The sequence below is a fragment of the Antechinus flavipes genome, chromosome 1, assembly GCF_016432865.1.
Source record: "Antechinus flavipes isolate AdamAnt ecotype Samford, QLD, Australia chromosome 1, AdamAnt_v2, whole genome shotgun sequence".
Lineage (NCBI taxonomy): Eukaryota > Metazoa > Chordata > Mammalia > Dasyuromorphia > Dasyuridae > Antechinus > Antechinus flavipes.
In genome coordinates this window covers 281,340,152-281,401,099 of record NC_067398.1, presented here as the reverse complement: position 1 = coordinate 281,401,099, position 60,948 = coordinate 281,340,152, and the positions used below count along the sequence as shown (strand labels likewise).

General features: G+C 35.8%; 1 protein-coding gene across 1 annotated transcript; it reads right to left on the bottom strand.

Moving 5' to 3' along the window:
• Window positions 1-707: 707 nt before the first annotated feature.
• Window positions 708-19,251, bottom strand: CDKN2B (cyclin dependent kinase inhibitor 2B). Its single transcript, XM_051972540.1, has 4 exons — window positions 19,077-19,251; window positions 5,960-6,027; window positions 2,345-2,633; window positions 708-919 (listed from the first exon to the last, which is right to left on the bottom strand). The coding sequence occupies exons 1-4, from the start codon at window positions 19,249-19,251 to the stop codon at window positions 867-869; spliced, it is 585 nt and encodes a 194-aa protein (XP_051828500.1). The 3' UTR covers window positions 708-866.
• Between the last annotated feature and the right edge of the window lie 41,697 nt (window positions 19,252-60,948).

The following is a 60,948-nucleotide window of genomic DNA, read 5'->3' as shown; positions in this document are numbered from 1 at the left end:
AATTCTAATGACTTAACAGTTTGTAAAGATTCCAACAGGAAGGAATCAATGTTTTCTTTCTCACCATGACTAATGTGAAAATATATTTTTCATGACTCTATATAGTTATATTGAATTGCTTGCCTTCTCAATAAAGATAGTAGGAAGGGAGAAAAGGAGAGAATTTGCAACTCAGAATTTTAAATACAAATATTGTTTTTAAATATATTTGGGAGAAAATACTAAATATTTTTAAAATCCTTACTGAGTAAAAATGAAAGCAAAGACTAATTTCTATGATTATCTTTGCAAGAAAATGCAAATATTCACATTTAAAAGACATCCAAATAATTTTCATACTTACATGTGTTTATTATCTAAAATCAATCAGCTAGATGGCTTTATCCTCTGATGGATCACTGGGACTGGAGTCAAAACAATCTGAGTTCAAATCCAGGTTCAAACACTTACTAGCTATGTGATACTGGGGCAAGTCACCTAACCTGTGTTTGCACTGAAAAAGAAAAATGGTAAGTCACTTCAATATCTTTGCCAATTAAAAACCCTTTCAACAATGGATTTATGGGATCATGAAGAGTTGGACATGACTGAACAAAACACACATTCACATATGTATGTACACACACACACACACACACACACACACACACACAAACTGAATGCAGCCACAGCATATTTTGTAGCTGTCAAAGAAAGAATGATAGAGATTTGTTTAGAAAAGCAGGTTTATTCAAAAATTTATCTCGGACAAATATGAAAATAAGGGAGGTTTAGCTGAAGGCAAAGTAAGACAGTGTAAGTATGGTGAACTAAGTCTTTTGAGACTCCAGAGAAGGGGGAAAGATGGAAGCCCTTTCTTGAGACTCTCAGTCTTCCTGCTTTTTGAAGGGCCTTCCCCGTTGATGGAGAATATTGTAATCTACAAAAGAAAAGAACAGTTTAAGAAAACTAAAAGTAATGCCGAAATGCTATTCCTTTTTGTCATCCCAGTGTTCATCCAAAATTCCAAGTGCTACATATAACTCACATAACTCAAAAAAAACTCTTCTTAATGCCTGCTGAGAGTTAGCCATTTTTCTTTCATAGGATTAAAAAAAACAAACTTCGTTAAATCTACAATTAATCAGTGTCGGTGCTTGGCTTAGATGTCCCCCTTTTTCTGCATTTCTTTTCATAGTTGGACTTTCCTTCTCTTTATTATTATCACAAACTTATGTTGTACAAGGGCAAAGCATTTGCTCTCTCTCTCTCTTTTTACAATCAATCTCCGCTTAGCACCATGCTTGGCTCATAATAGGCACTTGGTGACCAACCAGAACAGTTCATAAACACATGCCATAGAACTCATCACCTTTATGAAATTTGCCTCTTCCCCTCCCCCCACTATATCCTCCAGTACAGAAAATTAATCCATTTTTCTAAGAAGGATAGCTTCCCTAACTGAAATTTTTGACCTGGAGCAGCTTTGAGTCCCTCAGTTGGATAGGGATTCCTCTGAGGGCTGTCTTTATCTTCCTCCTCCTTTCCCCTCCCACCCCACCACTGTGAACTTTTCCTCTGGTCATGGACCAAAGTGGGCAAAACAAAGGATGCTGATTTAAAAAAAAGGGGGGGGGGGGGGGCTGTACCTAATTATTTTCTTCTAGGCTGTACAAATGGTGCTGACTCTAATACAGATCTCTTTCTACAACTTGGCAAAGATCAAGGAAGAGGAAAGGGACAGAAAAATGTTTTTTGGAAAACCTAGTATTTCTACAGAACGAAGTAGAAATGTCGTGGGACAGACCATGCAAGAAAATTTTTGTTTAGGCATTAGTCTCCCCAAACAAAAATTATGGTATTAGATCTCTGCCTGGCGAGAGATCCAAACGTGGTCAGTCTCTTTCTCAAACTCTATCCACTACGCCCCACAACTAATAAAATTCATCTGTCATGGGAGTTAAGTTACTAACATGTTTACGAAATGATATTGTATTTATTTCTGCTTTATCCACCACTCAATTCCTAACATGCCTGACATTGGTAGCCACAGAAATGCAGATCTGAAGGCAGGGAATCCTTTGTTCAAATTTGGCTTAAGACTCTTAGAAACTATATGACAGTGACAGACAACTTCTCCAGGGGTGTTTCTTATTTGTAAAATTGGGATAATTGCACCTAACTTTCTTGAGTTTTGTGAGAAATGCATGCAATATTTGCAAAGAACTTTGCAAACCTTAAAGAACCATATAAATGGTAGTTATATTTAATTTTAGTGGTCCTAGGGAAGGGGAAAAGCAATGGCAGTCTTATCCAAAGAGGCTCCGTACACATTTACTAATTTTTCAGTAAAAAATGGCTTCACCTGGAGGATTCCATTCTACATCCAGGACGGTGGATTTCAGTCCTCCTTTCACCACTTCGCAAAGATATCTGACAACAAGGCGGTGTCTCTCTTCCTCAGCTAGGTCCATGGGAAGGCGACCCAGGGAATCCTTGACATCCAACCGTGACCCAGCCCGGTGAAACAGCATCAGACTGTCCAGGAAGCCCTCCAGAGCAGCATTGTGTACTGGTAGAGTGAGGGTTGCCGGGTCTGGGGTGTTGGGTTCTGCTCCGTACTGCAGCAAGAGCTCTGCCACACGCACACTGACCTAGAGGACAAATGGCAAGGTTGGGATCATAACAAAACAACTTGGAAAAATTCCTACGATAAAGCGCAAGAAGTGAGATTTTTTGTGTTTTAGGTACCAAAAAACTGCTTTAGAAACTTTTTTAAAGCAGGACTTAATTTAAGGATAGGGGTGAGGCACAGCACATCTCTTAGTGTGTATGGGAGAAAATTGGGAGGTCAGTCTTAGAACACAGAAATAGCAAAGAGGAAATTAATTTAGACATGGATACGTACATTCTTTTTTGTAGTACATCAGATGAACTAATAAAGCTGGAAGTATGTTTGCTTGAGGCATTGTTTGCAATTCAGAACAGAACTAGTAGAACACTAGTTAATTTTAATTTTGATGTGTTAATACTTTCTGAGTTGCCCAGGCAATAGTATCACTGAATGAGATGTCATGGATTAATGTCAACTAACCCTACTAAAGAGAGTACACTTCTGTGAGATCACACAATGCTTTAAAGTGGCAAAGAATTGCTCCCACGATTTCACTACATTTACAGGATCTGAAAGGTGTAAGACTCTTATCAGATCTACTGGATCTTAGAGCAATCTAATGAGATAATCTGCATTTTAATTTAGGCTCAGACACTTAGTATCTGTGCTGTCTAAGATATTCAAATGACTTTCTAGGTCTTCATTGTTAGTAAATGAAATCCTAGTCCTAGACATCCAAGTCCCTCACGCTTCGAAAACTAGGATCCTAACCTGAAAATCTATCCCAAGGATGTTCAGAAATCCAGACACTCAAATGAAATAGATGAGTCCCGAGGAGATGCAAGGCTACTTGAAGGAATTTATTTTCTGATTGTCAAATACATGCATTATTGTATTACGCTGAATTTTATTGTATTGTACTGATATGTAGGTAGCCTCATTTAACTGTCTTTATTATTTTTTTTCCCAAAGAAATATAGATTGTTATGGTTCGCAAATGAAGGGCTGTAATTGTGAAGTTTTACTGTGGAATTTTCAAATCAAAATAATTTCCCAGTAGCTATTTTATGTATTTGAAAATAACTATATTTGTAAAAGTGGCACACGGTTTGGAAAATAGGGCGGCTATTACTATTACGATAGCCTTTTACGATATCTTTTTTACTATAGAGGGTGGTTATTATAACTAACATTTTTTAAAAGTCTGAAAATGCTAAACTTTGAATTAAATATCTCATAAATAATATAGTCAACAAGATGACTTTTTTTTTTTTTTTGGCTACATTCATGTAGTAAATGGCTGTGTAAATTATGAGCTTTGCCATGGCTCACTTTTATTTTTTTTTAAAATAAAATATTAAAATTTAAAAAGAAACCTGGCGTAATTTAGCTTTTATTATTTGATTACTTTGGCTTATTTCAGGTATATATCTATTTCAAAGATAGTAGAAAAGATTATGATGTGATATGACTCCTAAATTGTCTTTAGAGATAATTTCCAAAGAGAAGTGCTTTGCGCTATGGTAACATCAAGGGAATAAAAATATAGTTTCCTGAAGTGATAAATTTAAAGAAAATGCTCAAGGATTTTCGTTCGAGGGATTCATTTCATGACTTTTTAACTGCAGCACTCATACACAGCTTGAAAACTTAACAACAAAAGTTTAAGGGATTTGGGGACTTGAGCATTGGACCAGATTTTAGGGACCATCAAATTTAACCCCCTTATTACTACAATTTGTCTATGTAGATGTCAATTAAATCCCAAATGGTTTACAAATTATACTAAATTAATTGAATATTCATTGCAAGTAATAGTAATATTGCTGTAAGTATTCATTGGAAATAGTAAAGGTATTGAACATTTTTATTTAAATTTTCTTCACAATTTTAGGTGGTAATCTAGGGGAACCAAATTAGAAATTCAAGGGAAAAATGCTATGTTTCATGTTATGACCATTGTATTACTTCTCATTAAACTCTATATGAAATTTGATGTCATAATCCAGTTCACCTTATTAAAAAAAGAAAGAATACAATATTTGTTGGAAGTGGTTTTTTTAAAACCTTAATGTGTTTAAAAACAAATCAAATGATATTTGTTTTCACTGTTTCCAACTATGTGGCTAGCAGCCATAACTAATTGGCCTCACCTTGCGTTTGAATGCAAAAAGCTGAAGGCAGGAGTTGCATACTGTTTGCTGCACTTTTAAGAGAGGCTATTTAAATATGGTCTTTTTGAGATTATATTTTAATCAATTATTTCGAAACATAAATATAGCTATTTTCTGTTCTTTTTTTTTTCAAAAACAATTTTTAATGTTCTTAAACTTTTTTTCTAAAAGAAACACAATAATATTTTGCTTCATTGACATACTTAAAATGTTAAAATACACGGACACATTTTTAAATCCAAGACATGCTAGGACAGTTTCTATAGAGATCACTTTTAAGTTGAAACTAATATAACTACAATATATTATTTGCCACTCTAATTCATCCATCCATAACCCCCAAATGTCTTTTAGACCAATTCACTCCTCAGATCCACAATAACCTAAGTTTAACAAGATAACATATTTAGCATTGTAAATTACTTCCCTCCTTCCCCCTCTCCCAAACTGCCTTTTTATATCCTGGTGATGTTTCGGCTTTTTGTTTTTGTTGGGCAGAGACCGAAATAATTTCAAGACGAAATTAGCAAACTGTAAACTAGAATAATCTTGGGAGTCTGAAAAGGTAACAGTTTAGCTCTAGATTTCGGGAGATACTAAGTGGAAGGAATAAAGTACTTTTTAAGATTGGAAATAGCATCAATAATACACGCAAGCACACACAAATACACATAATTATTATTCTGAAGTCACATTTTGAAAAAGAAATAATATAACTATAGCATTTTCTCTGCCCCTCCCTTAGTATCTGATCATTTACTATTGTCATCCATCTTGCAACTAAATTATTTTAGTCCTATCCCCCCTACACTTCAGATAAAACTAGCATAATTTTATATTTATCATAGTTAATTTTCTGCTCTTTGAACTGTATTTTTAAATCCTATAAAAGGTTTGTAGTCAAGAAAAGATGTTTCATTTGAATACACATATATACAAATTATTCCATCCATTTCATCATCTGTAATGTAGTTAAGAAATTTAACTAGTTAAACACACATCACCCCATAGAGAATGTATTTTTTAAATTACTGTTTCTTTTAAGGTTTTTTGCCTGAGAATAATTCGAATCAGTACCTCATTCTTTAAAGCTTACTATGAATTCCCTTTTTTAGGGAGCTCTGTAAAACTCCTTCCTCCTCCTCATTTTTTCCCACCACTCCCATTCTCAAAAACACTTTTTCCTCTCTACCAGAACGGCAGTCCGAACAAATCGGTTCACTATATTGGGGTCAATGCCCGATTTGAGGAGCTTCCTTACTACTTACGAACGACTCCTAGCAACAGCTACAGTTAGACTTTCTATGGACAGATTTTTTTTCTTGACTATTCCTTCTCTTCATTCTGGATTCTTTGCAGAACACTTGCAACCCTCGCAACTTCCCTAGGAATTAAATAAAGCGCGAGTTCTTTCTCACTCCCATTGCCTCTCTTCCCCACCCCCTTAAACACTTCAACTCCTCCTTCTTCTTAATAGTCCCTTCTGATTTGAGGAACATAGCAGCTTTTTCAGCATTATTTTTTGATTCTTTACCTCCAATGCTAAAGGGGAGGGTGGAGGGAAGGGAGGGACGGAGCGGACCAAGCTAGCAGGGAGCGAAGCAGGGAGGAAGGATGTGGGTTAAGTCGAAATTGAGAGAGTGGAGATGGGGAAATTTGCCCAAAATGTAGGGTTTTGATACCTAGGTCACTAACTTTTCTTAACTTCTGGATCTATAGAGAAATCGGCTATATTGACAGCCTGGGGTATCTCACGCTTCATACTCTTTCTATTATTAAGGGTCAAATCCTACTTTGAGGACTTGGCCATGCACAGGGTGAATAGAACGCGTGATAGAATCCGACCTCTCCCCGCCTCCGCTTCTCCATCGCTTTTTATACAGAAAAATGGTTGGGCTCTGTCACTGTAAAAATCCATCACCAACTGAAAACAGCCTACAGACAATTATTAAATGGAGATAGTTCATTTTCTCTACATACTGTTGTATCAATTTTATTACTTCGGTAGCATCCAATTCAACCATTAAATGGGAGCGCTATGTGAAGTAGTGACTAGAATTTTGATTTTGGAACCAAAAGATGGGGATTTGAATCCTGGATCTGCTACTTGATAATTGTGAGTTTAAGTTTTCTGAGCATCAGTGTCCTCAACTGAAAGATAAAGGGATCAAACTAACTAACCTTTATGGTATTTTCTTCAAGTAAGAATTACTTCTTAAATTAATCCTCATATGTCACAACATGTGACTTTTTACTATCCTGGTTGCTTTCTCCTGTGCATTTTCTAGGATTAAACATAATATTACAAATGAGATCTGAGGAGGTCAGAGTCAATGCTTGCTTAAGATTACATTAGGGTGTTTTGTTTTGTTTGGAGGAGTAAAGGAATGCTACCTGATTCAGTATCTTCTTCCATTATGTCAATCCAGCTCATTCTAGAAAAGGTGTAATATTTAAAAACAGCCAAATATGGCTTCACTTAGAACAGGTTATTGTAATGGGCTGAGGCTTGAGTTGATGCACTGAGGTCCCAAGCACATGAGGCTAAATAGTAATTGGACCATACTCTATTAATATATAAGCTTGGAGAAAGAATGGCCCCCACCCACTCTTTGTGCCAGTCCTGATGTGTTGTATAGGAAATGACGATTTTGGTGGGTGGAGGCAGGGGAGTGGAAAAGGAAGGGGAAAGAGAGACTTATGGCATTGCCATTGCAACGGTTTGCTCAGCTCATCTCTCTCTCTGTTAGCTGGCTTCCCGTCGCAGCTGCCCATATTGCTATTGCAATCTTTCTTGCCCATATTGCTATCGCAATCCTTATTCATTTCTTCATTTCAATAAATATTGAAGATTTTTCCTTTAACCTGAATTCCTGACTCCAGCTGATTTTAAATACGCGGTCATTACAGGTTATACCACTCTAAACTTATTTACATTTTTAAACAAGTTTACTAAAGTAGAAATAGAGAGGATTGCAAGAGATGTGGTTTACTTGGAATTTTTTTTGTTTTTGCTTAGGAAATTGGAAGGGTCACACAGCTAGGTAATAAGTATTTGAGACGAGATTTCAGACTGCTTTTCTACCCATTAAGCCATTTAGCTGCTCCTACTTGGATTTTTGATATTTTTTTCATTATTAAATTTTATTTTTGATTTATGGAATAAAATAAACATTTCCATAGTAAACAAAAAAGATTATTGCACGTGAAACTGCAATCCACTAAGCACAACTTGCTATTCCTTTCAAATATACAAGAAAATTATCATGTAAGTTTCTTTTTTCTTTCCCCCTTCCCATGACTACCAATAGAAATAGGTTTAAATGTAAAATTATTCTAAGTATGCTTCTTTTCAACAGTTATTTCTCTGGATTTTGGATGGCATCTTTCTTTATATGTCCTTTATAGCTAATTGAGGTGTTTATAATAGTCAAAATAACTTAATTGTTCAAAGTCATTCTTGAAATACTATTGCTATTAAGGTATACAATATTCTCTTGGTTCTGTTCATTTTGGTCTTCATTTTTTTGTGCAAGTCTCCATGTTTTTCTAAAATCATTGAGTTCATTTCTTATAGAACAGAAGTATTCCATCACAATCATGTACCACAACTTGTTCAGTCATTCCCCAACTGATGAACATTCCTGCAATTTCCAGTTCTTTACCAGAACAAAGAAAGCTTCTGTAAGCATTTTTAGAACATATAGGTTCTTTTCCTTTCCCTGTAAATATCTTTGGAAATAATGGTATTGCTGAGTCAAAAGGTATATAGATAATTTAATAACTGTTAAGGCATAATTCCAGATAGCTCAACTTAACCTTTCAGACTAAGTTTCTCATTTGTAAAGTGGGAATAATAATAGCATCAACCTTAAGAGGCTAAAATGCCATATTTTTTTGCAAAGCACTCTGGAAACTTTAAAGATCTCTATGAATGTTAGCTATCACTTATTTTTTCCAAGAATTAAAGCCAAGGCCAATAATCCAATACAGTTGACTTCTCTTCTCATCATTTTGGGAAAGTAAATTGCTTAGACAGTCCTATTTCAGAAAAAGAAATAATACAAGCTATTAATCAATTCCCTAAGAAAAAATCCCCAGGACCAGATGGGTTTAAATGTGAATTGTACCAAACATCTAAAGAACAATTAATTCCAATTCTATATAAACTATTTGAAAAAATAGGGAATGAAGGACTTCTACCAAATTCCTTTTATGACACAGACATAGTACTGATACCTAAACCAGATAGGACAAAAGCAGAAAAAGAAAATTATAGACCAATCTCCCTAATGAATATTGATGCTAAAATCTTAAAATATTAACAAAGAGATTACAAAAAATCATCCCCAAGATAATATACCATGAACAAGTAGGATTTATACTAGGAATGCAGGGCTGGTTCAATATTAGGGAAACTATTAGCATAATTGACTATATCAATAGCCAAATTAACAAAAACCATATGATTATCTCAATAGATGTAGAAAAAGCATTTGATTAAATCCAACACCCATTCCTATTAAAAACACTAGAGAGTATAGGAATAAAAGGACTTTTCCTTAAAATAGTCAGTAGCATCTATTTAAAGCCATCAGTAAGCATCATATGTAATGGGGATAAACTAAAACCATTCCCAATAAGATCAGGGATGAAACAAGGTTGCCCACTATCACCATTACTATGCAATGTTGGATTAGAAATGCTAGCTTTGGCAATAAGAGATGAAAAAGAGATTAGAGGTATTTGAGTAGAAGAAACCAAATTATCACTCTTTGCTAATGATATGATGGTATACTTAGAGAACACCAGAGAATCAACTAAAAAGCTATTAGAAATAATCCACAACTTTAGCAAAGTTGCAGGATACAAAATAAATTCACATAAATCATCAGCATTTTTATACATCATTAACAAAATCCAACAGCAAGAGATACAAAGAGAAATTTCATTTAAAATAACTGCCAATAGTATAAAATATTTAGGAATCTTATCTGCCAAGGGAAAGTCAGGAACTACATGAGCAAAACTACAAAACACTTTCCACACAAATAAAGTCAGAGCTAAACAATTGAAAAAATATCAAATGCTCTTGGATAGGTCGAGCAAATTTAAGATGACAATACTACCTAAACTAATCTATTTATTTAGTGCTATATCAATCAAACTCCCAATAAACTATTTTTCTGACCTAGAAAAATAACAACAAAATTAATCTGGAAGAACAAAAGGTTAAGAATTTCAAGGGAACTAATGAAAAAAAAATCAAATGAAAGTGGTCTAACTGTACCCAGGTCTAAAACTATATTAAAAAGCAGCAGTCATCAAAAGCATTTGGTATTGGCTAAGAAACAGACTAGCTGATCAGTGGAATAGGTTAGGTTCACAAGACAAAATAGTCAATAACTATAGCAATCTAGTGTTTGACAAACCCAAAGACACCAGCTTTTGAGATAAGAATTCACTGTTTGACAAAAACTGCTGGGAAAATTAGAAACTAGTATAGCAGAAACTAGGCATTGACCCACACTTATTACCATATACCAAGATAAGGTCAAAATGGGTTAATGATTTAGGCATAAAGAATGATATTCTAAATAAAATAGAAGAACATAGTATAGTTTATCTCTCAGACCTGTGGAGAAGGAAGGAATTTGTGACCAAAGAAGAACTAGAAATCATTTTTGATCACAAAATAGATAATTTTGATTATATTAAGTTAAAAAGTTTTTGTATAAACAAAACTAATGTAGACAAGATTAGAAGGGAAGCAATTAAACTGGGAAAACATTTTTACATTCAAAGATTCTGATAAAGGCCTCATTTCCAAAACATATAGGGAACTGATTCAAATTTATAAGAAATCAAGTCATTTTCCAGTTGATAAATGGTCAAAGGCTATGAATAGACAATTTTCAGATGAAGAAATTCAAACTATTTCTAGTCATAGGAAAAGGCGTTCTAAATCACTGTTGATCAGAGCAGTGCAAATTAAGACAACTCTTGAGATACCACTACACACCTCTCACTCAGACTGGCTAAGATAACAGGAAGAGATAAATGATGAATATTGGAAGGGGTGAGGGAAAATTGGGACACTGATACATTGTTGGTGGAACTGTGAACAAATCCAACCATTCTGGAGAGCAATTTAAAAGTAAGCTCAAAGGGTTATCAAACTATGTATACCCTTTGACCTAGCAGTGTTACTACTGGGCTTATATCCCAAAGAGATGTTAAAGGAGGAAAAGGGACTCACATGTACAAAAAAATGTGGCAACTCTTTTTGTAGTGGCTAGAAACTGGAAACTGAATCCCATCACTTGGAGAATGGCTGAATAAATTATGGTATATATATGTTATGGAATATTATTATTCTGTAAGAAATAACAGGATGATTTTAGAGGCCTGGAGAGACTTAACATAAACTGATGCTAAGTGAAATGAGCAGAACCAGAAGATCATTGTATACGGCAACAACAAGATTATACAATGATAAATTCTGATGGACGTGGCTCTTTCCAACAATGACATGATTCAGAGCAGTTTCAATAATCTTGTGATGAAGAGAGCCATCTGCACCTAAAGAGAGGACTGTGGGAATTGAGTGTGAATCACTACATAGCGTTTTCACTCTTTCTGTTGTTTGCTTGCATTTTGTTTTCTCAGTTCTTTTTTTTTCCCTTTTTGATCTGATTTTTCTTGTGCAGCAAGATAACTGTATAGATATGCATACATATATTGGATTTAATATATATTTTAACATATTTAACATGTACTGGATTACCTGCCATCTAGGGGAGGGGATGAGGGGAAGGAGGAGAAAATTTGGAATACAAGGTTTTGCAAGGGTCCGTGTTGAAAATGCCTATGTTTTGAATATGAAAATGCAATGTTATCCATGCATATGTTTTGAAAATAAAAAGCTTTAATAAAAAAATGAAAAAAAAACTAATATAGGAAAATATACAATATATTTTTACCTTTTTATAACAAAGGCTAATAAAAACAATTTATTGATAAATAATTAATTAGAAAATTCAATGCTTACTGATGATCATATTGTAGTAAGTGCTTAATAAGAGCTTATTAAATTATCAAATGAATAAACAAGGCATCTTTCTTTTGTGTACATATCTTAAACCACTGCCATCCCTTTACAAGTTCTTAGATAAATATTTTAAAGCGAATCAAGTAAAATGTATAGGAAGGAGGACAAGTGTTTATTAAGCACTCACCATGTGTTAGATACTGTATTAAATGCTTTCTAAACATTATCTCATTTGGTCCTCACAACAAAATGTGAAGTAGATGCTCTTTTTATCCACATTTTACAGTTGAGGAAAATGAGAAAAACAGAGGTTAAGTGACTTATATAGGGTCATATAGCTAATAAGTGTTTATGAGAACAGATATGAACTCAGGTCTTTGTAATTCCAGGCCTAGTTTTCTATACACTAAGCCACCTAGCTATCTCTTATTACTATTACAAAAGAAACTAAAGGGTAGTAAAAATAAAAATACACTTTTCCCCTATCCAAATTTACAACCCTACCCCTAAAATCTACCCATGGATCCCATAATTTCTAATTCTTTTTGCCCATTTTAGAATAAATACTCTAAAAACCAAGTGTCAACAAGAGTTAGATGAAATACCATTCTTTATTTAATTGAACCCCATCAACATAAAATTCTGGTTTAAATGATAAAATATCAAAAGCAGATGGAATCTTGATGCCATTTAATAATAGCCTTTCAGTTTATTTATAGATGAGAAACTGAAATCTACCGAAATTATGTCACTTACATAAGATCATGCTGATGTCAAATGGCAGATATGGGACAATCCAAAGGGCTACAATGGCAATTAAATTATTTGAGTCAACCAATAATTTTGATTGAGTTTCATTTTGTGACCCTTGGTCATGAACACTTTTCTATTGACACTAGGCTGATGTAACTTTGACAAAATGAAATTGGATTAAATCCAAGAAGGTTATACTTGCCAAGGTCACATTGGTAGTAAATCTCAGATTAGATCTGAAATCAGACTTTAACACCAATGTTCTCACTTTGTTACAGTTATTTTTAATAGCAATTTAGAATCATAGAATAACATGTAAGGGATTAGCATTCTGGGTACTAATCAGAAGTTATATTCAGAATTTGTATAATTCAAGGAAACTGTAATTAATGTAATGTAAAACATGTAAATTAATTTTAAAAGTGGTGTAATAGTTTTCCATTGGAATGGAAGTGTCACTTTTAATATGTTATAAATTTTAATTGCTACATGATCAAAAATTAGTTTAATTCCCAATCATCTTTGATTGTATGTGCTAATCTAAGCATTAACAAACTACTACATTTGCAGTAAACATATAGGACCAAGATAATTTATTTCAAAGGAATGACTTCTTCTTTTTTATGTTTTTATCTCTCAAGATCTAATGGATGTTTTTGTTTTGTGCTTTTGCTGTCCCAATGCCCTGATCTAGTTCCCTACCCCAAACCTACCCATCCCATGACCCAGCATTATTATCCAAATCGGCCTCCAAATCCAAAAATCCAAATCCAAATCCAAAAACTGCCTCCAAATCAAAAGAAAATTTATGCATATCTCAGTAGGCACAGGAAGAGATCAGTGTGAAAATTCACAATAATTTATCAGCAACAGATAAGCTCATCCTCCTTAATATATTTGCCTTTTTTAAACTCCTAAAATTCTATTGTTATAAATTGTATTAGATAGGAATTAGTATCCACTCTTGACAGTTGAATTAGTGTATTAATCAAAGAACAGTTCAGTTCTATCCCATCATCTGACAGATGGGAAAATTGAGATAATGTAGATAATGTGTTTTATAAAGTTTAAAGCTCTACAAAAATGTCAAATGTAATTCTTTATATGATTAGGCTAAGCACACGAATTACTGCAAAAGGAAAACTAAAACAAGGTACTTTGTGGATTTTTACATTTAAGCCATAAGTGGAATACAAAAATCACTTGCAATGCCTTGATAAATCATTTCATGAGGGTAAAAATGCTCATTAATCACAGAATGGTAAGAGTTGGAAGGAATCTTAACACCCTCATTTTAAAAATAAGGGAACAAAACCTAAGAGAAATGAATAAAAGCAAGTTCATGGAGCAAGCAAATGACAATGTGAATATTCCCATCTAAGCTTTATGACTGCATACTAAGCTATTTCCCTTTTGTTCTGAAAAGAAAATGCTAATTTATAAAGATGTCTTTGAAAAACCAAAAAGAAAAGCAAAACACTACTTGAAACACCTAGAATATGCACATAGCATAATTCAATTGCATAAAATGTGAATTTTCTGTAGGTTTTTTCCCTTGCATTCTTAGTAAACAAATTTTTATATATACTCAACAGAAGGAGAAAGATTATCAAGTAGGAAAAGTGATTATTTTCTGAGTGACTGTCTCTTTTAAAAGCAGTGAAATGAAGTTTACTGAATACGTGCTGAAAAGGAGGCAAAACATAACCACACTTTTGGGACAGATCAACAAAATTAACTGTTGTCACAGAATGATCATGATTATAAATTACAGGAAATATTAGCCTTGTACTTTAGAAGAATCATGTGTTTTCATGTGTGTTTCAAAATTGTAAATTTTAAATCAGTTTTCTCTTAATACTGGCTTCTACTGAAGTCTCATTTTCTGTAGTCTTTTTGTGGCATTTAGTAAATGTGATTTCTGGCTTTTTTTTTTTTTTTTTTAATTGCATATCTCCTGTTTAAGTTCATGACGGTATTTTTTACTACATTTGAATTATATAAACCAAGTCAAAACACTATTTGGTTTTTGTAATCGATAAGATAATTTGTTCCCCTTCACTGTCCTTCTTGGTCTTCTCTGCTAACGCCAACTTCAATGATCTTCTCTCCTATCCCATCCCCTAACCTCAAAAAGAAAAAAATCATTTACCTCTGGGGAAAAGTTTTTAATGAATGCTTTGGAAGGGATGTGGCCCACTGAAGTCTTAGGGAATACAGAGTTAAATGCAGAGATTCAGGATTGAACTGTACATGAAGAAGACTAAAAAGTATAAAGTTATTCCTTTATGAAAGTAAAAGTAATTTCAATAAAATTCCTTGTCTATACCATTACTGTCTATTTAAGGAGATAGGCTTATTCTATCTTCTATTTTTAGTTATGAGAATTTCAAGAAAGAATGAATAAAGAAATTGAAGATTTTGTGATTTTTTATTACCTTATTATTTTAAAGTGTCTCATGTTTATAGTATAAAATATTAATAACAATATTAGAGACATATATTATCTGGGAAAGGTCTCTGCAATCAATGGTGATTTTCTTTTTCCAAAGGAAAAATAACTTTTATAATTTGTGTTCATCTCAATCAGGAAGATTGGATTCTAGATCATAATCTAGATTTATGTGTTCAAAATTTATAATTTTATAATGTAAACTAAAAGGTAATCTACAATTTACAAAAATCAAAACCAAAACCAAAATCAGAGGTCACCGTGATCAAAAAGAACAATTTTTTCAAACCACAAAAGCAATGCATCATTTTCTACATATAGAAAAACATTTCAACACAGCCCTAATGGTATAAATTATCTTTACTGTAATTTGAAGCCAAATCAAGATCTAAAAAACTAGTCAAATCAGATTTAACAATTTTCTTGCAAGCTAAGTAATTTACTAGAAGTATAGTAACAAAACAAAACAAAACATTTTTGCACTTTAGAACCCATAAAGGGTTTTTTAAAAATTGTATTATTTAGATTCTTTTAAATAATAGTAATAGGCTCAAGTACTGGAAGGAATTTTGGGAAATGTACATCTAAATCTTTCATTTTAAGCTACTGCCCTATGTAACACAAACTTGCAAAATAATAGAAGGCAAACTTGAACCCTGCTCTTTTGATTCCAAAAGTTGATTCCAACTCCAGTGAGCTTTCCATACTCTCATTAAAAAATGTTTTTACATTGGAGATTTTATGACAAAACTCAATGAAAATGAATGTATCAAAACTGAAATTGTCATTTAAATGCATAAATGACTATAGTGTACCCATACAAATATTAGTCACCACAGAGTTTTTCACAGTGATAAATTATGAATCAATAAAATTATATATTTATAAAACTTGATCTTGTCATGTTCAACCTGAGATATTGTTATACTATGCAAAAAAGAATGTCTCCCCAAAATATTAATTTAAGTATTTATACATTTTAAGCCTCATAATGACTATTAAGACTCATAATGACTCATAATCAAATAAAATGTAATTACTATTGTTTTGTTGTAAGATATATATGTATATGTATATACATATATATATAAATGACTGTATATGTATGAATTCTTCCAATAATATATATTTATAAAATTATATATATATATATATATATATATATAATATATATATATATATATTATATATATATATACATATTTACATCTTCCTAACTACCTTCACTAAAGGTTCTATTATAATGTTTTATGTCTGCTGTGGAAGGCCCTTAGTTAACTAATATCTCATCCTACAAACAGTTTTGCTAAGTGATCAGAGGTAGCATACTAGAAATGCTTTCAGTATACACTTGGCAATGAGTTGCCGATTTCTTCTCAACCAAGCTTATCATCAGGTTTTCTGCAAGGTTTTTTCAGGCAAAAGATCTCATCCAAAATTAAATGGAAGAAAGATTATGATCTTTATCAGTGGAGAATTTACCTGTACCTAAAGAAATACAGATCTTTAAGTTACAGAAGTTTAAATATACATATGACTTTTTCATATCTCTAGCTATTGCCACATTTAATAGTTTAAAATTTTACATATTTATGGGAAGTCCAAGCCCCCCTCAAAATCTTACGGATACTTTTCAAATTAAGGCATTACTATACTGTCTTTAAAATAAGTTTTAAGTACAAATGAACATTGAGAAGTTGTTGCTCCATCTAGAGAAGCCTTACACATATTTTAAATATCTAAAATACCTGTTGTAATATAGCTGTACAGATTTATAACCAGACCAAGGAAATAATTAAACAGTTAAACAAAAAAGTCAAGCACCACAATAATATACATTTTGTTATCTTTCCCCTTTTTGATTTAGACCTATTATTCTGAAGGATACAATTTATCAAACATACATATCAAATAACCTTATATATAGATAAGTATATCAAAGGTTGTAACTTCTCACATTTTAAAAATTAAGATTCAAAATTGTAATTCTTGATTGTAATAGTAACTGTAATTCAAGAATCTCAACTTTATTTTTCACAAGAAAATATCTTAATAAATAAGATTAGAAAATAAAGTGAACCTCAAATTCGACTTTACCTCTTGCGTTTACAGAAAGCAATTTTTTTTTTAATGCAGGAGGGTGGCCACCACATGGGAAATCACTTAGAAAAATAGGCCTCGTGATTTAGAACTATGCTCAAAAAGTTATAAAACTGTGCATACCCTTTGATCCAGCAGCATTACTAATGAGCTTATATCCCAAAGAGATCTTAAAGAAGGGGAAGGGACTTGTATGTGCAAGTGTATTTGTAGCAGCCCTCTTTGTAGTGGCCAGAAACTGGAAACTAAGTGGATGCCCATCAATTGGAGAATGGCTGAATAAATTGTGGTATATGAATATTATTATTCTGTAAGAAATGACCAGCAGGATGATTTCAGAAAGGCCTGGAGAGAGTTACATGAACCGATACTGAGTGAAATGAGCAGGACCAGGAGATCATTATATATTTCAACATCAATATTATATGATGATCAATCCTGATGGACGTGACTCTCTGCAACAATGAGAGGAACCAAATCAGTTCCATTTGTTCAATAATGAATAGAACCAGCTACACCCAGCAAAAGAACTCTGGGAAATGAGTATGAACCACTATATAGAATTCCCAATCTCTCTATTTTTGTCCACCTGTCCACCTTGATTTCCTTCAAGGTTAATTGTACACTTTTTCAAAGTCCAATTCTTTTTGTACAGCAAAATAACTGTATGGACATGTATACATATAGTGTATTTAACATATACTTTAACATATTTAATATGTATTGGTCAATCTGCCATCTGGGGGAGGGGGTGGGGGGAAGGAGAGGAAAAATCAAAACAAAAAGTTTTGCAATTATCAATGCTGTAAAATTACCCATGCATATATCTTGTAAATAAAAAGCTATAATAAAAAAAATAGGCCTCATTACTGGCTTGGCTACTACATTGTATCCCATTTGTAATCCACTTTATTAAAGATGGATTAAGTGGCTTTGCTATCCTGACCCGAAAATTTCCTTTCTAAATGAACTGAAATACCCTGGATAGTGATAGTAAATATGTTGTGTTCAACGTTAGACCATATAGTCCTAACATATATTCTTTCTTCAGTAGTATTGTAACCCTAACTGGTTAGGGGAGATCGTCAAATTAAGATGGTCAGTTGCCTTATTTATAAGTTAAATATAGGCACAAAACCCGACATTCCAATAAAACATAAGATCGAGTGTGCTACTGAAAACAGACTGATTAAAACAAAATCATTCCTGAGAGCAAGTTGACTCTTGCTGGTTGACAAATGGATTATACTGTGTCGTAGGGGGAAAAATTCTTCAAGGTTTATCCCACTTGGGCAGTCGGGGTTAGGACGAAATTAAATATTTTGGGTGCCCTCACTTCTATTTCTTCCCAAAACTTCTAGAAAAGAAGAGGCTAGTAAAAGATGCCACCTCGAAAGAATGAAGTTGGAAGCATCACAAATTTTTAGGGCCAACAACAAAAAAATCAGAAAACCATGGGAAGACTAAATACACTATCACTAAATGGAATCTGACTCCCACTTATTCTTGAGTACTAGGAAGTTCCCAATTCACTTAGATGGAATCAGAATCGCACTGAAGAGTTAAGGGATAATTTTCCTGGGAGTAGTATGGGAGGGAAGCAGGGAAAGTTGGACGGAGGGGAGGAATATTTATTCTGGCCGGAACAGGGCTTTATGTTCCCTGAAAAAAAAATAAAAAGACACTCATAAAGATGAGAGTGAGAGTGAGAGTGAGAGAGAGAGAGAGAGAGAGAGAGAGAGAGAGAGAGAGAAAGAGAGAGAGGATAAACGAAGGGGAGGACGAGGAGGAGGAAGAGGAGGAAGAGGTCAGTAAGGAGGTAGATGGAAATTGAATTTTTCTCTCTGAAGGTCTCCTGCCTCTATTCACTAAGGATTAGTTTTCTTGTTAATATGATGCACCCACAAACACCTCTTTTCTTTTTCACGGTTTCTTTCCATTGTCTTTTCCTACCTGGTCTTCTATGATCACGTTTTCTCCTCACTATCAACAGTACTTGGAAGGGTACCGACAGATTGCTGCTAGCTGATTCCCGGCACAGCGCCTGCACTATGTTTTCCACGAAAGTCCTGATGTGATGTTGGCAAGTTCTGCCCACTCGGATGGTCACTTTAACCCTCTGAATCATTCTCTCGCCTCGGCTTACAGGCCTAACACTTCTGCTCCTCTGCGCTGACCCAGAAGCACTACAGATTCTTCCCCCTTTCCTCCTCCCCGCTTTTTTACCCCCCTCCCCCTCTTCTTTCCTCCCCTCTCCCCCTTATCTCAGAGCACAGAGAGGGACGGGAAACCTTTAGATCAGCCCAGTTGCTCAAGATCTCAAAATCCGCTTTGTTTGCTCCGGTAATTTGATTAGTAGACAAAGTTAAGGGTCGGTGGGGACGAGAATTAGAAGAGGGGCCTCTTCATTCCCCCCCAACAGCAGACTGTTCTTCAGCTTCCTCTCCCTCTTTTTTCCCTCTCACCCCCAACCTTCCTCCTCTCCTCACACTTCTCATTCCTCCCTCTTTCCCGCTTCTATCCTCCTCCCCTCATTTTAGTTTTAGTTTAGTCACTGATGCCTCCTCTTTCCCCTACCTCCTCCTTCTCTCTTCCTCCCCCGCCCCCTGCCTCTTCCTGCTATTTTCTCTGCCTGTCTCATTTCGAACCCCTATTATCTTGCCCACCCTGTTGCTCATTTGTGTTTCCTTTTATCCCTCCTGGAGAGTCACGAAATCGTTATTCTTGCTTCCAACTAAAACAAACAACCCTTCCCCCCCAAAAAAAAAAAATCGTCTAGATTGCATTCATCGACCAATCAGAAACTAGAGGTCAAGTTTGAACTAAACGGTTGCACAAACACTTAGAAAGTGTTTCTTAGAAAGGCATTGGGTAGGGCAGTGATGGGAGAATGTAATAACAACAACAAAAAGTTAACTTCGCCTAAGGCGGCGCCACCAACCTCTGGTAAATAGAAGTTTATGTGCAAGCATCACTGGGCATACTGAGGAAGCGTCAGCAGCTGCCGACAAATCCTAGGTAGGCAAGGTCGAAACAGGGGTGTCTTTGATTCCGTGCTTTTTCCCTCTTTCTCCAGACAATCTCCCCTCTCCATCACCCACAATTCTCTTTTCCCCTCCTGACTTCAGCTTCAATAAGCCGACCTTGTCCGGAATCATTCTGTGTAACTGCTTCTTGCTTTTTTAGCAGACACTAAAGGAGGTGTCCCTAAACCCATTTTTATTTTCGGTTTTAAATATATAGATTTGTACAGAGAAGAGTATCAAGATCCTTCTGATGCGGGAAAGATTCCTTTCTAAATTCTCACCCTCTTCTAGTTAATAATGTAAATTGCCCTTTAACTCACAAATCCTGGTCCCTTTGAATTCCAATAGAAGATCTGACCTGTTCCCAGCCCCACCCGGATATGAGCCAACTTTGGGGCTACACCCGAAAGCCCCTCGAGCTAAGTCTCCTATTATAAAAAGGCCATGCTGGGAACCCCTCTTTGCAGAGATTCCAAACATGGCTACCATGCGAGGACCCTCTGTCCACTGGACCCTCTGTCCAGTGCCCTCCTTATCTCTATCTTCGCCTATACTTTAACTTTGCTTATCTAATAATAAACCTCTTTTATCAATCTAGCTCTCTGGGCCAATAAATGCTTTTATTGGGAACTCGCGCTGCTACTAGACCCTCTTGCGCCAAATCTGTACCCCAAACCTGCCACTAGACCTTAACCCTAATTTCATTTAGGTACCCCAAAGCTAGACCTCAACACTTCTAGCATCCCTTACTCATGTCTTCGTTCTAGGATTCTTTTTTTCTCCACGTCTCCTTGTCTCTTTTTCCTTTTCTACAAGAATCCGAACCGGAAAAACAGGGGTGGGAGAATCCACAGATGAGGTCAGGACATCAAGGCTCCCTTAACAGCTAGAGTTTGGAAGGCCTAACAACAGGATATTTCCACGGAACAGAATTCATAGTGAGATTGTTTTCTTCTCACTCCTAATTCAAATTCTGAGTATCTGGCGGCCAGCCTCAGGGCAGGCATAGAACTTCTCAGTTGCCCTACTGCCAGGTCTCACTGCAATTAGCTGGAAAAGAGAATTATAAACTCCTTGCTTACTTCAGCTAAAGACTTAGCACTAGGAGTCTAACCCGCATCTTCTCCTGGCTAGTATCAACTACATTGCCCCTTGTCGAATTGAAACTTGGGTCTGCCTAGGTTGCGAAGTCATATCAGATCTCAGAAAATCAGATCTCTAGCTGTTAAGGGAGCCTTGGTGTCCTGACCTTATCTGTGGATTCTCCCATCCCTGCTTTTCCGGTTCGGATTCTTGTAGAAAAAGAAAAAGAGACAAGGAGACATGGAGAAAAAAGAACCCTAGAACGAATTTCCTGGTAATAAGGAAATACTTTGTAGATATTTTTGAGACAAGATCAAGCACTCTGAGAAAATGTTTTCAATATAGGTTACTCTCCTACTACTTCTCTCTCCACCCCTCCACCCCCATCTGTGATTCTGACACTTGCATATTAGCGACACTCACACCCACACCAAATCACCTCTTAGGGATGTGTCCGAAAATTAGGATCATATATTTAAAGTTGTAAGGGACTTCAGAAGTCGTGTCCAATCTCCTCTGATATAATACTGAGGCTCATAGAAGTTAAGTAATTTATTGATAGTCAAATTTATATAAAACCAGGAAGTTGGGATTGGCACTCAAGCCCTCCAGATTCCAAATTTAGAACTCTTTTTCATTGTTCCCAGAATCTATGAAATTTCAAATTGAGAGTGCAAGACAACTGTTTATCCTCACTCCCAAACAGGTATTTAAACAAGCATACTGTTGAAACTTAGAATTGTAGTATCTTTCTCAAAGGTACTACCAACAAGTGATATTTCTAGACTCTTGGTAATGCAGAACCTGACTTTATAAATGTTCAGTTTTAAATGGCCACTGAGTTTAGAAATTAGGAACTTTGAAAATCATCCCCAGGATAATACACTATGACAAGTAGAATTTATACCAGGAATGCAGGGCTGGTTCAATATTAGGAAAACTATTAGCATAATTGATTATATCACTAGCCAAATTAACAAAAACCATATGATCGTCTCAAAAGATGCAGAAAAAGAATTTGATAAAATCCAACATCCATTCCTAATAAAAACACTTGAGAGGATAGGAATAAATGGACTTTTCCTTAAAATAGTTAGGATCATTAAATTTAAAACCATCAGTAAGCATCATATGCAATGGGGAAAAATTGGAACCTTTCCCAGTGAGATCAGGAGTGAAACAAGGTTGCCCACTATTAACATTATTATTCAATATTATTAGAAATGCTTGCCTCAGCAGTAAAAGTCGAGAAAGAGATTAAAGGAATTAGAGTAGGTAATGAGGAAACCAAACTATCACTCTTTGCAAATGATATGATGGTATACTTAGGGAACCCCAGAATTTGTACTGAAAAGCTATTAGAAATAATTCATAACTTTAGCAAAGTTGCAGGATACAAAATAAATCCACATAAATCCTCAGCATTTTTATACATCACCAACAAAATCCAACAGCAAGAGATACAAAGAGAAATTCCATTCAAAATAATTGTCGATAGCATAAAATATTTGGGAACCTATCTACCAAAGGAAAGTCAGGAATTATATGAGCAAAATTACAAAAAACTTTCCACACAAATAAAGTCAGATTTAAATAATTGGAAAAATATTAAGTGCTCTTGGATAGGCCAAGCGAATATAATAAAGATGACAATACTCCCTAAACTAATCTATTTATTTAGTGCTATACCAATCAGACTTCCAAGAAAATATTTTAATGATCTAGAAAAAATAACAACAAAATTCATATGGAAGAACAAAAGGTCTAGAATCTCAAAGGAATTAATGAAAAAAAAAATAATAAGTGAAGGTGGTCTAGCTGTACCTGATCTAAAACTATATTATAAAGCAGCAATCACCAAAATCATTTGGTATTGGCTAAGAAATAGACTAGTTGATCAGTGGAATAGGTTAGGTTCACAAGACAAAATAGTCAACTATAGCAATCTAGTGTTTGACAAACCAAAGATCCTAACTTTTGGGATAAGAATTCATTATTTGACAAAAACTGCTGGGAAATCTGGAAATTAGTATGGCAGAAATTAGGCATGGATCCTCACTTAACACTGTATACCAAGATAAGGTCAAAATGGGTCCATGATTTAGGCATAAAGAACAAGATTATAAATAAATTAGAGGAACATAGGATAGTTTACCTCTCAGACTTGTGGAGGAGGAAAAAATTTGTGACCAAAGATGAACTAGAGATCATTATTGATCACAAAATAGAAAATTTTGACTATATCAAATTAAAATGCCTTTGTACAAACAAAAACTAATGCAAACAAGATTAGAAGGGAAGCAACAAACTGGGAGAACATTTTCATAGTTAAAAGTTCTGATAAAGGTCTCATAGTGATCTCCTGGTTCTGCTCATTTCACTTAGCATCAGTTCATGTAAGTCTCTCCAAGCCTCTTTGTATTCATCCTGCTGGTCATTTCTTAAAGAACAATAATATTCCATAACCTTCATATACCACAATTTACCTAACCATTCTCCAATTGATGGGCATCCATTCATTTTCCAGTTTCTAGCCACTACAAACAGGGCTGCCACAAACATTTTGGCACATATGGGTCCCTTTCCCTTCTTTAGTATCTCTTTGGGGTATAAGTCCAGTAGTAGCATTGCTAGGTATATATATATATTATACCCCAAAAGTTATCAAACTGTGCATACCCTTTGATCCAGCAGTGGATTGGGAAATAAATTGGAGGCAAGAGGGAAGAGAAGAGAAGTCAGACAACTCTCAGCAGGGAGGTCAGAGAACAACAACAACTGTCTCTCAGTCTCCTTGTATTATCATCATCATGATGATAATGATAATGATGATGATAATCCTTTCACATGAAGAGATACATTCTACAGGTCTGAGTCAGACCTCTAGCAGCCACTGGCAGATGGCTCCCATATCACAATACATGACTCATAATATTTCAGAATTCTTATCAGCATGATTATCTGGAGACAAATATTCATTCACGTTATTGTACTGTTGAACCCCAGACTTTTCCCCACAACTGGTCTTTTTAGTTACAGTTTTTAAGTTACAGTTTATAGAAACAGCATGGTATAAGAAATATAACATTGTTAGGTCAGAAATTATAATTTAGTTCTGGTTCTACCATTTATCAGCTATGGAACCTCGGACATATCATTCCCCTCTCTCAACTCACATATGAAGAATCATTTGCTTCTTTTTATTTTATAGCTATTCCTACATTACTTAATAGAAAAACCATTTTATTGTCAGTAAACAGATATTGTATAGATATTGAAATTTCTAAAAAAAAAAAAAAAAAAAAACCTTTTCCCTTCTTTTGAAAGAAGCAATAACATTTGTGTTAAAAATTTTACACCAATATTCAATAATCTTGGAAATTAAGTTCTCTCATTAATAAAATGACAGATTATGTCATCTTTAAAGTCACTTTCACTTCTGATCAATCCCATATTTGAATGATTCTGCCTCTGAGATTTATTAATGACAATACAGCCCTCTCTCATTACTTTCCTGCTTTTTTCTGCCTGTTTTAGTAACTGTCTCGCACTACAGCTATTTTTAAGTGATAGAATATTTAGATTCTTTTTGTGCCCAGCTTTTTCTGCTTCTAAGAGAGTAACTTCTGTAAGACTTGGTAAATAAGAGACTAAAGAAAATGATCTATGAATCTAGTTAAGGAGTTATAATATCAAAGACATTCTGTCCCACCAGAAAGTTGTCTTAATTTTACAAGAGCCATTTGTAGAATATAAAAAGAAGCTTCTAAGACTCCATAACATATCAAATTTATACTGTCCACTTCAACTAAACACTAAATTTTCAGTGTTTTCCTTCTGAAGTTCATTTATTTAGCTTTATCTTCATGAGGAAAATGCATAAAGGTAAGAAGTGCAAGAAAGAAAACCCTTATACTTTGCCTGTTTTTAATTCTGTAGGCTTAATTAATGTTTCTACAATCTCTGGAATTCAAGGAGTTTATATTTTGAAATGAACAAAATAAAAGAGGATTCCCTATAACTCTTTTTTTTCCCCTTTAGACTTAGATTGTGTAAATAATATGAGTGACCTATCACCTTAAGAAGAAAGCATAAAAGTATGTATATGTGCATTTAAAATATGCATTTAAAATACTTCTCTTCTAGTTTACACTGTGGCAAGAATTCTCAGAAGGAAATTTCCAACAGATGTGAAACAAATTAAGAATCTCAACATGAGCACAAAAAATTACTCTTCAACATAAAATCATCAGAATCTCTTTGAAAATGTTCTTTCACTATTTTTTCTTATTAAATAATATTAAATGGAAAGCCTCAAATTGTCAAATGACAAATTTTTAGAAGGTAAGAATTACAGCTTGCAAAACATTTCATAATCTGCTTATATTTATTTAGTAGCAGATATGAAACTTAAGTCCTGGCTCTGCCGTCAATATTTTGTGTGATCAAGGAAATCTCCCTGAAACTCATTTTCCTCATCTTTAAAATAAAGGAACTGAATTATGTAACCTCTAATGGCCCTTTGTAACGTGACTCCTTTCACGAGCGGAGTGTCTGCCCTCTACTTACCCATCTTCTGGGTCTTCGGTGGTCACCGGCTTCCGAGGAAGAACTAGACACTGAGCCGAGTTACCAGAGGTCAAACGGAGTTTATTCTTACACAGCTACATCAGGTCAAAGAGAGCGTGCTCCAGGAAGTACATTGTATTTATAACCTTTTTGATTTTTACAGCACCAATCAGGATGTCTGATATAGCTTCATCCTTAAAAGGCAATCCTGAGTTTAGCAAATCTGTGCTCTTTTGGCGGTTACTAAGTCCTAATCCCTACCCCAGCCCCCAACAATTCCCCCTTTTTTGTTTAAGCCAGTGCTGAAAGCGCAGATGCCTTGGTTTCGGAAGTGAAGCCTTTTGTAAACATAATACTTTCCCCTGTCTCAGCCTCCAATTATACCACCATGCATGCTTTGCTTTTACAGCAAGCGTTTCTTAAACAAATGGCTTATGCCCTGGATCCCTTCTGCGTGAGCTCGAGGATTCCGGCCACAGAGCGCTGTCTTAGGTCGTCAGGGCAGGCCACGCCTGACCCGTGGGTCCCTGCCACTCCAGGGCCCTGTCTCAGGTGGGTGGGAATGCCCTGAAGTTGCCCGTCATGGCGCAGTAGTGGTCTTACGGTTGTGGCTCAAGCTCCGTCAGCCAGACCTGAGGGTCATAGCCTTTCGATTATGCATGATCAAAGGGAGGTAGTTATGCAGAGACAAACAGGCGCCGGGAGCAAAGTTTCCAATACCATGGAGTGTTAAGATCAGCTTCAGTAAAACAAAGGGGCTCGGGTTGTGCAGTGTGTAGATCGTCCATTGACTCTGTGTCGTGGACCCGTTGGTAGACAACTTGAACATTCTTCTGTATCGCTGAGTCAACCTGAGACTTAATAAAGGTGGTTAATTTATTAAACAGCCATGGTCCAAAAGAAACCAAGAGTAGAAGCCCGACAAGTGGGCCTAGGACACTAGGAAGCAATGTTGTTAGCCAAGGGGAAGTAGAGAACCAGTTTTGGTACCAGGATTCTTGTTGATCTCTCTTTCTTTTACGTTTTTCTAAACTGTCCCTGACCTTTTGAATGCTATTTTCCACCAGGCCAAGCTTATTAACAAAGAAGCAGCACTCTTCTTTCAGTGCAGCACAAAGGCCACCTTGCTGTAAAAACAACAGATCTAAACCTCTTCTGTTTTGCAGTACTACTTCTGCTAAAGAGGCCACAGAATCTTTTAGATTCTCAAGGCCAGCTTGAAGTTCCTGAAGGTCTTTATCAATAACTGCACTCAGCTGCGCATATTGGTGGTTGATTGTAACTAGAGAGGCAATCCCTGTTCCCGTACCTGTTAGTCCAAGGCCAATGACTAGAGCTAGTGTGATTGCTGTCAAGGGCTCTCTCTTTGTCCTGATCTTAAAGTCAGCCCTTGAGTCCCAAAAGTTTAAAAGCTCATCGGCTGGGTGTACCGTGAGGTGAGGAAAAAGTGACACGAGCACACAGTAGTCTCGTTTGCTTATAAGGGAGGTGGAACGGATAAAAGTGGTCATCCCAGAGGAGCATGCAAAGTGAATAGGAGCTAGGCGTTCCCATTCTTTCAGTTATTTTGAAAAAATATATACCAGGTTCCCCAATGTTCTATCAGGTTCCCCAATGTTCTATCTCTACCTCCCTTTTTTTTTTTTTTTTTCTCACGGAAAGGAATTATCAAATGACCATTCCCCATATAAATTCCAAGAGCAAATCAAAATCCCTATACATAACAGACTAATACAGTAGCATTTCCTAACAAGCCCTCAAACATAACAGCAACAGTTACACAGTGTTAACAAATCCCATCCCAAATCTTAAGCACACAGTAATAGATGATTCAGGCAAGGTTTAACAGTCAGTCATGAACCATTCCCAAAGTCCCTTATATCAGTCCAAAGTACACTCGATGCAGGGTCCAGTCCATGGTCTCATGTACAAACTGCTGCTTCAGGCTGTAAAGTGATAGGAGGCTCTCATTCCTTGCAGAGTGGGTGCATCATACTGACAATCAAAGCTGATCAAAGCTGATCCAGGTTCCAGAAGCAAGCCAATCTCTGTAATTTGACCAAAATCTAGAGCAAAAACACAAATCTAGCACAAAGATTAGATCAGTCTCAGATAGAAAGACTCAGTTCATCAGGTTGCTGCAAAACATGAGGAGGCAAAAATAAATTGTTCCCTATGTGAAGAAATGAGTTTGCTTTACAAGCCAAGCAAACGGGTGCAGTCCCAAGTTGTAACATCAGTGAGGTCTCACAGACCCCTGTTAATTGTCCTCTTATCATGTAGAAACCTTAAAGAAATAAAACACAAATATCCAGTAACAGACAAGATGACCCGGCGAAATACTCATTTGCCCAAGCATTTAGGATACAATGATTACATATGACCAGACTGAAAATAGCAAAGCATGACATAATTGAATTACATTAACAGTTCTATTGACCATTGCTCTGATCAGAGAGATCAGTTACAAAAGGAAAAATGCAAGAACATAATCGAATTTTAACTGCTTATCAATTGTCCCAGTAATTGTCACAGGGTGGAGCTTTAAAACTCCCAAACAGCTAATTAACTCTAAGCCAGAACTTTTACCTCCAATAACAAATGTCATTAATCAAATTTCGGATAACTCTTAAACAATTATTTATCATAACCTTGTAGTAATAACAGAAAGAAATTTTGTCTCAGTAAGTTCACAACTTAGAACAATTATCATATCTGGGTAGATGTTACATGAGTGAACATTATACATACAAATCATTTGGCCTTAAAAATACCCAATACATAGAAAAATATCACAAATTGCATATTTCGAGGTGAGGTGAGGAAATCCCCATCTTGGTCCCTCAATAACTTCAAGGCTTGATTTAAGGCAAACAATTCATAAGTTTGAGCCGGCCAATAGGCAGGCAGGCAGACTGCCTCTGGTAACAGTGGAAGTCCTATCTCCATCCACAATAGCAAACCCATTTTCCTTTTCCCATCTACTCTCTAGAGGATCCATCTCACAAACCAATTTACTCCCCCAGGCATTGGGGAGTCTTGTGAATCCTCTTACTTTCATTTGAAAATCGATTTAACACTAAACAACAATATTCCTCTGCAGGGGTGGTTCTGTTCCTGGGGACAGGAGGCAGGATTAAGATTATCAACATTCTAAAATCTGTGAGCTATTTCTCAGCCCTCTGATTTAATAGAGTTTTTACTTGATGTGGGAGACTTACTCTATAGCCTCCCCATGATCATGCAAAACATGAAAAACGCATCTAACAATATAAATCTTTGATAAGTAAATCAGGGGCCTAGGACAGGGGTTCCAGAGATAGCCCTGCCCTCGATCAACACACAATGTAAAAGGCTCTAGGCCTAAACTTTAGCCTAATCAGGACAATGAGATTCCCAGCTTTCTCAAAAGGCAGGGTGGGAGTGGCCCCAAGTACTTGGGTGAAGTAAACCTTTAGATAAAGAAACTCTAGCCCCAGGAAGTAAAAAGGTTAAAAGATTAATAGCAGCAACTAAATTCTGGCCACGAATTAAAATATCTATTTAATGCAGTTTTACTTCAGGTAACTGTCCTTAAGTTTTAACCATTTCACCTTTTGACCTATGCAGTCACACCTGAATTCAAAACTCCCAGCAAATATTAGCTGCAGTGCCAAAGGATTTTATCTTCTACAGCAATTAATAATCAAGGACTTCAGATGAATCTAGTTCTCAAGAATCACAATAAAGGGTTTACATCTTATACAGTTATCTTTCTTATCTAAGTAGATAGTTCAGATCATTTGCCTTTAAAATACTCGAATACAAAGAAAAACAATTTTAAATCGGATGCACGTTTCCACATAAAAGAAACTTTTAAATCTTCCAGATATAACAATACTCTCTTCATTCTAAAAATAAAGAATTTTTGGAAATAACACTATCAAATTATCAGATCAAATTAAAATTCTGCTCTAACTAAACAAGGAGACTACCATGCACGTAAATAAGCATTAAATAATTTGCTTAAAACAGATGGAATCTTAGTAGAAATAAATCACTTTCAGATAACTTACAATTCCAACAAATTTCTTAGAGCAGACTTGAAGAAAAAAAAATAAAACATTCAGTTATTAACACCATAAAAATGTAGGCTGTTCCTTTAAACAGTAGGAGCAATTGATAGCCGAACCAGCAAGGTGTTGTAGCCACCATACTTAATGGAGAAGGGGGATTAGATCACCTGACAGGGTCCCTTCTCCATGTGGCCACTCTTCCCCCACTCCACCATGCTTCCCAACCCTAACTTATCTCAATTAACCTTTTTTAGGGTGCCATTTCACCAGGATCCAATCTGCCAGCTCAAGATAGGCCCCAACCTCATGGGCTATATCTCCTTCTCCCATGGCAAATGGCAGATTCACGAGGGAATTTGCCTTTTTTATTTTTTTTTTTCTCTCCCCATTTTTGGAGAGCTATTTTCCTCTCTTTTTCTCTCCCACTATCTCTTCCTGTCCCATCTCTCTCCTTCCAAAGCTTATTTGCTTAAACCTTCTCTGACATAAGTTAAATATTCCCAAACCAATACTAGATGCTCCATTTAAATTATTGATTGCTTTTGCAAATCAATCTTTCTTGTCTCTTGTCTTTAAAACTTAAAACTTCCAAGATTCTCAAATAACTGAACCAAATTTCATAAAACTTATAATTGCCCAACAGAGATGACAAATTTTAGGGCATAACTCAGTTACAAATTACCCAATACCTCTAGAACACACACCATCTAAGTAGGGAGATACAACCCCAACCTCCCCTAAGGTAAACTACCAGCATTTTGTTTTAATAACCTATATTTTTCACCAAATAGCAGTTTCTTTCCCTTGGTCCCACGTGGCCCTGCTGTAGTCAGGATCCATGGGAAAGGAAAGAAGCCACACTCTCTCAATCCCACATACTTCCCCGATGTATAGGGTGATTATGATCCCAATTGGGATCTGCTAACCGTATTTCTGGTTAGCTCAAACTACTCCTGCAGCTGGAGGGTTTCTCCTGATCCACTCCTTCATAGCTGCACCTCTAATTAGTCCCCTCTCCTCTAGTGAGGAGAGAACATTCAAAATTGACATAAATTCTCCCCAAGTAAAAAGATTAGGGCCCAGGAATTGATCAAACTGTTCTGCTAGCCCAGTGGGGTCTTCTATCAAGGACCTCATTTCCTTCTTAAAGGCCCTGACTTCTGCGATGCTCAGGGGAGCGTTCACAAATCCTATACCTCCTTGGGCCGAAGGAACCTCTCTTAAGGGATATAATTTAGGACTTGGGGTTTTAGTTCCCGGCAAAGGATAATTTCGGATATCTCTTTGAATTTGATCTAATTCCTTCCTTAAAGAGGAGAATGACTCTTTTTGGAGTCCAGGTAGGGGTCAATCGAATTAAATCCTCCCGTGCCCTGAGGGGCCCAGAAGGAGCTGATGGGATTAAGTCTTCACCTCCCCTTTCCTAAAACCATGGCTTCTTCTGGGGGTGGGGATAAGTATGGAGGAGGGAGAGATAACAATGGGTCCCATTGCTGGGTCTTTAAAGTTTCCTCCTTCGTGTCCTTTACACTTGGACTCTTACTCAACATTATAGAAGCCCCGGAAAGCCATAGTCCTGCATATAGAACCTCCTCTGGATTAACAGGTTCTTTGTTATTAACACACAAATTCAGTATTTGGCACACCCAATCTTCAAGGGAGCCAAATTTAGGCCAAATAGTGCCTCCACCAATGTCTTTGTCACCCCAGACAAAGCAGCAATACCTTATCATCTTTTTCTTGCTTTTTCCTTTATATTTTGGCAGTTTGTTCCAATTACTTAATTTGTTTCCCAAGGGACTATCTACCGGTATTCTCTGATCATTTTTCTCATTTCTCTCCGCGAGGGCTGGCTGGGACTGGGCCACACCCATTGAATTTGGACGGAATCTAAATTCCAAAAACATCCAAACACACCAATTGTCGCCAATTGACTCCAGTCACCCTATAAGGCCTAGCCAAGCCTACCTGTCCAGAGACCCAGAGTTTAAGACTCCAGGCCTCACAGGCTCCTGTCCAGAGACCCCTCCGAGTTTAAGACTCAGGGCCTCACAGGGGGCTTACCTTTTCTGGGTTGCTGCGCAGCAAATTGCTTGACTGTTATCTGTCCTCCACCGACCGGTCGGGATTTTTACCGTGGAGTTTCTCCCTTTGCTTTGCTCTGAGTTTCTCCACTTCGGGCCCACCTTCCTTGGGGAGTAAGGAGAAACCCTGGACGCTGGTGGGTTGCCTAAATCAGGGCAGGGCGCCACCCCGCCAGCACCCCAAGGGTTCACCTACTCACCGCAAGTAGTGTAATCCTGGAACGAGCCCCCAAAACTGTGTGGGTCAGAAACCATTAATAAAACAACTGGATAGATCTCTAGAAGCAAAGCAAAGTTTATTTACGTTCTCGCGAGAATCGGGCGTCCCACCATCGAGCACATTCCTTCTAACAGCTATTAGCATCTTATCTCCAGAGCTTTTTATTGCCCAGGCCAGGCTAAGCTTGAATTTTATTGCTCTTTACTCTAGTAGGCTTTTCCTAAAATTTTAAATCACAAGCAAATTTTCCTTAATCATTGTTCTTAAAACTTAACAAAGCTTTTAAATCAGCAAAAACAGACTAGGGGCTGTTTCCAGGACCTCCATCCCCAGAGAGAAGTTAGTTTCACCTTTTCCCATTTCAGAATCCAAAGGGTTTCTGTAAATTTCCAAGCCCATTCAGTACTTTTCTCTGCCTTCACAGAGAATGCGTAGATATTCCATTCAAACTTCTTTCCTTTAAATGTTAGCACACTGGTCTTCTATATACATATTTTAACTTTCCGAAATTCCAAATCCCTTTCAATCTATTTTTTCATTTCTTTTTTTTTCTTCCTTTCCCTTTTCTCCCTTTTTCTCACAGGCTGCTGCAGTCAGCCAGAGACAGAGAGAGAGAGAAAGATTTTTCAAACTTCTTGATATTTTCTAAGCCTGCAACACAGAGGCTGAATCCTTATCTCTTACAAGTTTGCTAACTTTTAACACACACACACAGACAAACATGGAGCTCCATTTAAAAATTTTTCCAACCAATAAAACAGACAAATCACACAGAACATAGAACACACATCACACAGACTACACAGTTACAACATTAAACAAACATATAACACATAACAGATACTCAGAGGATATCCTCCAGCATGCCAGAAAATATCCGTCTCAGAATTTTTATTCTTCAAGGGTCTCACCACTTTGGGTAATTAATTATTGGGGCAGTAAGAAAGGGCAAGTTGTAAGGAGGTGGAATATACCCTGCAGCCTCGCTTTCTAATTCACCAACGTCTGAGGCGCTAAGGGCATTCTGAGTTTCTTTTTCATTTTTTACAGGGAGTTTAAGTTCGGGGGCAGGGAAGACGGGGTATGCGAGATTGCTTTCTACGGGTTTGAGTCCCTTCTTTGGGAAGCGGGGGGTAGATAGACTTAATGGAAGGGATCTCAATGATCTCTGGGTGTGTATAGTCATATGCGGCCATTTGCTGACCCACTAGATGCCATCTTCCTATTTTTATGCCCCATTGTTGGACCCATGGGCAGACGTCCCAAACCTTCTCTATAAATTCCCGACATGTCTTTATGGGAAGTTTGCAACCTTTCTGTGCACATAATTTATAGAGGCGTTTTGTTAACACCGCTTTTTCTTCTGGCAACACTTGGGAAATACTACTACTTCCCCCCATCATCCCTGCTCCCAGCAGAGGCAGCTCAGTGAAGGCAGAATTTCTGCCGAGGCAGTCTCTCTGCGCTCGTGAAAGTCCCTGGACCCTCTGTCCCTGTTCGGGCGCCACTTGTAACGTGACTCCTTTCACTAGCGGAGTATCTGCCCTCTACTTACCCATCTTCTGGGTCTTCGGTCGTCACCGGCTTCCGAGGAAGAACTAGACACTGAGCCGAGTTACCAGAGGTCAAACGGAGTTTATTCTTACACAGCTACATCAGGTCAAAGAGAGCGTGCTCCAGAAAGTACATTGTATTTATAGCCTTTTTGGTTTTTACAGCACCAATCAGGATGTCTGATATAGCTTCATCCTTAAAAGGCAATCCTGAGTTTAGCAAATCTGTGCTCTTTTGGCGGTTACTAAACCCTAATCCCTACCCCAGCCCCCAACAGCCCTTCATGATTTATGAATTAGGATGAGACAACTGAATTATATATAGTTAGTAATTATATATATATTGCAAGTCCCCAAACCAGAATTTACTTTAAAAGGAATCCTCCTTATGCCTTCTTCTCTCTATAAAAACTAATACTGCTACTAACTCTTTCATTCAGAAAACGCTACATGTAGTATCATAATATCATCAAATAATAAAATTCTACTTAAAACTAAAGACAAAGAGAGTGTGTGTGTGTGTGTGTGTGTGTGTGTGTGTGTGTGTGTGTATGTGTGTGTGTGTGTGTGAGAGAGAGAGAGAGAGAGAGACAGGGTGAGGGAAGGGAAGGAAGAAGAGGGAGAAAGAGAATGTTTGTATGCATACATGATATGAATTTGTGTGCATGCTTATGCAGGTATTAGTTTACACACTTGAATGCTTTAGTGTATGCACCTGACTGAATTCAGCTCTTGTTCACTGGGAAATAATTCTTAATCGAATGTGCTGGTATAAAGCAACATCATGAAAATTGTACATTTTAGACCTCCCCACCACCCACATCTTTTTGCATTTTCCAAAGGAATATATATGGATAGGATGGTTGATAAGATAACCAATATAGTTATCTATATCTTTCAAAAAAGGCCTTGGGCTCCTGTCCTGTTCAGTTACTTATTTGTTAAGTGAGCAGGACATTCATCTTTCTTGGGCCTCGACTTTCTGATTAAATTAAGGAGGTAGACTAGATTTCTAAAGGTTATTTGAAGTTTCAACATTCTAAGATTGAAAATGAAACCTGAATTTTAATTTGTAATATTTACTAGCTAATTATTAAATGAAGGGAAATGAAATTTGCTGACTACATACATGAGAACCTATATAAAATTATTTATGATTATTAACTTTTTCAAGATTTTTCAAAATTCTATGCATTTCTGTAATGCCTTTTGAATTGGTATAAATTAAGTAGTATTAATTTATCAAAATTTATTTTACTTTTATCATTGAAATAATTTTTAATGAAAATCAAGAGGTTATACAAAATTTCTCAAGGGCAGAGTTTGTATTTTTAATTCTCAGGTCTTATACACAGTATTGCTTAATATTTCTTGAATTAAAGTTAAATTGAAATGGAAAATGAAAGATACCCAAGAGCAATTATATTGTTTTTTTTAATCCCCATCAGTCTTAAAAATGGTTTCATAGTGAAATAACAGAAATGTGAAGAACCATCAAGTCAGTACAATAAGACTACAAAATTCTTGTCTTATAAAGTTAGCACATATTCCTTCCAAATAGCACATATATAGTGAAATAAAATTTTTTTAAAATGCATTTCACTGTGCATTATTTGAAATCAGATTGGGTTTGTGAACCATAAACTTTTTGGATCTATGTTGTACTATCTATTTAGAAGACACAGACAGACACATATAGACTCTCCTCACCCTCTTCATTTTTGCTTAATGACTGGTTGGCAAATAAGAACTAAATCAAATCTAAACCAAAGCCATTGAAATATATATAGTACCCTAAAAATCGAGGTGTGGTTTTAAGACTTCAGATTAAACCCTGCATTACAATTTTAATGAACCACATCAAAGTAGATTCTCTTCTCTATTTAAACTATTCTATAAATGTCTGCCTAATATCTTAGAATTACTCTACTAATATAGACATAATATAGAATTACTATACTTAGAATTACTTTATCAGTAAATAGTCTCTAAATAGTTTATTTTTCAAAAATCCTTTGCTCTCAGTAAAGTAAGTTTAACTTAAGACAACAACAATAACATGCTCAAAACTTTTTTTTTTTTTTTTTTTTTTTTTGTCAAAGCAGTTGGGGTTAAGTGACTTGCCCAAGATAACACACACAGCTAGCAAGCCGTAAGTATCTAAGGCCAAATTTGAATTCAGGTCCTCCTGACTCTAGCTCTATCCACTTCTCTCTGTCTCTGCATTGTGTTATGAGAGGAATTTTATTTTGATTTTACTTTCAATTTTTGCTACTCATTAGGAATAAGTGTAAGAAAATTTTATTGGCCTATAAATGAAATAATTTGTCTACAAACTTGAATTTATTTCATATGTATCTTACAAAAACACTGTGCAACTACTAAATTCTGGCTTCTTGGAATTTTGGAAGTACATGACAAGATAGCATAATAATTAATAATTTATTTGAATTTGCAAAATACACTCTCCCTCCCCCCCAATAGCCTTGTGAGTTGGATAGCATATTTTCTCTAATTTAACGCTGGAAGATTAGTGTTATGATTTCATCTATATAGGCAAGTCTTCAGTGAGGAGACTGACAGTTTAGATGGTTGCTCGGAATACTGAGATTAAGAGAATGAAAAAGAAAATGAAGAAGGAGGGGAGGAGAGAGAAAGGGAAAGAGAGAAAGGAGAGCAAAGAGAGAGACAGAGACAGAAAAAATCTGCCCAAGATTTAATAAAAAATTTAAAGGTGAAATAGATATAAAATAGCAATCTGGTAACAAATAACAAAACAAAATAAAGTAGATTGTAGTCCAAAAGATCCATGGAGTCTCCCAATTGAGTATTTGCCAAGTGTTCCACTAACTTTAAGTAGGTAATTTCTTACATTTTATACTCTTCATTTGATTTATCCTAATATTTCCCCTTCTATTTAAAAGTATTATGGACAATGTTTTGAGATCTTAAAAGTGAAATAGATTTATTATTTAAATAAATACTTAAATTATTACACTTTTATTGGCAATACCATTTTTTATAAATCATGCTCTGTCATTTGCCAACATTTTTTAAAAAACCTGAATCTTTACAAAAATTAACAGTTCTAAATATGCAAATGTTTTATATATGTGATATGGCACAATTTCAGGGTCTTAATGTTTTTTTAATCCATGGTGAACTCATATCCATTTACATTGTACCCAATTATCTACAACATATGGAATTTACTTTATAATAAGTTCTGTTATTAAAACTAAGAATCGATTTAGTATTAACTATTATGTTTTTCAATCAACGTACAATGAACATTTAAATCTGGAAGTCATGCACCTGTACTTTATGCATTAAAAGGCAATTTATCATATTTACAACCTATTACAAGTCATTGCAAGAGCTATGGAATTTTCTACAGCTTTTAGAGTCATTTCAATTTTGCAAATCTATGGGGAAAAAAGTTTTCTTTATACTAAGAAATCTGGTAACTGAATCCTGAGATCATTTTATTGAATAAACTCATCAGTGTCCTAAATCACATTTATAATATATTCCCCGGAGACACACGGGGTGGGGGAAAATGGGGGGGAGGGGAGATAATTTTAAAAACACAGGAATAGGTATAGGGATAGAGACTGGTTTAGAGAGCTCCAAGGAAATTCTTTTTACCAATTTAGGTCAGCACTTTTTCTGTCTCAAAGGGAAATAACAAATCTTTGTCTTAAAGAACCTTTTAGAGTCCTTAGAGACATTAAATGTTATTAGCCCTAGGTCACAAAATCACTTGGGCTCTTGCATTCAGATTTTGGCTTTTGCAGTGCATTTAAAAGAATTGTAAAAAGATCCATTACCTAAATTTAAACTACTAAAGAGATTGTAATTAATATTGTTCCAATAGAAACTTCTCAGGATGCTGCATTGAATTCTTTGATATCTAATCACTATAGTAAAATTAACATGGGTATTTTAGGCATGATCAGCTTTACATGGTGCAATAGAACCTTCCGATAACCTGGATTTCAAATAATCTCATTTTTTTTAAAATTCCACTTCTATCTTGGCTAGAACTTTTGAGGTGATATGGACCTTCAGGGACCCCCAAAATACTAATAGTGGCCAAAATATTTCAGAGAGCCATCTATCATCACAATTCTTTGTCTTTAAAGTTTATAGGCATATCAGTGACTTCTGGTCCTCCCTTCTCTTCTGCTTCAAAACAGATTGAATAAATCTGACTTCTGAGTATCATCAGTTCCTTTTGCCACCTGTGGCTCCCTTAGCAACATTCAGCTCCCATAATATTTTCTCCCACAATAAAATCTACCTGCATCACTAGAACTTTCTCTCTCTCCACTCTGCTTGTATTAATATTACCACTGTTCTAGAAGACTTTAGTTATACTTGGGAGGATTCCTACATATAGCCACACCTTTCACTCATGTGAAGGTTTTTTTTAAACTAACTCCTACACTAGGGATGCCTATTTGGATGAGACATTACTTCATGAACCATCATTCCTCCACTTTCAGAGAAAAAAAAAAGTTACTCTACCCACCACCCCACTAACTTTCTGCCACAAATTATGTTTCTACAAGTCTAACAGTTTTTCTAACCTGTTCTTATTTCCAGATGGGAAAGCCTGACCAAAACGTTTCACTATTTCTACTCAGTTCTTGTTTTTACTCTAAACTGAGATCAAAGAAACAGTTGAGGGTTATAGCTAAGAGTAATTCTGGGGAAGTCTTCATTAGTTTTTGTACTAGAATTTGTCCTCCCATCTTGAGAATGTGCCTAAGGAAGTATGTTCAAGGCTGCTATCTGTTACCTTCCAAGTATCCTTTCCTCAATCTGTCTGGAGCTATTGTGGCAGCCAATGAGAGAATGGTAAGAAGTTCCAAGGGTGGATCAGTTCCATCATTGCTTTTGATCCCCTGTAACTGCTCAAAGATATAAGGTGACTTAGTGTTATCCTTAATGCTAAGCTAGGTGCAAGGCCTAGGGAGTCTCCAGTGTCCAAGTGGGCTCCTGAACGATGAAGCAAGATCAAAGTGTCCAGGAATCCCTCTCAGGCAGCATAATGGACTGGTAGGGTGAGGGTGGTGGGGGTTGGGATCTGCTCCGTGCTTTAGTAGGAGTTCTGTTACTCTGACATTGCCCATCATCATGCCCTAGAAAATAATTGGAGAGTAGTCAATAAGGTGAAGTGAATGCCTAATTTATACCAGTGGAGATATGTGTATACATACATACTTAAATGTGCACACACCCATATACTTACAAATTTGCTATGTCTGGAAATTTTTCATAGGAGTGAGTGATTATATGATTCTATTTAATTTTAATTCTATTTATTTAATTTATTCATGTATAAAAATGTTAAAATAAATTTCTCAGAAATCCACTTTACACTGCCTACCCCATTAGCCATTTCAAATAATGACCAACTCTAACAGTAATCTTGCTTAGAAAATGACATGTTTTAATCAAGAAATGATAAGCTTTTGCAATTATAAAATTTTATAAAGCAAAAACTCGACTGTTTAAAAAAAGATGAAAACAGTGATTTGAATCTTAAAAAGTATTTAACTATTAATGCTAAAATTAAATTTTCATAGGGGAAAAGATACACATTATAGGGTCCAAAGAGTAAAAATATTCTTACCTTGTATAAATAGTAATCATTTTGTGAAATAAAGTTGGAGAAGTAGCAGCAACATCCTTTAGACTACCTAGTAGTCCCCACTAACCCTAAAAGTATAAAGACTGATGAATTCCAATTTTTAAACAAATAAATATCTTTAAAGTGGCTTATACAAGAAATTCTGGATAAAATGAACTTTCTAAATGGAGAATATTAATTTTTTTTGAAGTGGATTAAGGTGAAATGGAAACAAAATAATACAGTAAAAGTTTTCAATGTAAACTGATAACATTTACGAAAAAAAATATTTCTGTTGCCCTTCTGTTATATGTTATAAATTACATGAAGAAAATTTCTTTGACTCCAAGTATTGGGGAGGGAACCCATGAAATTGTTCATCTATAAATAAAATGTTGGAATTTCAAGAAAGACAAAAGAGAGGAAAAGGAGACCTGTAACATAAAGCTATAAATAAAATGTTTTCACAGGAAACAGGGGGAAAGTAGGGACGATTTTTTAAAAAGTTATTGTTGAAATAAGCTTTCTATACTATCCTAAAATTTCAGGAGGTTGGGGTGGTGATGGAGTGGTGGTGATGGTTAGTATTAATGACTATTGAGACTCGACCTAGATTTAAAATCTTTTAAAATGTAATATGTCTGAAAACATAATAATCGCTCAAATTAGCACGCAATCTCCCCATTCCCCCTTTTGTATGTAATACCGATAAAAATCTGTTGATAGCCCAATTTTGTTTTCCCGAGTATACAATATACAAACAAATGATATACAGTTTTTTTCCCTTAACTTAAAAAAATTGAAAAACTGTATAGTATTCTTGATTATTTTTTGTTAAGTAGAAATACTCGCAATATTTTTTGAATTGCAGAACTCTTCGTTTGCTTTCCAGCTTGTATTGTGTTATCAGTAAGTCAATAGAAAAAAAAAGTCCCAAAGTAAACACACAAAGAGCTTTCAAAATGAGAGAGGGAAAGAGAAGGGGTCATTTTGGACATTTAAAAATATGTGTGGTACGTCATAAATATAATACAATACATAATCCAAGAGATTTAGACATACTTACTACGCTACATATACATACATACATATACACATGTATACTACACTTACACATAAATATGTCGCCTTTCACTGGATCTCAAGAGCAAAGCACGGGAAACGTTTCAGCACTTCTCTACGTATCGCCTATTTCACGAAATCATGCCAAGGCTAAATTCCTGCTATTTTCCCTCCCTCTATCGACCGTACTGAATAATCCCAAATACCTGGATGGGCCGCCTTTCAAGGCGATTTACTCCGTTGGAATCTGTTTCGGCTGTCAGGAGCTCCAGCAAGCGCTTTATTTGGCCGCAGGCAGCGACACTAGTCAGGTCAAGATAGCAGTCTCAAATCTTTTCTGACGTTTCTGTCATTTCAGAACCCGTGAAAGTTTTCACTGGATATTGCAAGGTTCAATTCTGTGAACTTCTCTTTCCTCTTTCCCTTCTTCACTCTGGGGCCTTTGCTCCTTCCTGGAGAAGATTGCTTTATCCGACTCAAAGTTGATAGCTGGGTTCCCACCCACCTCGCAAACCCCCTTTCCATCTCAGTAACTAGATTCGCAGTCTAGAGTACTATTTACTGAGGTGAGGACTCTGGGAATAATAATAATAAGCGAAAGTTTTCCTCGAGTCTATTAATGAAAGGGGTTTCAGTTCTCTGGAGCACCAGGGTAATGCTGAAACAAAACTTTTTCCCACCTCTGCCTAGTAAAGGAAAGGATCGTCTAGGAGACTTATATTATTGCTCTTTTCCGTTGAGAAAGTGCTCGGCACTCCCCCCACCCCGATGGCTCCACCTCCGCTCCAGGCTAGCGCTGAACTTGTTCTAACTTGCAGGTCTCTTCATCCTGCCACTGAAGGACTTCACAGTGGACAATCAAGAGCGAAAGGTAGAGAAGGGTAAGATTGATGTTGACACTGATGCGCATGCACTGCAAATGAATTCAGGTAGACCATCCGGATCCTGGGACTGACTGCAACTTCGAGCTCCCTTGGAACATGGCAGCCAAAGTTCGCGTTCCAAATGCAAAGTGGCAACAGAAAGACTTTAGAAATACTTGCAGAAACACATCCGCTCCCCCTTCTTCCATTTTCAAGTCTCCTTTCTTATTGGAAACAGTAGGCCAGCTTGAGTGTTTTTGTTTTGCACTCAGCAGCTTTTACTCCTAAATTCAATTCCTCGGATTTGCTCCGCTGTCTCTACTTCGTAGTTTTAACAACGTTTTTTTCTGTTGAAGGTTTATATTAAAGTGAGATGTTTACAATGGATATTTAAATAATTCCTCCTTTCGGAAAGTACTCCCTTTTGTAGAAGCTAGGTTAGTGACAGTTCTGCACTGTCTTCAGGTAGGATTTGCTTGGCATTTCAGAGACTTTCCTCAAACTGTTTTGCATCGTCAAAAAACTTTCTCACTTGGGCGTATGTCTTTCTATTTAAATATAGCAACTAGAAACACTGAAAAATCCTGTTTTGTATGTGTATATATGTTTGTACTTTGAAGCATGAATACAATTAAGTGGATATAAAGCATGAAAAAAATGCAGCCTAAGAAGAATAATATTTTTTTGAAATCTTGGACCATATGATTTCAATTTTTCCTGTTTCCACTTTCTTCTGTTTAAACCCATTACCTTGGCAAATAATTAAATTTTTATTATCGAGGGACTTTTTGCAATTATAATTAAACATGTAGTCATAAAAATTAAACAGAGTGCAGTGCTCTCATGAAACAGTTGAGCAGTCTTTCATTTTCTTGTGAGCATAAAGGACAAATGCTTGGTAGAACTTTATTTTTTAATCAAGACATCTGGCAGCCATTTCTTAGTTCCAAGCTCATTTCGTATAGTGTTAAATAATCATATGCATTACCTAAAAGACTAAAAACAAAGTCTGTGCAGTTAGGATAGGAAGATAATGATAGGTTGTTTCTCCATGGGATACGTACAAATTTTATTTTCCTGAGGAAATATAATGGTGAATATACTTATGGGTGGGACCTTCTGAAGAGCTTTGGCTTATAGTGACAATGTACTGAAGAGAACAATTTCTTCAGTGTTATCAGAAGATTTAAAAGCAAGTTGATTTTTTTTATTGAGATTGACATAGAAAAATGAGTATTTGTCAGAATTTCTTGCAACTTACATGAATATAAACTACTTATCATTTTCTCTTTATAAAATGAAGGGCTTGGATTAGCTTGGATGTTCTAATTCTAAATTTATAATTCTTTCTTCTATTTTTTTATCTCTTGATTTTATTGCTGGTGATATAAGGCTGGGACATCCCATCTAATGAATCCTAGTATTTCCTTGTAACTAGGTTTTCAATCTAGGTCTTAGTTTTCTATGGACCATGAAAACACTATAAAAAGAGCTGAAAATAAATGATTTGGGTTAAATTGTGATGAGATACTTTCTTCAAGTTGTAATGCCAAAGAAACTGAGCAAGACAGAGACCAATTCAACAGTCTATTAAATGGAGAGAGATATTGATCTTGGTCCCAGGGCTGGAGGAGACGATCATCTCAAAGAGGTCAGCCCTGAGTATTGGGACAGCAAACTTTTTTATAGGATAACAAGAACAATGACATAATGGAGGAGGTACCTAGGTGGGGATAATCTAATGGTGGGGGAGGCCCCTAGAATGACAGGATGGAGGGAGGTTACTGATATTCTAATGACATCTAAAATGGATAAACCTTTATCCTGTCAAACATTAAAAAGGAATGTCTATAACTTAAAGATATAAAACCTTCATCTCATCAACCATTTGAGAGGGAATGATTATAGCCTGGGGTTTTGGGGCAGAGTAACTGAAGTAAACCTTTATCTCATCAAACATTAAGAGGAAAAGGTTATAACCTGAGGCAGAATAATTAAATAGGACAATTGGAGAAACTGGGTCATAAAATTAAAAGAGAACTTTGGCACAACAATGTAGGGACACAAGTTCGAGGTTTTTGCTTCGATAGGAAATAGGATAGTGCAAAGCACACAAAAACTGGGTTCCTTCACTATTGTCATCTAGCTGCATGATCTTGAGTAAGTTATAGATCTCAATGATAATGGATATGAAATCATTTTATTAAAACAAAAAAAAATTATATAAATGTGACATTAATTCTAGAAAATATTTGGGAGAAATGAGGGCTATGGAGTCAAATTTGGAAAGCAAGGAAAAAAAGGGCAATGGAAAACATATGGCTGAGATATTCTAAGAGGTGGCATGTCAGAGTGGGAAGAACATTAAATTTGAAGTTAGGGAATTTAATTTTGAAAACTGCCTTTGGTACTTTCTGCTTGTGTGAGTGTGAGGAAATAGTTTCAATTCTGTGAGAATAAGATTTCTCATTTGTAAAAACAAGGAATTCTGGGCTAGATTTTAGATTATTTTAGATTATTTTTCTAGCTTTAAATCCTGTGATTTTCCCCTATATCAATTATTGGGAAAACATGCTCAGGGCAAGAATATTAGTACCCTAGAGAGCAATTCCATTAAACTATAGCATTCTTCTATGTGGGAATCAAATGTACACTCATAAATTCTGTTCTTAAAATTGATGTAAATTGTGTCCCCTGCAATCTTTGGGGTGAAGGGTCAGAAAGGAACCTTTGAGGGAAGGGAGCTCCTGACTCTAAAACCCTCCTGGCCTCTGGGAGAAGCCACACCCATTCAAGATAAGTAATCTCATTCAATTTTGAATTGAATTGAAAATCAATCTCTCCGATTCATCCAGAGTCGTCCCCAGCTCGGGCCAAAGATCAAAGAAGCGCCAGATCTCAGAAAGCTAATAAAAGACCACTCTGACACCCCAATCTTTGTTAAATGCTTTCTGCACTTCTTCCATTCATGAACTTATTTTCTTCTCAGTGTAAACCCATCTTTGCAAAAATTATTCTAACAGGATTCTTTGCCCACTAAGAAAGCTGTGTTGTTAGCAAGTTCTCAGTGTAAATAAATCCCCCCCCCCTTTTTTTTTTGCCACAAACTTCGGATTTGCAAATTTTTTCTGCAAGTAATCTGCAACATAGACCAGAGGGGATCTCTTACCCCCAATTTTCGCAGCTCATCATTTGGTGGCTCATAAAATCACCTTGCCTTTGACTCCTAATGATTGTTTTGTTAAATGCAACCTTTTTAACGACTTGGACAATTGTGATTGAATTCAACAATTGCATCTTTGCAAGTGAGAGTGGTGTCTATAGAATTTGTAATCTATAATAGATTTAATCTATTGTTTCTTTCATTATTTTTTTGTATTTGGGTTTCCTTTTCTTCTCTTTTGTCTCTCTTGAAATTCCAACATTTTCCACTCTTTCAGCAACTCTATCCTTTACCCCCCACCCCCTTTTTTTTTTTTTCCAATTTCCTCTTAGTGCAATGGATATCATCCTTGGCTACTGTATTTTATTGGTATGGGGATACTAAAATGTTTTTTGAAGTGATTAGTAATAAATCATATACTCTAATTTGCAATGTCTTTCTGGAGGTCCCTGTTTGGGTGCCAAAATGTAATATCCGGATTAGCTCTCTGGAGGTTCTTGGGACTAGCCTTGGTCTTAGTGTAATAGTGAAGTAGGCAGGAGAGCCACCAGGATGATCAAAGATGGAGGGTCTCTATTTCCAGTCCTCTCAGCCCTTAAATACCTCAGTATGATTACATCATTATAGCACACTAAGTATGTGTGAACTAGAGAACCATTATCTCGTCAATCACACTTAAATGTGTGCTAACTATAAGCATCCTGTTTTAAGTATCCCTTATTTCAAGTAGAACACAAGTCACTCCCTCCTTGACTTCTTAGGAAGGGAGATGAGAACACCAAAGAGAGGTGATCATGCCCTCCTTGACTTCTCAGAAAGGGATGTGGGTACCAAAGAGAAATGGGAAGCCAAACCAGATATTGTTAGCAGGTTTTCTCTGGGCTAAAGGGTCTTATACCTTACCCAGAGTTCCCCCACTATCTGTGGCCCTCTACAATAATTATATAAGGTAAAACTTAAAAAAAAAGTTTACAAAATTTAATACCAAGCATTAGTTTACATTTTGTATTTCTGCTTGTACTGATAACTGTGAGTAAGATAATAGCTGAATTTTAATTTGGGTACAGAAATAATTATTCTAACATTAATACAGTACTAGTGCAGAGAGTGGAATCTGGTTATACTAAATTACCAATCCAGGGAATTTACCATATATTCTTTAGTTTTTCTTCCTCTCTTTTTTTTTTTTTTTTTTGGGGGGGGGGAGGGAGAGGAAGGGAGAAAGGAAAGAAAGTGATAGAGTTATAAGAAGTGTTATAAGTTAGGAGAAAATTTACAATAACATTAACAAAATTTATTTAATGATATACCTTATAATTATGGTATATAGTAAAACTATAAGTGCTTCACCTGGTAAAGGTAATTAGCATTATTTTTACATAGGCAATATTTCAAGGATAAGCTATGGGGGAGGGAAAGTGGAACCTGTTACTCTAAGTAGCTGCTATAGAACATGCTTTCTACCCCCTCAAATTCAGGCTCTTTCTTTGGAGAGAAATTCATAGCTAACTATTATGGAAATCTTTGGACAATAGGTGCATGTAATATTCTCTTCTCTAAAATATAATGTTCTCTGGGAGCAGGTTTATTGGGGGGCTTCTGGGGACAGCCTTAGTTTCAGTTCAAAGTAATCACTCCAAATGCAGCCAGGAGTTAAAGTCCAAATCCTTTATTGTTTCCTTCAAAGTTGTGTCTCTTTTCCTGGAGCCTGGTTAACTTTCTTAGAGGCCCATTTCTCTCCTTGGCTCCTGAGAGCACTTGCCGCTAGTCCTTTGCCTCTGCCAGCTTCTGCCTCTAGCTTCCTCCGAATGAGCTTCTAGTGGGCTTGTCCTCTAGTGGTCTTGTCTTTTAGTGGGCTTGTCCTTTAGTAGGCTTGTCCTCCGGCCCTGAAAGCTTCTTGCTTATATGCTGTACACTGAGTACACACCAATCATTATATCAATAGGAAACCATTATTTGTGGTAGGATTAAATCAATACTAAACTAGATTTAACCACTGTCTCCTCAATTCCACTTAGTACCTTGTTTCAAGTTCTGACCTATAACTTCTCTTTGTAGGATCAGATCAATCATACTGAACCATGCTAAATTATCTAATTTATCAATTCCACTGTCTTAGCACCTTGTAAGAATCCTAACAGGTACAGACATTTCCCAGTACTGAAAGTCTGGATCATATATGGCCTGGAGACAGGAACAATTGAGTTTAATTATAGCCTCATGGTTTTTTTGAAGATAAAGTATATATCTTTTAAATATATTTTAAAAGTTCTTTATAACTAGGAAACCCCACGTTGTTTTTTTTTTGTTACAGTACACTTCTAATCATGTATTCTTGAATTCCCAATTCAGTCCTCATAGGACATTCACCCTGCAAGCAAACTTCAATTTGAATAGCTGTTTGTTATAACTAGATGTGCATGTTTCTGTATACATGTGGTTGCTTTCACATACGTTCACCATAATCAAAATAATTGAAAGATTTTATTGGTTTGATTTTCCATGGTCAAAGTTCAACAACCATAAAATATTCTGTCTTGTTCATAGCTGTTTGGACCAACCAAAAATTTCAAACATTTGTATATATCTCATTTCACTTATACTTCCCTCTAATTTCCCATTACATTTTTGCATTGATATATGACCTGTATCTAACAAATCAGTATTTATATTCTTAAAGATGTGTGATGACTTTTTATATCAAAATATACTGCTTATTCTATTCCTACTAGAAGTCTAATATATTATCTTATATGTCTTTATCTCTTACTTATGTCAATTGAAGTAATGAGAATTTAATTTTAGATACTAACCATATGATACAACTGCAAAGGCCCAAAAAAGTCATGTTTGTAACCATACTTGGTAAACTACATTGTTATACTATTCAGGAGATGATAATAACTACAGCTGGTATTTATATAGAATTTTCTTTTACCAGTGCTTTGCAAATATGATCTCATTTTATCCTCATAGACACTATTGGAGGGAGATGCTATTTTTAGCATAATAATATTATTATTCCTATTTTACAAATCAGGAAACTGAGGTAAATAGAGGATAAGTGATTTGTCCAAGGTCACAAAACTATTATACATCTGAGGCAAGATTTGAATCCAGACCTTCCTGATTCCAGGATTAGCACTCTAATGATTGTGCCACCTAGAGAGAAACTTCTTTGTATAACTCCAAGATTATCTTTGTCTTATCTGTGTTTGAATGAATTCGTATTTTTTTTTTTAAAGGCTCCCCATCAATACACACACAGATATAGTCAATGTTATCAGTAGTAAGTGTAGTTTTAGGCTTGGTAAATAGTGGTGAGATGTCACCCCTAGGAAGGCTATTATTTATATTAGATTCACAATTGTTACCTTATTGTTAAGAAAACATTTCTTTACTCTTTTCTTTAGGTCTATATTTCAAAGATACAATGTTCAGTTACTCTTTTTTTTTTTTTTTTTAACTTATGTACTAAGCTCTAAGACCAAATTCAAACTGAACCTTAAAATTGCTATAATTGAAAAATACATTTCCTAGAAAGTAATTGAAAACAAACAGTAAAATCCAGAGCAAGGCAATGTTTCAGCCAAGAGGAACAACTTGAAAGTCACTTAGGAGATGCAGAATTAACATTAATTCTTGTGAAAAGCAGGGTCAATAATAAGAGATATTGAGTTGAGCTTGACTTGATATGAGAGTCGCTGATTGTTAGAGATATTTTTGTGAGTAATGCTAGTGATTTGAATGATTGAGCTTTTTGGAAGACTGCCTACCAGATTAGTAATAATTGTTTAAGACATCTAGAAGTTGTAATAAGTACAATAAACACTCTTTAACAGCATATTCAAAAATCTACATATCTACATATATTTATATTCTATTTTTCTAAAATATTCCTAAATTCAAAGTCCACATAGTCTCATGAACAATGGATTTTTAATCCATTTTCCCAGTTGGCCATTTTGGTCTTGTCAATCCAATAACCTTGAGTATAACAGTTTTTTTTTTTTTTTTAATAACTTCTTATTGATAGAACGCATGCCAGGGTAATTTTTTACAGCATTATCCCTTGCATTCACTTCTGTTCCAATTTTTCCCCTCCACCCCTTCCCCCAGATGGCAAGCAGTCCTTACATGTTGAATGGGTTGCAGTATATCTTAGATACAATATATGTGTGCAGAACCGAACAGTTTTCTTGTTGCACAGGGAGAATTGAATTCAGAAGGTATAAATAACCCAGGAAGAAAAACAAAAATGCAAGCAGTTTATATTCATTTCCCAGTGTTCTTTCTCTGGGTGTAGCTGCTTCTGTCCATCTTTGATCAATTAAGGCTCTCTTTATCAAAGAGATCCACTTCCATCAGAATACTTCCTCAAACAGTATCATTGTTGAGGTATATAATGATCTCCTGGTTCTGCTCATTTCACTCAGCATAAGTTCATGTAAGTCTTGCCAGTCCTCTCTGTATTCATCCTGCTGGTCATTCCTTACAGAACAATAATATTCCATAACATTCATATACCACAATTTACTCAACCATTCTCCAATTGATGGACATCCTTTCATTTTCCAGCTTCTAGCCACTACAAACAGGGCTGCCACAAACATTTTGGCACATACAGGTCCCTTTCCTTTCTTTAGTATTTCTTTGAGGTATAAGCCCAGTAGAAACACTGCTGGATCAAAGGGTATGCACAGTTTGATAACTTTTTGAGCATAGTTCCAAATTGCTCTCCAGAATGGCTGGATGTGTTCACAATTCCACCAACAATGTATCAGTGTCCCTGTTTTCCCACATCCCCTCCAACATTCCCCATTATCTTTCCCTGTCATTTAGACAATCTGACAGGTGTGTAGTGGTATCTCAGAGTTGTCTTAATTTGCATTTCTCTGATTAATAATGATTTGGAGCATATTTTCATATGTCTATAAATAGTTTCAATTTCTTCATCTGGGAATTGTCTGTTCATATCCTTTGACCATTTATCAGTTGGAGAATGGTTTGATTTCTTATAGATTAGAGTCAATTTTCTATATATTTTGGAAATGAGGCCTTTATCAGAACCTTTGATTGTAAAAATGTTTTCCCAGTTTATTGTTTCCCTTCTAATCTTGTTTGCATTTGTTTTGTTTGTACAAAAACTTTTCAATTTGATATAATCAAAATTTTCTATGTTGTGGTCAATAGTGATCTCTAGTTCTTCTTTGGTCATAAATTCCTCCCTCTTCCAGAGTATAACAGTTTTAATTGTAAAATGGAAAAGAATTACTCTGACAGCATCTCAGGATTATTTTGAGTCTCAAATGAAACAATGTGTGTGAAATCATTGTGAAAATTATAACATATTTTATGTTAGTATGATAATGATCAAGATGTTAATAATTATGGAGATGGGAGTTTTTGTAGTAATCTCTCAGGAGCAAGTTTGACTCTTACAAGGGAATAATTGAAGAGAATGTAAAGATTAGTACGTTTTCCCAAACTATATTATCTGAGATGTGCCTACTAGTTTCTTATTTATTTATATAAAGCATTTCTTGAAGAAATTCTATAACATTCTGATATTGGAGAAAATTGTTAGAGCTTTTGAAAATAATTGATGAACAGAAAAACAATTCTTCCAAGTACAAATTTAAAAAAAAAAAAAAGACCAGGCTTTCTTCTTCCATCTGGTTTTAGGAGAAATGATATTATGCATATCACTCCTTTGCTCTATTAAATTAAAAGGGGGAGAATTCTAGGCCTACTGTAGTAGATTCTTGCATTCTCAACATAAATTTGTCTCTATCTGTTTCTCTGTGTGTATTTTTCCCCTTTCTATCTTTCTGCCTTCCTTTATTTCTCTGTCCAAACAATGAAGATGCAAAAACCACAGAAAGAATATTAATTCTATCCAGTTTATATATAAATGAAAAATGAAAAAGTGCTTTAAAAAAAAACTTTGGGAGGATTCTGGGAAGATGGTAGAATTACATCAGAGACATTTAGGCTCTCTAAATTTTTTCCATAAATAAAGATAGAACATTGGCTTAGAGCAGCACAAATAAACTTAATGTTAAAGCAGTTGCTCTTCAAAGATAATTTGAAAAGAGCCCAGGAAAGACCAGATTTGGCTTGAATGAAGTGCAAATACTTCTGGGATGACTTTTGTTCCTGGTCCTTCATTCTTCAAGAAGGCTAGGACAGCAGGGTGGTGATTCCATGATATGCAAGTGGATTGAATTTAAATGAAGAAGGGCTGTGCAAAGTCACCAACTTCACTTTCTTTTCCAAAGCCATCTGGTTCCAGTGGCCAGATATAGATAAAGACAACTGGAGATGGACCTGGGTGCAGTGGGAGTGACATAAACAGATCTTTTGGGGGGCCCAGAAACTGTACCCTCTTCAGGGAGTTCCCAGACCCTGGGAAAAGCCTTCAAACTTCCAGTTAAGTGATTTTATTCAATTGGAGATCTCTGTTTGATGATCCTCTATTGATTAGCCCAGACAGCTCCCAGCCCCTGGCCAAGATTTAGGTGTCTGTTAACCCACCTTTGCCAAATTCCAAATCAGGAGTTTTGCCCTAAGAAAGCTTCCCTCTTAGTGAACAATAAGAATCTCTTTTTTGCCACACAGATTTCGGGTTTGTAAATTCTTTTGCATGGGATCTGCACCTGGATAAGAGGGGATCTCTTGCCCTATTCCCGCAGGAGACCAGTTTGACTGAAGCCATTACCATTCAGTGATTAAGGGTAGGTAGAAATTGAGGCAAAGTATGGCCTTTTTCACCTAGTCCCCCCCCCAAAATTAAATAAATAAATCTATAAATCTGGATGGAAAAGACCCACAGGGTTTTTGGCCAAAACAGAAATGATTACAATTTGCATTCAGTAGGATCTTGGGGCCTAGCCTGGGGCCTATTGTTGGTCAATTCATGAAAATAAGAGTGGTTTTGGTTTAAGGTCCTTAAGAAAGAAATCTAGTCAATAAACCCTAAGATATCTTAGGAGCATCCCTGATCCAGAAAAAGAAAAAAGAAGCTTTTAAAAGCATCTGTTGGTAATGGACAGAGGAGAAAGGGGGAAGGAGGAAAGGCAATGGGGGGAAGAGAGAAAAAGAAGAAATGAAAGAAGGAAGGAAAGAAGGGAGGGAGGGAAGAAGGGAGGAAAAAAGGAGGGAGAGAGAAAGCACCATCCAGACAGTTAGATGGTACAGTATATAGAATGCTGGATCTGGAATTGCTATAAACAGATTCTTTGGGGAGCCTGAATGTAAACTTTATCTCCTTTGGGAGCTCCCAGACCCTGGGAAAAGCCTGCAAACTCCCAGTTAAGTGGTTTCATTCAAATGGAGATCTTAGTCAATCACCCTCTATTGAATTGCCACAAACAACTCTCAGTGGTTCAAACTCCCAATTAAATGATTTTATTCAATTAGAGATCTGTCTGATCATCCTCTATTGAGTAGCCCAGACAGCTCCAGGCCAAGACTTATCCTATATAATCAAGATTTTGTTAATTCATCTGCCAAATTCTTAATCAAGAGTTTGGCTGGCTAAGAAAGCTTCCTTCTTAGTGAACAATAAAAATCCCTTTTTGCCACACAGATTTCAGCTTTGACAATTCTTTTGTATAGAATCTGTGCCTCAGACCAAAGGGGATCTTTCACCCAGTTCTTGCACCTCATTATTTGATTCCCTGACCTCATCAGAATCAGGAAATCCTGAGTTTAGATTTGGCCTCAGACATTTAGTCACTTTATTACCCTGGACAAGTCACTTAACCTCTGCCTTAGTTTCTAACTTTAAAATAGGAATAATCGTATATATATATATATATACACATAGATGTATAGATATATTGAGCTATGTTACGTTATATATAGTTATATATAACTGTATATCTAATTATATTATACATATTTTGAAAATATATTCATCTATATATGTATATAAATGTATATACATATACTTCAAATAATTATATACACAATTATATATATATATATAATATATAGTTTGTGCATAGTTGTTTGCATGTTGTCTCCCCTGTCATACTGTGAGCTTTTACTTAAGACCAGAGACTATAGATCTCTCTATATAGATCTATGTATATAGAAATGTATGGATCTTCTCAGAGATCTATCAGAGGGAAGACACTGATATTAAGAAGAAATTCCCCAAGAATTGATTAAGTGCCTACTATTTACAAGGGACTGTTCATGTAAATGTAAGCAACTAGTTCCTGCTCTTAAGAAGTTTACTTGGTTTTAGAAGACACTTTTTTCAGGAGGAAAACCTCCCCCAAAAAAAATAAATGGCTTCTAATGTAAGAGGATATACTTAAATCATTCCATTAATTTCTTTACATGTGCCTCCTTCTCTCCTTTGATTTTCTACTTTATTTCAGACCTTCCTCATGTCACAAATGGATTTCTACAGTAGCCTTTCTGCCTCAAGTCTCTTTCCACTACAATCATTCTTCCACTTAGCTATCAAATTGATCTTTCAAAAAGAAAAATCTTACCCTGTTATCTCCCCTCACCACCATCCACCATTCATAAAACTCCAGTGGCTAACACTTAACTCTGATATAAAAACCATCGATTGGGCATTCAAAGCCCTTCATTACTCATGACTTACTTCATTACTTCATCACTCTATCTTCCTTTTCCAAATTTTCTTATATCTTACTCTCTCGGACATCCCCAATCCCCCATACTTTTTGATCCAGTACACTGACCTGCTTGTTTCATTAAAAAGATACTCCATTGTCTTTGTTTTAAAAAAAAAAATTATTTTTATTTTCTGTTTCTTACATCACCATAATATCTCAGGTAGTTTTCCCTTTCCTCCTCCCAGGGAACCACCTCAAATGACAAAAAGTATTTTTTAGAAATTAAGAAAGCTGAGCACAACTATGGATATTTTGAAAAAGTTAAAAACTATATGCAATGTATAACATCTCTGGATCTCCTACATCTACAAAAGGTAGGTTGGGGATGTCTTCTTATATCTCTTCACTTGAGTCCCACTTGAAATTTATAATTTTGTTATATTTACTTTGGAGTTTTTGATGTATCACTGTTCTTTACATTTACTTTGTTGTAGTTATTATATATATTGTTTTCTTGGCTCTGCTTACCTCAGCATTAGTTTATATAGATTTTCTCATGCTTCTCTATATTTATCACATATAACACTTCTTATATCATGATAATGTTCCATTACATTCATGTACCATCACTTATTTAGTCATTTTCCAATTGAGGGGTATCCTAATATTGAAACAGTCCTATATTCCTGGTATAAATTCCACCTAATCACAGTGTATAATCCTTAGGATATGTTGTTCTAATCTTTTTGTTAATATTTTATCTAAAATTTTTGCATTAATATTCATTAGGGAAATTGGTCTATAATTTTCTTTCTCTTTTTGACTCTATCAGCACCATTTTGTATCACAAAAAGAATTTGGTAGGACACCTTCCTTATCCATTTTCCCAAATAGTTTATGTAGTATTGTGATTAATTATTCTTAAAGCATTTGGTAGAATTTGCTTGTGAATCCATCTGATCCTGGGTTTTTTTGTTTTTTTTTAGGAAATTATATGATGACTTGCTCATTTCCTTTTTTCTAAGATTGTGTTATTTATTATTTTGTTGAGGCAATTGGGGTAAATGACTTATCTAGGGTCACACAGTTAGGAAGTATTAAAGTGTCTGAGTCTGGATTTGAAATCAGTTTCTGACTCCAGAGCTAGTGCTCTATTCACTGCTCCATCTAGCTGCTCCATAAGATGGTGTTATTTAAGGATTTTATTTCTTCTTCTGTTAATCAGGGTAATTTATATTTTTGTAAATATTCATCCATTTAATTTAGATTTTTTAAAATTTATTGATATATAATTGGGCAAAATGCTTCCTAACAATTGCTTTAATTTCCTTTTCATTTGATGAATGTATCCCTTTAATTTTTGATAAAAGCAATTTGTTTTTCTTCTTTTCTTTTAAAAATCAAATTAAATAATGGTTTGTTTATTTTATCATTTTGTTTTTCATAAAACCAGCTTCTCATTTTATTTGTGAGTTCAATGGTTTTCTTAATTGAAACTTGAAAGTACAAGTTTATTAATGTATCATTTACTTTTCATGGCTTCCAATTTGGTGTTTAATTAGGGATTTTTGACTTGTTTTTCTAATTTGTTTTTAGTTGCATGTTCAATTCATTGACTTGCTTTCCCTCCATTTTATTGATGTAAAGAATTATAAATTTTCACCTAAGTACTGTTTTGTCAATGTCCATAAATTTTGATATGTTGTCTCGCTGTCATTTTTTAAAACTAAATTACCAATTGTTTCTTTGATTTGCTTTCTCACCAACTTAATTTTTAGGATTACATTAATTTCCAATTAGTTTTTAACCTGTTTCCATTGTCCATTATTGAATGTAATTTTTATGGCGTTGTGATCTGAAAAAGATATATTTATTATTTCTACTTTTCTGCACTGGAGATTTTTATATCCTAATACATAGTCAATTTTTTGTGTAAGTGCTATTTACAGTGAGAAAAAATGTATATTCTTTTATATTCCTATTGGATTTTCTCCAGAAATCTAGCATAATTAACTATCCCAGAATTTCATTTACCTCCTTAACTTCTTTTTTGTTTATATTTTTGTTAGATATATCTAGTTCTGGGAGGAGAAGGTTGAAATTTTCCCACTAGTATAGTTTTATTAACTATTTCCTCCTGTCATTTGGTACATATGTGTTAGGTACTGATATGATATCACTGTTTATAGTACCTTGCAGCAAGATATATTTTCCTTCCTTATATTTCTTTTTAATTAGATCTATATCTGAGATCATGATTGCTACCCCTGCTTTCTTTGCTTCAGCAGATGCATGATAAATTCTTCTCCAACCCCTTACCTTTATCCTATGTGTATCTCTGTTTCAGATGTATTTCTTCTTTTTTCCTTCCTTCCTTCCTTCCTTCCTGCCTTCCAAGAAATTTTATTTTCTTTAAATGTAGCAATCATTTAAAACTGTACAAACATTGCAACTATAAAACATTTTAAAGTGACATGCATACTTTAAGGTGCAGCAGGGTTGGGATGGGAGAGGTGCTGGCATCTTTTATATTCTCTATATTTTTTCTAGTTCCTTATATAAAAGTAGTCAGCCAGAAAAATTTAGTTGGAATGTTAAAATAAGAATTGAATACTCTGAAGTATTGTACATGTATATGTGACAAACAAAAGTAAAACTTTCCCTTGTCTCCGTCCCAGGGTAACAGACAGTAAAATGAAGGATTAGAGTAATTCAGGGCTGAGCAGTCAGGCTGGGAATGAATGGATCAAGAATGAAGTTTTCGAAAAATTTAAGGAGGTCATATTTATAATTATTTCATTTTTGCTTTGTGGCAAAAATGTTACCCATTGTTACTTAGCACTTCATCTTTTCATTACATTTTTAGGATATGTTTCTTATAAGCAACATATTATAGATTCTGATTTTTAATTCATTCTGCTATCTGCTTCTGTTTAATGGATGAGTTCATACCATTCACATTTAGAATTATAACTATGTATTTCCCTCCATGCTATTCCCCCTTGCTTAACCACCTTTTTTATCCCCACATTTTCCTGCTTCATAATTGTTTAATTTCTGATTAATGCCTTCCCCAATCTATTTTTTCAGTTTTTTTAATCAGTTACCTCTCCCTCTTCTATTATCCCCACTACAAACAAGAGCTTTTCTTATACAGCAAGAGCGATTTCTATATCCAACTGAGTATGTATATTATTCACTCTTTGAGCCAATTTTGATGAGACTTAAGCATTAAGCATTGTTCACTTCCCCATTTCCCCCTCTATTATAGTATCTTTTTTCATGCAATGAAATTTTCTTTCTCATCTCTTATTATTTATTTTTTTGGGGAAATATCATGTCTTTTTTTTTTTTTTTTTTTTTTTTTTTTTTTTTTTGCAGAGGCAATTGGGGTTAAGTGATTTGCCCAGCGTCACACAGCTAGGAAGTGTATTTGAGATCAGATTTGAACTCCAGGTCCTCCTGACTTCAGGGATAGTGCTCCATCCACTGTGCCACTTAGCTGCCCTGGGGGGAATATAATTTCATCAGAGTAGCCTTATACTCACAGTCTGTATGTACATTCCTTCTCATTGCTCTTATAATAATAAAATTCTAAAGAATTGCAAATATTATCTTGCCATAAAGAAATATAAAGAGTTTAACTTTATTGAAGTTCTTATGTATTTTCTTCCCTCCTTCCTTCCTTCCCTCCCTCTCTTCTTTTCCTCCCCTTCTTTCCTCCCATCTCCCTCCCTCTCTCTTGCCTTCCTTCCTTCTCTCTTTTTTCTCCCTCTCTCTCTCCCCTTCCTCTTTTCCTCCCTCTTTGTCTTCCTTCTTCCTCTCCCCTCCTTTCTTCCTCTTTCCCTTCTTTCCTCCCTCCTTTTTTCACTCCTTCTCTTCTTCCCTCCCTCCCTTCTTCCATCCTTACATCTCTCCCTCCCTCCCTCCTTTTCTTTCTTTCTCCCTTCTTCTCTCCTTCCCTCCCTCCTCTCTTCCTTTCTCTCTCCCTCCCTCCCTCCCTTGCTCCCCCTTCTTCCCTCCCTCCCTCCCTCCTTCCCTTCCTTCTCTCCTTCCCTGTATTCTTATCTTCCTCCCTCTCTTTCTTCCTTCATTCAGTTTCTATACTTCTCTCTGGATGTGGCTGGCCCTTTCCATCACAAGTCCATCAGAATTGTCTTGTATCACTTCATTGTTAAAAAGAGCCAAGCCCATCACTGATAATCATCACAAAATCTTGTTGTTACTATATGTAATGTTCTGATTCCACTCACTTCACTCATCATCAGTTCCTGCAAGTCTTTCCAGACTTTTCTGAAACCAACCTCCTCCTCATTTCTCATAGAGCAATAACATTCCATTACATCTATATACCATAACTCAAATAGTATTTTTCTTTGAGACTTTACATGGAGCTTTTTTTGATACTATTGTCCTCTTCTAAGCTTATGTCTTGATCCTCGCAATCACGATAGTAACTTTCTATGGTCAAAAAAAATTTTTTTCCCCTCATTATCTTGCCTTTTTGTGACTTGGTATTTTTATGTGAAAGTTGGCCTCTGGTCCTGCACTAGTACAACATTTTTGTGCTAGGGGTCAGGGTCTTACTTCTGGCTTTCACAAGGCTTAGTTGTTTGCTTTCACTGGAACATAGCCTTTCCTTCTGGCTGATACTCTGGATAGGTGGGGAAAACTGGGAAGTAAGACTTCCCCTGTTGGCATCTCCTGGGTATACAGTTTAGCTTCTGGCCTATTCAGAAGTGGGATTTTTTCTGCTGGTTTGCTATTGAAATAGTCTTTCTGGTGGCTGATCCTGGAGGAGAGATCTAGTTGTTCTGCCCCAGGGGTGGGGTCCTGATGCTGGGCTTCTATGGAAACAGAACCTCTCTGCTGGTAGGCCAAAGGGATGAGTCACTTTTGGTCAGTCTTTGGGAAGGACTTCCCCACTACTGATCAGTGATGGGATCAAGGTCTTCCTGGGATCTTGTATAGAGGGTGGGGTCATTGGGGTGGGATCTTGCTGTGCTACACAGACTTCTTCTTTTTTTTTATTATAGCTTTTTATTTACAAGTTATATGCATGGGTAATTTACAGCATTGACAATTGCCAAACCTTTTGTTCCAATTTTTCCCCTCCTTCCCCCCACCCCCTCCCCTAGATGGCAGGTTGACCAATACATGTTAAATATGTTAAAGTATAAATTAAATACAATATAAGTATACATGTCCAAAAAGTTATTTTGCTGTACAAAAAGAATCGGACTTTGAAATAGTGTACTATTAGCCTGTGAAGGAAATCAAAAACACAGGTGGACAAAAATATAGGGATTGGGAATTCTATGTAATGGTTCATAGTTATCTCCCAGAGTTCTTTCGCTGGGTGTAGCTGGTTCAATTCATTACTACTCTATTGGAACTGATTTGGTTCATCTCATTGCTGGAGATGGCCATGTCCATCAGAATTGATCATCATATAGTATTGTTGTTGAAGTATATAGTGATCTCTTGGTCCTGCTCATTTTACTCAGCATTAGTTCATGTAAGTCTCTCCAGGCCTTTCTGAAATCATCCTGTTGGTCATTTCTTACAGAACAATAATATTCCATAATATTCATATATCACAATTTATTCAGCCATTCTCTAATTGATGGGCATCCACTCAATTTCCAGTTTCTGGCTACTACAAAGAGGCTACACACACTTCTTACTTGCTTAGAGGGCTACTGATTTCCAGGAAGACAGGATTTCGATGATGGATTGCCTCAGCTTGCAGCTTTGCTGTAGATTTCCTTTTGTGAGGCTGACTGTGGCTGCTCTTGCTTCTGCTGCTGCTGCTGCTAATTTTAAACATTCTCCCCTATCTTTCACTGAGACAGACTTTCTGGCCATGCTGGTAAACTGCTTCTCTACTCCTAGTTCAATTCTGAGTTAGTTTTCTAGCTTTTTGGAAGGCAAATTGGAAGGGCTTCAGAGGTTTCTTTCTCACCCTTTTATTAGTACTACAAATCCTCAGCTAGCTTGAGAGCCAGCCCTAGAATCTTTCTGACTCAAAAGCTCTTTGTATTATGCTGTCCTGCTATTTTTTTATTCTTAATGTTTATGATTCACATTTTAACAATACGCTAACAAGTCTAAAATGGACATAGGACCATCATTTAATCAGTGTGATTAGTTTCTCTATGCCTTAGCAAAAAGTCTTCATGAGTTGTTACGGACAAAAATAATGTCATCTGATGGTCAATTTTATGGTAATGTATGGTGTTTTTCTTCTTTAAAATATAATGGTTCTCTCTGGGAGCAGGTTTCTTGGGGAGGTAGCCCTAGTATCAATTCAAATCACTAATCACCCCAAATACAGCCAGATGCTAAAAGTTCAAATCTTTTATTGCTTCCTCCAAAATAGCCCGGTTAGTTTTTCTTATAAGTCTATCTCTCTGCTTGGTTCCAAGAACTCCTTCCGAATGTCTCCAAATCCAAAGGTTTTGTCCTTCAGTCTCTAGCCAGCCAGGTGGAAAAAGGAATGAATCTCTCTTGCCTCCAAGAGAGGACTTGTGGGCTTCCTCCCAGAGTGCTCCTCTCCGACCCCTGGCAATATTCCGAAGTAACTCTCTGGACTGGCTCCCTAACCCGAAGCTAAAAGCCTCTTTATATATGTCTCCCAAAGGTTGACTCCTCCTTCTGAAGGCAGGGATTAAGGGAGGTGTGAATTCGAATATCTCATACTAAACCCTGAAATCTCCCAAATGTGTGAACTCCAATGAGTACTTAAATACATTAGTGAGCTAGAGGATTTGCTAAGTACCATGCTAAATTAACACCTTGCAAGGATTCCACCAGTAATGATTTTCTCCAAAATTAGCTAGGATAAACATGGAATCTCAGTTAGAAGGGACTTTAAAAGTCTAATCCAACTAATACTCAGAGAGGAATTCAATCTATATGATTGTCAGCAAGTGGTTGCTTTTTTTATTTTTTTAGGTCTAAGTTCTCCATTCTTTTCCTTCCTTTCTTCCTTCCTTCCTTCTTTTCTTCTTTCCTTCCTTCCTTCGGCAATTGGAGTTAAGTGACTTTCCCAGGGTCCCACAGCTCTAAGAAGTGTTAAGTGTCTGAGGCCAGATTTGAACTCAGGTCCTCCTGACTTCAGGGCTGGTACTCTATCCATTGTTTCACTTAGCTGCCCCCAAGTAAGAGATATTAAGTCAGCTGTGTGTGCCAAACACCATGTTGAATACTTTACGATGATATCTTATTTGATCCTTACAACTATCCTAGAAAGTATGTGCTAACTATTTTTATCCTTACTTTACAGTTCAGAAACTGGGAAAAGTATAAATGGGGAAAAATAGAAGAGAGGGAAATTATTATAATCATAACTGTGAATGTAAATGGGATGAACTCTCCTATAAAATGGAAGCACATAGCAGAGTGGATTAAAAGCCAAAATTCTACAATATGTTCTTTACAAGATATTTTTTCTTTCCTGTTTACCTTTTTATGTTTTTCTTAAGATTTGAAGATTTAATTTTCTGTTTAGTTCTAGTATTTTCATCAGAAATGACTGAAAGTTCATTATTTCACTGAATATCCATCTTTTCCTCTGAAAGCTTGTGCTCAATTTTATTTATTTATTTATTATGCTCAAATTTATTTAGTTAGTTGCTTGGTTGTAATCCAAACTCACTTGCCTTCAAAAGATATTATATTCCAGGCCTACTTATCCTTTAATGTGGAAGCTCCTAAATCTGGGGCAATCCTGATGTCATTATTTGAATCGATTCTTTCTGGCTGCTTGCAGTATTTTCTCCTTGACCTGACAATTCTGAAATTTAGCTACAATATTCCTTGGAGTTTTCATTTTGGGTTCTCTTTTAGGAGGTGATGAGTGGACTCTTTCAGTGACTATTTTTCCCTCTGGTTCTAGGATATTGGG

Coding starts and splice junctions, on each gene's coding strand:
- CDKN2B (XM_051972540.1), bottom strand. CDS start 19,251: ATGATTCAGAGGGTTAAAGTGACCATCCGAGTGGGCAGAACTTGCCAA. Junction 2,634..5,959: donor TTGTTCGGACTGCCGTTCTG/GTAGAGAGGAAA, acceptor TTTGTCCTCTAG/GTCAGTGTGCGTGTGGCAGA. Junction 920..2,344: donor TGTAGAATGGAATCCTCCAG/GTGAAGCCATTT, acceptor TTTCTTTTGTAG/ATTACAATATTCTCCATCAA.